The 71,376-nt window shown below is 42.4% G+C and overlaps 3 protein-coding genes and 2 long non-coding RNA genes across 10 annotated transcripts; 1 reads left to right on the top strand and 4 right to left on the bottom strand.

Annotated features, from left to right (window-relative positions):
- Positions 1 to 29,787: 29,787 nt before the first annotated feature.
- LOC147208750 (uncharacterized) lies at positions 29,788 to 31,586 on the bottom strand. The gene is made up of 3 exons (XR_015100306.1): positions 31,293 to 31,586; positions 30,535 to 30,620; positions 29,788 to 30,057 (listed from the first exon to the last, which is right to left on the bottom strand). It is a non-coding gene; the product is annotated as an uncharacterized LOC147208750 (long non-coding RNA).
- Positions 31,587 to 33,048: 1,462 nt separating this feature from the next.
- LOC147208749 (B-cell receptor CD22-like) lies at positions 33,049 to 39,998 on the bottom strand. 4 transcript variants are annotated; one of them, XM_086100357.1, is made up of 10 exons: positions 39,826 to 39,992; positions 39,606 to 39,673; positions 39,344 to 39,559; positions 38,795 to 39,016; positions 37,115 to 37,393; positions 36,202 to 36,456; positions 35,753 to 35,831; positions 35,007 to 35,034; positions 33,400 to 33,695; positions 33,049 to 33,286 (listed from the first exon to the last, which is right to left on the bottom strand). In XM_086100357.1, exons 2-10 carry the CDS (start codon positions 39,631 to 39,633, stop codon positions 33,226 to 33,228), a joined length of 1,464 nt encoding a protein of 487 aa, XP_085956483.1. In that variant the 5' UTR covers positions 39,634 to 39,673; positions 39,826 to 39,992; the 3' UTR covers positions 33,049 to 33,225. The 4 variants fall into 4 exon arrangements, with proteins under 4 accessions (XP_085956483.1, XP_085956491.1, XP_085956466.1 ...); XM_086100365.1 differs by having other exon boundaries at positions 39,344 to 39,544; XM_086100340.1 differs by having other exon boundaries at positions 39,344 to 39,673; positions 39,826 to 39,998.
- Positions 39,999 to 42,448: 2,450 nt separating this feature from the next.
- On the bottom strand, positions 42,449 to 56,181 carry LOC147208748 (cytoplasmic polyadenylation element-binding protein 4-like). 3 transcript variants are annotated; one of them, XM_086100309.1, is made up of 12 exons: positions 56,049 to 56,181; positions 54,053 to 55,170; positions 52,506 to 52,604; positions 50,793 to 50,883; positions 49,901 to 49,951; positions 49,744 to 49,767; positions 49,383 to 49,559; positions 48,506 to 48,595; positions 48,293 to 48,411; positions 46,291 to 46,405; positions 46,027 to 46,208; positions 42,449 to 45,438 (listed from the first exon to the last, which is right to left on the bottom strand). In XM_086100309.1, the coding sequence occupies exons 2-12, from the start codon at positions 55,109 to 55,111 to the stop codon at positions 45,211 to 45,213; spliced, it is 2,235 nt and encodes a 744-aa protein (XP_085956435.1). In that variant the 5' UTR covers positions 55,112 to 55,170; positions 56,049 to 56,181; the 3' UTR covers positions 42,449 to 45,210. The 3 variants fall into 3 exon arrangements, with proteins under 3 accessions (XP_085956435.1, XP_085956426.1, XP_085956444.1); XM_086100300.1 differs by having other exon boundaries at positions 50,793 to 50,886; positions 56,049 to 56,180; XM_086100318.1 differs by lacking the exon at positions 49,744 to 49,767 and having other exon boundaries at positions 50,793 to 50,886; positions 56,049 to 56,180.
- LOC147208747 (uncharacterized) lies at positions 55,499 to 57,304 on the top strand. Its single transcript, XR_015097655.1, has 2 exons — positions 55,499 to 55,582; positions 56,115 to 57,304. It is a non-coding gene; the product is annotated as an uncharacterized LOC147208747 (long non-coding RNA).
- A 1,794-nt stretch (positions 57,305 to 59,098) lies between these two features.
- On the bottom strand, positions 59,099 to 64,407 carry stc2a (stanniocalcin 2a). Its single transcript, XM_086100287.1, has 5 exons — positions 64,089 to 64,407; positions 62,416 to 62,558; positions 61,518 to 61,729; positions 61,028 to 61,378; positions 59,099 to 59,960 (listed from the first exon to the last, which is right to left on the bottom strand). Exons 1-4 carry the CDS (start codon positions 64,225 to 64,227, stop codon positions 61,045 to 61,047), a joined length of 828 nt encoding a protein of 275 aa, XP_085956413.1. The 5' UTR covers positions 64,228 to 64,407; the 3' UTR covers positions 59,099 to 59,960; positions 61,028 to 61,044.
- Positions 64,408 to 71,376: the final 6,969 nt, after the last annotated feature.

The following is a 71,376-nucleotide window of genomic DNA, read 5'->3' as shown; positions in this document are numbered from 1 at the left end:
TCTGTCTTAAAGAAAGTCACTTTTTCTCAGTCCATGTCATTCTAAAAGATACTTTTAAGTTACCGGTACATGAAAAAGAGATAAGAATCGTTAACTTTGTCACGAAGCTACTATTTGAATACAAAGGTGTCAGAGTAGGGTGCACTTAGGGGGAGAAGTGTGGTTTTCCATGGAATAGTGGACCAGCTTTACACTCTCGGCAGGGAGTTTGGCCAACCAGTTTTGTGGAGGAGGCGTTCACCGGTGTCCCTCTGTGAGTTCTGTCAGGGGTGCTTAAAAAAAAAGGTGGGGGGGTGCCTGTATTCAACCCCCAGATGCGGGCTGCTTGGTTCCTGTAGGACCAATGCGAGTTTGGTCACAGATGGCGCTTTGTCAATGATTCTGTTCATAACCTTAGAATTTCAAGGTGCAACTGAAGCATTCAGCCTCAATATTGCAACTGTACTTTTTGCAGAAAATGTTCCAAAAAAAATTTCAGTAGGTCCAAATCTGAGATCATGTCTCACTTGGAAAAGGGTGGGCCAGTGGTGAATGCTCTGAGACTGCAAGGGAAGCTCAGCTTCCCCTAAAAGCCCTGACCCCCCAAATGAAAAAAATGTGGTGAAATATCTACGGTGTAAAAGCACCACATCGCTTTTACACCGTCAAACGCTGGGCATCTACTGCTTCATAGAGTGGATTGTTCCACTGTGCAAAACTGGACAGGCATTGGATGAATACTGGGCTTTATCCAGCCCATTGCCACTCAGCATCTCTGGAGGTTCAATGGGCAGTGGGTGGCCCAAACACTCGGTTTTGGCATCGGCGGAGCTGAACTTCCCCTAGTTTGAATGACCAGCAGCCTGGGGTGGAGTGACCTCTGGGTCAGGGATGAGATCTTGCCGTAAGTAAAGGAGTTCAAGTATGTTGAGGTATTGTTGACGAGTGAGGGGAAGATATGGAACGGGACATTACAGGCGGAACGGTGCAGCATCTACAGTGATATGGGCTCTGTATTGGTTCCTCGTGGTGAAAAAAGCAAAGCTTTAGATTTACCAATCTATGTACATCCTTACTCTCACCTGTGGTCAGCAGATGTGGATTGTGACCGTTGGAACACAACTTCAGATACAATTAGCTGAAATGGGTTTCCTCCGCAGGGTGTGCGGGCTATCCCTTAGAGACAGAATGAGAAGCTCGGTCATCTGAGAGGGGCTCAGAGTAGAGCCACTGCTCCGTAGTGAGAGGTGTCTAGTGAAGTAGTTCAGGCATCTGATTGGGATGCCTCCTTGGTGAGGTGTTTCCAGCACATTCCACCGAGATGAGGCTGAGAGACGACTTAGGACATGCTAGAAAAGTCTTCTGTCTGCCCTGGGAAAACCTTGGCATCCACTGGAAAGAGTTGGGCGAAGTGGCTGGGGAAAGGGAAGTCTGGCCTTCCCTGCTCGAGCTGCCGCCCCTACACGGCAACCTTGGATAAGCGGAATGATTGGATTAATACCGGCCAGCTTTGGCTTGTCTGTGGCGCTTGCATATTTCAGTGCTGGTATGGGTATTTTTCAAGTGGACCAGATTCTTGCCAGATTGCCAAAAAAGGGTTAATTGTCTCAACAGGCTTTGTGATTGTCTGTCAACCAGTCTAGGGTGTACTATGCCTTCATCTTGCCCAAAATCCTCTTTGGCAGTGTCCAGCTCACCTCTGAGGACAAGTGATATTGGTGGTTGTGCCTTCTCAGCAGCACGGGTATACCAGCACTGTTTTTGATTGGGAGGAATGTCGGTACCATTTGACTGTCATTGCTGGACAGCTCTGGGGCGCTTGTGTTTTTTTTGTAATGGGCAGCATTTTACACAGCCCCACTTTGTTCAGCGGCGAGATCGGTGCTGTTGGACGGTCTTCGGCTGGATGGATGCAAGGCTTGAGGAGTGTCAGCAAGTAAGGAGCGTCAGCGCAGAGCGCCGATGCGGATGTGGAACTGGGAGTCGCGGCGTGGAGTTGAATCGGAATACGTGGGACAGGAGATGTGAACCAATCTCTTTTCGTCAATGGACGCTACAGCTTCACGTTTGCTTTCAAAACTTAGCTTGTAGCAGACGTGTGCCCATTTTCAGCATGACGTCCCTGATCCACTGGTGAAAGGACACTTTGATCCTCTCCTCTTTCATCTATAACTGCTTCAAACAACAAAGTGAATGCAGGAAAAGTGATTGACATTCCACGACTGTCTGTGTCTTATGTGTTGTGTTGTGTTATTTTTTTATTTTGACTCCAAGATGGCGCCACGAGACTGGTTGTTTTTCCAGCAGCTCCTATATTTTGTTCTTCTACTTCTTCCTTTCATAACTTTGCTGCTGTGAATTGGGAATTTCTCCATTTCGAGACAAATAAAGGATTTCTTCCCTTATTTTATGTACAATCAGATGCATAACAGAATACTCATAGAAGTAGAAATCTTTTGGCAAACTATAGACATCTTGACTTCAAACTAAAAGTATGTGGTGAGAATGGAAGTTTAACGATACGCTCACTGCAACGTAAGAACTGAAATGAGCCATTTTTAATTGGTAGTTCTATGAAAAGGTCAGCGCCAGAAAAAATAAATGAAAGGGTCAAGCAGTTGAAATTGCGATGCCTGGCAGAGCAATATAGAACACATGTTGAGGTTTTTCATCCATGTGACATCTGCATTATGGAGGTCAGAAAGCTTCATTTACATTCAACCAATTGCTAATAGAACTGCTGAAATTGGTTGTTTCAAGCTTGTGCTAATTCTATTGTCATTTATTTAGGACGGATTGATGGAAAACTGATCAATTGGATCAGTGTTTCACAACGTTTAGCATTTTACATTAGAAAAATCAAGAAAAGTAATTACCGGTATGTCTCAATTTATGCACACATTGACTTTCTCAGAGTGAAATGTGAGGATGTTTAATTGGACCCAAAGCTGATATGCGAGGGATGCCATAATTTAATAGCAACAGGAGGGTACACGGATTGATTGTACTTTCTGCCATCTGATGGAGAAGCACTTCATTATTATGCCTGTCACTACATATAACTAGCACAGATAGATGAAGACATTTAAAGTTCATAAATACATTTTTTTCCAACTATATTTTGACATTGGATAGTTTGCCACAGCACCCCTCATGATCTCCACACAAGAGGGCTGCCATGGTACCCTGGTTGGGAATCACTTGATTTGTTTGTTTAGCCTTTATTTCACCAGGTTTGTCCCATTGAGGTTCAGAACCTCTTTTCCAAGAGAGGAAGAGCCCAGACAGGTAATAGGCAAGCTACACAAAGTTTCAGACATTAAAAAAGAGACAACTTACCATTCACATAGTGCAATATTTACTGTTAAACATTCAGTAACTCAAACAACAGTCTACGAAAGCTATTCCCATCTCTTTCAATTTAGATTCAGAAACATTTAAGGACACCGGTTCCTTGAGTTTCAATTCCAGGTTGCGGGTGCAGAGTTACCAAAAGCCTTTCAACCAATTGCTGTCCGGATGTTTGGGACAGAAAGCAAAAAAAGGTCCTGAGAATTCAATGAATACTGCCATGTACTTAAGTGCCTGACAAAAACACAAAGATAAGTGGGAAGCAGTCACAGAATTGCTTTATTTATAAAGTTGCGCCAGTGAATGATCCTGCGGGCCAAAGGAGGCCATCCAACCCAAGAATACAACTCATCACGGTGAGTCAGAGCTTTGCAATGTGGAATGAGCCTACGCCAGAGAGGTGACATTACATGTCACGAGAGCCAGCTTCTATAGCCGGGGATCTGACTGCCAAGGTTCCGCCATTGCCCGCCGTCCAGCTCACTACACACAACCCACGTTGTCCTTTCAATCTGAGCCCAGCCGGGCCCCACGGGTTCAGGCCCGGCCAACAGATGCTCATGTTTGAGCACCATCTCCAGGCACCATCTCCAGGCGTGGCTCCAAGGGAGCGCCACAATAACCCGCGCCCAGGCTAAGGAAAACTGAATCTTTTTTTTCTTATTGATCATAAGGGGTATCTGAGCCTTCCTTGGTCTGGTTCCTCACCTTGGATCTGTTTGCCATTGGTAACCCTGCCAGAGGCAACAAGCCTCAGACGACTTAGCTCCTCGGATCATTGGAACACTCAAACATCTCCACCACAAAAAGGTGACGGCTCATGGAGGGGATTATTAAGAATGATTTGACCAAATGCATAATTTCAAAACTTTGTCTCCAGCTGGTAAGAGGACTACCACATAAATCGCTTGCCTGCGGGTGCTGAGAGACGAAGAGATCCTTTAAGTGCTCTACATGCTGCGTTCGTGCAGAATAATATGCATCAGTTGTGCATCCACTGCAAATATGAGCCAAAATGGGGGCCCCTGTGGAGGATGAGGCAGTGTGTGTTCTGCATTTCGGGAGGGGTGGCTCTGACAAGTTATATTTAATTTTGAACAACTCAGAGCATAAAGCAAAAAGCAGCATTTAAAACAGAGACTACAGTGAATTGTCATGGGGGGAAAAAACATCATCAATCACACATACAGTTAAAAGGCTCTGTGGTCTTTGTGTTTGGATTCAACATACATTTTACAAATAATTACTTTGAAGCAAAAACACGTGACATATTTGTTTGGTGAAAATAGGAAAAGTCTTTCCTTTGTATACTTGCTATGGCTGCCTGGACTCAGACCAGTAAGAGTAAATTCAGGACAAAAAAATACATATTGTATCCAGGTCCTGATATCCTGGATGACCATTCCACAGTGTCAGTGCTCAGAAGGACAAGGCTTGGAGAATGTTCACAATTGTTATTGGTTAGCAGCAGCAGCTTCAAATCTTGTCTAACATACATAAGCAGCCAATGAGCAGATGCCAATACAACTGTAATACAGAGGTACACCGTTGATTGAAATACAAGGTACCACAGACTTCAAAGGTTTTTAGAGGGCCGAGGAGGGGGGGGCAAACATGATAACATCAAAGAACATAGCAATAACCTAGCTTGATGTGACAAAAGCATGAATCTCAGCATTTGTCACTGAAAATGTTGGTCTGATCATTTTTTCCGAGGTGGAAAAGGCCACGTGTTACTTTGTTTTTTACATACACATCAAATGGAAAGGGCTGATTAAAGAGCACACCAAGGTGCTTTACTATTCCATCTTGAAATTAATAATACAATCATGAAGATACAGGGTGAAATTATAAAACAGGCTGACTTCATTTTGACAGTCCGATAACAATTGTCACAGGTTTAGCAAGGTTCAGAAGCAAAGTGTTTTTGTTCATAGCCAGGACCTAAAGCTGACCACCGATACCAAAATGACACCAACGATAAATCATTCACCACTTTTGTAAAAGCTGTTTCTGTCGAATGATAGTGTTGGGCAAGTAACTGTACTTACTACATTTGAAAGTTATACGTTTCCTTACAATAGCACAAGTATCAAATTCAAGGCCCGGGGGCCAGATCTGGCCCGCCACACTATTTATGTGGCGCGCGAAAGCAAATCAAACATGGCAACTTCCATGATGATTGCTAAAATATGGACCAACATTTCACATTCTCAAATGTAAAAAATAAAAGAGGCATTGTAAGCAGTTTCTTGTTGCCAAACATCTCATTACAGTAACTTAAACAATAGTTGAATAAACTATTAGTCCTGACTTCTTTATATGATTTCAGTCATAATGGCCCTCCAAGGGAAATTATAACTAAAATGTGGCCCGCGGCGAAAATGGGTTTGACACCCCTGGTGTAGAGCAATGAGTTAAAGACTACTTTTTAGTAACTTTTTTAGTTCTCAGTTAATTGTAATTCCTGATATACAGGAGGGGGGCACAAGATTATGGTCTCATGAGGCTCATTTCAGTCCCGCAGCGACTCCTAGAGTGTACCAAAAGCGTACCTTAATGTGTTCTTTAGCTGGCACAAACTCAAAATAGTGACAGGATTCGTTATCAGGTGCCTGCAGAGCTTGCAGATGAACTGATCATTTGAATCAGGTGTGTTATAGCAGTCAGAGATGGTAAATGTCTGGGTCTCGAGCGATCCTGATCAATTCAATCTGGTGTCTTGGAGGAAGGAGAAATCTAAAACATGCAGGAAAACAGGGCTGAAATGCCAGAGGTGCCCAGCCCTGCTCTACTCTATCACCGAAATAAACCACAAAATCCTGCGCAGAAGGGTCAGTGCTGATTATCGACCTTAATTAAGAAACCTTTATTAGTCTCGCAATGGAGAAATTCCCAATTCACAGCAGCAAAGTTATGAAAGGAAGAAGTAGAACAACAAAATATAGGAGCTGCTGGAAAGGCAGCCACTCTCGCGGCGCCATTTTGAAGTCAAAATAACAAAAATAACACAACACAACACATAGGACACAGACAGTCGTGCAATCTTCACCAATTTTCTGAATACACTTTGTTGTCTGAAGCAGTTCTAGATGAAAGAGGAGAGGATCAAAGTGTCCTTTCACCAGTGGATCAGAGACGTCATGCTAAAAATGTGCACACGTCTGCTACAAGCTAAGTTTTGAAAGCAAACACGAAGCTGTAGCGTCCATTGACGAAAAGAGATTAGTTCACTTCTCCTGTCCCACGTAATCCGCTTCAAACTCCAAGCCGCGACTCCCAGATCCAAATCCGCATCGGCGCTCCGCGCTAACGTTCCTTTCTTCTCATCGTCGGCTCCTCAAGACTTACATCCATCCAGCTGCAGACCGTTCAACAGCACCGATCCCTCCGCTGAACAAAGTGGGGCTGTGAAAAATGCTGCCCATTACAGGCGCAAGACACAAGCGCCCCGGACTGTCCAGCGACGACAGTCAAATGGCGCCGACATTCCTCCCAATCAAAATCTGTGATGGTACAGGCGTGCTGCCGAGAAGGCGCAACCACAGAGCACAGAGTCTCCTCCTTGATGAATGTCGTGGCCAAAAAATGCTGAAAAAAGTCCACATCAGGTCCACACGACGTAACAACAAACACAAATTGACAGAACAAACACAAAAACAACAAAAAAAGCAAGGCTCATGAGAGCACTTGCTGACGGCTGCTTACTCGGGCGCCATCTTGACTTCCTTATTGCTATCAGTCAATGGGAAACTTCATTGATGAGCCAGCAAAAGTTAGCATCTTTGTCACTACATCTGCATAGCTATGATATCAAATGCAATCAGTGAAAATGTATCTGGACTGTTTATTTTGATCACACATATGGACCTGTCATTCAAGTTAAGGTCATTTCTACCATCAAAGTAGGCAGTGACAGGAAAGGAAAGTTTCTTTCTTTTTCTTTTTTTTTATCTGTTTCTTATTTCAGTGGACCAGATTATTTTTCAAAAAAATTGTCACACCAGCCTCTAATGAGGATGAGGTGGAAGTGAAATGGAAGTGTAATTGGAAAAAAAATGAGGGACAAAATACATGAAAGTGAGTTCGGGTGGAAAAGAAGAAACTTTGGGGCTGTGTTATCGTCTTTTCCCTGATTAAGTTCAGTCGTGCTCTGAGAATCTAAAATTGAGGAGTGGGGGCAGAAATAAGTCAGGAAGATCAGATGGAAATGATGGCCACCAAAATGTGACGATTTACACTAAAGAAAGAAGGTAGAAGTAACTCACTTGTAATTTCACATTACTATTCCACTCACAATGTGTGAAATGGTAACTAAAGCAATGCCGCTGTCGGTAGACCCATCTGCAAATTGCACTGTGAGATCATTTGAATGTTCCATTTCACTTGTTCGATTGACACAATTAGATACCGTCGATGACTTGAGCGATGTCATTATTTCTCTGTGACCTTCTACTTGCTGTGGCCTTACTTAACGGTGCCACTCTTTGGCACACTTAGTACTGTAGTTGAATCCTGTTAAAATGGTGAAGTCACACATTGTTACATCGGGCTGGGAAAAGTCACTCCAGTTTGCGGCTGCAGCTACGATAGTATAAGAACGAGCAACCGTTTTGGAGAGATGACAACTTCTTGCATCTGGGTGAAAAAGCTCCATGCCTGTGTGTCAATATTTACAGCATCCATTAAATAGTTCAAGGGTGGCCCGGTGGACCAGTGGTTAGCGCGTCGACCTCACAGTGCAGAGGTTCAGTGTTTGGCAGGAGAATTGCATGTAGAAGACAGGGAAATTATCTGACTTGATTTGTTCACCGCAAATATAAGGATTGATGATTTTTATATTTGAATATATTACTTTGAGTTTGAATTCTATCAAAGTGTTTGTGGCCCATCCACAATATGTTATAGTATCTTATCTGCGGGAAACAGCTCCCAACAATCAACAGGACGGCCAGAGTCCAGCTCTGCAGCAACTCTTTTGGCTTCCAGTACACAGTTGGGGCAGATGGTTTGATCACACTTGCTAGCGCAACATATGGCACATTTTTAAGAGGTATTTTACAAGTGCTTCTCCGTCATATACATGCTGACACTTGCCATCTCATGCAGGAGCCCTGTTTCTCTTGCAAGAAATTCCCTTCGCCTGTGTATACATTTTTTTTTTTTTGCTTTCTTGTCTTTTCATGTCCATTCACCTGTCTGCAAAGAGATTTCTACGTTAAACATTTTTATATTTCTATCTCAACTACATTGTCATCCACGATGCCTTTTTAATGGTCAAGCTATATGTTATTTTGAAAGTGATCTTGCTCTGTCATAACTGATTGAATATCAATCTAATTCCTGCACCACATGCTTAACATTGGGCTTCGAGTCTATAAGGAGTAGTCTTCATCCATGACAACATACAGACACCTCTCACACTTTCCAACTTCCCCTGCCTCAAGACAGCATGATGTCTTGAAAAGGGATCAAACAGCCCATGGCTTGGACTGCCCACTGCTGCTGTGAAAACTGCCATTGCACACAGACAGAACAGTGCTTATCACAGGTGCTTTGCAGAAAAAAAGTTCCAGATGGTTGTGAATTTGAATCTTGGTTCTTATCTTTCTGTATCGGGTTTGCATGTTCATCATATGCAAGATTCCAGTTTTCTCCGAGTTTAAAAAGCTGTAGGCTATACAGCTCAGCTTCTTTCACTGAGTGTACGGTATCTTAGCTTGGTTTAGTTTTTAGCGATATGATGTGTAGATCGATGGAAACGTCACGTGATTTGACAGAGATGACGCATCTCTAATTACGCACAGTAGTCAAGATTGTTTTTCCACTATTATGAAAGTAATGACTTGATATTAAAAAAAATAAAAGTTATTAATAGTTTGAAACAATTTCTCCCATTACAGACAAGCTCTGGTCGAACGCCACCACTTTCAAGCGCGTAAATGACGACGTCACTTTGCAACTATGTGCAGACCGGATGCAGCCGTCCAAGCTGCTAGCTAACATAACATAATATGCTGCAGAACCACGTAAGGCTCAGACACGATCCTGATTGGATATGAGGGACACTCAAGGGGACTGCATTACCTCTACCTCTCGAGTCTCACACACTCACACACACACACGAGCGCAGTACAGAGGGAGCGCCGGACAACCCCGCCCCCCCAAAAAATAAAATCAAAAGAGGGGGAGCAGAGCGCTAGCAGCGAGCAGCAGGCAATCAGATGTCTTTTATTATTTAATTTTTTTTATATACCAGTATATAATATTTAGAACAATCTCGGTATGCGAAAGGCAATTCAAGTTACCATTCACTCACTGATTCTGTAACATTTAACAGTTCTGCGTTTTGTCACAAAAGCACATGCCCATTCAGTTTTATGTTTCAATGGCGTGGTTTGTGGGGCAAAATACACGTTTTATGTGGCAAAAAGCAACGATAAACTGCTCATTTTGAGCCTTGCTTGGGCTTTGCAGGTGCCCAAAAAAGGCAGGCCACCAGGCACAGCACTGAGGCAGCAGAAAAGGCCTCAAAGTTACCGTGGCTAAGGAGCACACCATGCCGCAGTGCTACTTAGGCACAAGTCAGGGATTGATCAGCTCCGGTTGGTTTGCCTTGGGGAGGATGCAGTTTGGCTCTCCAAAACATCAAATGATCCTGGGTTACATCACCGATGATGTGTGTGAGTGCATCAGAAGACGTTTCAAAAAACCTTTCCATCACTCCAAGGGGCAGATATAGTCATTTGGAAAAGAAGCTTTTCACAACATTGTACAGTGCGTTGTGCTTTGGTTTTGCCCTTTTCATCATCTGATGCCTTCCATTAAAGCTCGGAACCGTCACTTTTAATCTACTCCACTTTCCCTTGACAGTAGCGCAGCTCTGACATTCACAGGAGATCAGTGGCCTACTCTCGCCATGTCTGCACTTTGATGTTGAGTTACAGCGTCGACCTTCATTACCTCCACATTTGATCATAGTGTCTTTTTACAAAAAAAAAAAAAAGGTACGCTTATATATCTTTCCCAGTGTAACCGTATAAATGTTTGTCTGCGCATGTTATTTGATGACTTAGCTTTTGGAGGTATATATATTTTTTTATTTTTTTTGCTGATGCCAACAATAATAACAACCCATATCCAGTCCTTACTTTTTACATAACGTAATAGCCCACAGTTCATGTTAAATTACATTGCTGATTTTTATACTTTAATTGCAGTTCCCACTCTGACAGTCTTGTCTTGTTGCAGTATATTAACTGTAATATTTTATAGATATTATAATAAATGAAATGTGGAGTTTGTTTCACATTTGTCGAAGCTTAGAAGCATTTACACTGGAACACATATCATAAAATAACATCAATTCATGTGTTCCCTGGTGCCCTACTTGTGACATCAACAAGAACTTTTTAAAGTTTAGCTCCAATTTATCAGAATAGTAAATGGTACCTTTTAAGTGTGGTTTTCTGAGTGTGGAAAAAGATCTTCTTCATACAACACAAACTCCCAACGATAGAAAATGATTTATACATATAGAAGCTACTGATAACAATTCCTTGGTATTTGCTATATCCTGTCATACAGATAACCAGACACATACTTCACTTTGATGAAATATACATATGGGGTCTTGAATACACAAACACGCCAAAGTAATTGCTCATGTCTCCCGAGTGGGTTCACAGAAAGGCTACTAGATGGGGAAGCAATGTATGTAAGCAATGATGTAACATTCGAAACACATCTTTTGCCTTTGGCCTGGGACTACCTCGACTTCCTTCCTCACTTTTTTTTTTTATTGCCCTATTTGTATTTACAAAACATCCCTTTCAACTATTCTCTACCGTTGAAAGTAAGCAAAAGATGTCATCATTCGGTTAGTATTATTAATTTTTTGAAGGTGGCCCTGTGGTTGAGTGGTTCGTACGTCAACCTCACAGTGCAGAGGTCGTGGGTTCGATCCCGGCTCCGGCCTTCCCGTGTGGAGTTTCCATACTCTCCCCGTGCCTGCGTGGGTTTTCTTCGGGTACTCCGGTTTCCTCCCACATTCCAAAAACATGTATAGCAGGCTGATTGAACACTCTAAAATCTAACTTGTCCCTCGGTGTGAGTGTGAGCAATGATGGTTGTTTGTTTCTGTGTGCCCTGCAATTGGCTGGCAACCGGTTCAAGGTGTCGCCCGCCTTCTGCCCGAAGACAGCTGGAATAGGCTCCAGCACCCCCCGCAACCCTTGTGAGGATAAAGCCGTTAGGAAAATGAATGAATGAATGGAACATTAAATTATGAATCCAATCGGAAGTCATTCGCCGACGTTAGCACAATTCGGGATTTTAGTAGTGAGTCCAACTCCAAATATTTAGTAAATCCAAGCAAGCTATATGATATGGTGATTGCATGCAAACTCCACACATGAGGGCTTTTTTAAAAGTGCTTATATATATATACAGTATATATATATATTTTTTAACAATGACTAAGTTTGAAGAGTTAAAAAAAAACGCACTTCAATTAAAATATTCATTAAGACTAGCCCATTTACCCAGTCATCTGTGACAGAAAACTTTATCAGACCTCAATTTGCTGGAGCATTCGATGTATAATGTACTTTGTACCTGTCTCTTTTCTGGGTGACAGCCTGTGTGCTCTTTCTTTCTCTTGCCTGCCTTTCTAAAGTTGGAAACTCTTGGGGATTTACAGGTGGTCAAAGAAAATTTAGCTCAATTGTATTTACTCGTTGAAATACTCCTATTTGGTTCCTTGTTTTCATGTGTGCCCACTTTTAGGACCCAACAGCAAATATCCAAAACATCATGTTCATATTTCTTTTAATTATGCTGCTCTATGTGAAGGAAAATGCACATTCTAGAAAAAAAAATGAAAGGAAGAAAATAACGATACTAAATATATAGTGCCATGCCTGTTTCAAAGGATTGGAAGTCTCACACAGCACGCCTGTGATGTTCCTCTACTTTTCCTTCCTCCCACACTTTTTGCTTTTATCTGTGCACACAGCGTGTTGAACCACCTGCCGCTTTCGCCTCATGTGAGACAACCGCTTCTAATGTTACGTATGAGAAAGAGCAAGTTAGTCAAGTCAAATGAACCCTGTTAATCCATATCCATCACAGGTGGTTTCTTTTTACTCTTTTTTTTCCTTCTTTTTGAGGGGGAGGGTTGCTCTTGATGAGTTATAGAGATGCTGGGGGTAATTTAGCTGGGAAAACAGGTCAAGAATTGTACACAAAATCCAAACCTAATCTGGCTGGCTGTCATCTAAATCTCGATTTGGTTCCTTGTTTGTGTAGATTTATTATATTTTTGCCCTTGCAGGTATTCTTTCCGTTATCCCGGCAAATGAACACAGTCCAAAAGTCGATCCATACTGCCTGAAGGTGCAAATGTGAGTTTAAATGGTCGCATGTCTCCGTGTGAGCCTCTCGATTGACTGGTAATGAGTCGAGGGTGGATGTCGCCTCACCCTAAATTAAATGGGATAAGCTACAGGTCCCTATGTGACTCCGCTTGGTGCTGTCTGATGCCAAAGTTTTGTGCAGTGCCGTTTGTTGTTCCTGCAAGTGTGGACCACTTGGAAGAGGTGTAAAGGTAACATTTGTCTTGAATGACAGGAAAAAAATCCAAAACCCAAATTGTGACATAATGATTGCAAGGTTTTCAGATTTTTTTAGTAATGGATTATGGATGGTTTTGCATCCTCTTGTTTCCTCTTGTACCAAGGTTCATTGAATCACTGAATATTTTTTACTATTGTGAAGCCATCCATTCATCCATCCATCCATCCATCCATCCATCCATTTTCAGATCCGCTGTATCCTCACGAGGGTCGCAGGATGTGCTGCAGCCTATCCCGGCCGTCTTCGGGCAGTAGGCGGGGCACACCCTGAACCGGTTGCCAGCCAATCGCAGGGCACACAGAGACGAACAACCATCCGCGCTAACGTTCACACCTAGGGACAATTTAAAGTGTCCAATCAGCCTGCCATGCATGTTTTTCGAATGTGGGAGGAAACCGGAGTACCAAGAGAAAACCGACGCAGGCACGGGGAGAACATGCAAACACTCACACAGGAAGGTCAGAGCCGGGATCGAACCCACAACCTCTGCACTGTGAGGTCGACATGCTTTGTTAAACCATACAAGTGTAAAAATAAGATAGCTGCAGTACTATGTGATACGATAAAACTACATAATGCTCTAAAACTGTCTAAGCTTCAATAACAAGTGAGGATACCAAAAAGCATCTTGAGTACTGCAGTCCTAATTGTTGTACAAGTGGGAGAAACAATGGACATAATTGCATTCTACAATTTACTTTAGTTGTCAGTCTAAAACAGTCAGAAATTCACTCGTATGCACAAATCTTCAATCATTAAGGTAACAGTATCAGTATCGGTCATCCCTCCTTTCTTCGCAAATGTAGAAAGCACACACAGTAACACACTCTCAGTGGGAGCCACTGCTGTGACACCAGATGCCGCTGCGACGGTTGACAAGCACATTTCAACCCTGGAGACACATTTGGATTCCTGCAATCAAACACGCATAGCTTAACAAAGACAGGTGCTTGGACTGTGAGACGGTGAGAGAAGCGTAGCACAGAGAATAAAGAGAATGAAAGCGAGGGAACTGAAAGTTGACAGCTGTCTCATACACACTCGGATCTTACCCATCCCAAAGGAAAGTGCAATTTATGCACCATTTCCAAAACCCCCCAGAAGGAAAAGTGTAATTTTCCACTACTTAGTAAACTGGAGCCAGGAGGACGAGCAACAGTATCACAAATTGAAAAGAAGTCCAATCACCGCAGAATGGGTTTGGCTCTTTTGATGAATATTTGTTGAGGCCCACTTGACCGCAACAGTGAAAAGGAGTTGCAGGCAAAGAAGTTTTCTCTCAAATGAGTCGAGGATGATCTTATGGCTCCTGATTACAGAACGCTTCCCTCCTGTGATCATTGACATACATCGATGATTACTGGCTGTCAGGAACCAATTCGAGAGCTATGTACTTTGTGCCATGTTGAGTTTGGGTAATTCCCTTGTTCACGCACACAAAAAAAAAAAAACTAGCGTATTTTCCACACTGTAAGGCGCATTGGATTATGAGGCACACCTTCAATGAATGGCCTATTTTGTCATTTTCTTCACATATTGGACGCACCGCCTAATAAGACGCAATCTACAATGCATCCACTAGATGGAGCTACGATCAAGGAAATGCCAACAGAACACTACACTCTGATTTATATAGCGACGATCAGATGTCAGTAAAACTTATTTAATCAAGCAGCGACACAGTTCACTTTACCAACAGCAAGTTACAACATTGACTCGTTAACGTTGAACTCCCTTGTCGCTGCTCTATTTCCGTGTTCAACTGCGAAACCGATCGCCTTAAGTTTGAGCTCTGCGTTGTAGGCATGTCTCTAGCAAGGAGCCATTTTGGGGTTGACATCTTACCGTAATGACCATACACAAGGCACATCGGATGTTAAGGCGCGCTGTAAGCTTTTAAGAAAATGGAAGGCTTTTAGGTGCGCCTTTGAGTGTGGAAAATACGGTACCTAGCCTGAAATTTCCGTGTTCATGTTTTTACATTTACAGTATAAATGTTCGTACTGTATTATACATCGTAGTTGACGGCCATTTCATTGGAAATGGTTACAACAAACTACCGTTATAACGTATAACGATTTGTTCTGTCCCTCGAGGTACATTGTAACGAGGTTCGACCGTAACACATAGACAATCCTCCTCCACTTTTCCCAAGACTGAGTGAGCACCGACTTATATAAAGAACACTCAATGGTTGTTTTGATCCAAAAGTAACTATTAAAATGTTCTCCCCTGATACGCACTCGTACCCTTTGTCGCAGTGTCAAAATAGCTGAGGTCTCTGGAGATAACATCTAATTTAATCTACAGTAAACAGAGGGCTTGCTGTTTGATGATGGCTTTTTTTTTGTTGTTGTCGTTGTTGTCAACACTGACATGAGTCTTTTGGAGTAGGAGAAAGTGAGGCAGATGGAATCAGTTTCTGTAACGGAACAAAGGCTAAGAGGTAAATAGTGTGAAATTACCCTGTCGACTGCACCAAATAGCTGACGTGTGGATATAGACCACAGAATTTGTACTGTTGAACCTGTTCAACAAATGCTAAGACTGTGTATCACATTATTTCACAGACGTTACTGAGGTATCTTGTCTTGGTTAAAATTATGCTTCAGAACCACTGAAGCACACAAAAATGGGGAGAACTAAACAAAGCTAAGGCACTACTTTTGTGGCTTATTTATGGTTCAAATGATTCATATAGTCTACATCAGGGGTGCCCATTAGGTCGATCCTGATCTACCGGTAGATCTAAGACAGGTCCCAAGTAGATCCGAGGAGTGTCGTGGAGAAAAAAAAAAAACAACCATTTGTGTGTCTTTGTACATGTTAGTAATATATTTTTTGTGTTAATATACACTGCACCCTAATCATCTTATCAGTCTCATTTTCACTAAAAAAATATTTAAAAAATAAAATAAAGCAGGTAAATCTTAAATTTACGGTGGCACGTGATGACGTCACCGGAAGTTGTTAGCGCTCAGTAGTTTGCAATTGCAGCTTGTGATCAGAGCTGTTGCGCTCTATCTTTTATCGTCATGATTCTCATTCAGAGTTTGCTTCGTGTACAATTCACCGAGGGCACGAGCAAAGAATAGGAATCTAGGAGGGCCCAGGGAAGCACTTTAAAACGGTACGTGTGAGCTACGATAGTTAACAGGCTGCAAAAGTGCGTCGCATGCCTCCGTTGCAGGCTGTTTCTCATCATGGCGTGCGCGCCTGTGTGTGTGTTTGTGTGTGTGTGTGTGTGTGTGTGTGTGTGTGTGCGCGCGCGTGTGTGTGTGTGCGTGTGCATGCGCATGCGCGCGCCGGTAAGGGTAGATCCCGGGAGGTTAGTTGATCGAAAAGTAGATCTTCAATCCAAAAAGTTTGGGCACCCCTGGTCAGGGGCGGTTCTGGATCAATTTCACTGAGGGGGCCGGGCTGGGGCCAGGGGTTTTGATGGGGGGGCACATTTAACCCAGGGCTAAAAAGACAGATTCAAAATCTTATTTGACTTTTTATTTCTTCAGACTTTGAAATTGTAGTCATAACATTACAGTGATGAGAAAAAAACAGTATTAGGAGGGCTAAAATGTCTGCAAGCGTAACAATACGTCTGTTGAGAATATTCAAGCCAGGGGATGATATGGTACCAGCCTGCCGGGGACAAATGTTGCAAATACACTGAAGCTAGATGTTTTACATGCATATAATTATCCAAATTTTAAAAGGCAATGTCTTATATATTGATCCTGTTAAATAAAAATTAAAATAAAAAGGGAGACTAAAAAAGTTACACACACACACACACATGCACGCGCACACACACACGCACGCACACGCACACACACACTCACACACACACGCGCGCGCACACACGCACACACACGCAAATAGCACTCGTGTCGTGGTAATTTCCTTCTCTACGGACTGCTTCTCATTTTCCCGCTCATTTTTAAATGGCGCAGCGCACTAAAGGGTCCGACTAGAATGTTAAATCACGCACTTTGTTTCCACCTTTCGCGTCGGCGACTCGACACGACTGCGTAATCTGCGCTCGGAGGGGGGGCCAGAATCGGTGCTACAGGGGCACTGGCCCCCGTTGGCCCCCCCCCCAGAACCGCCACTGCCCCTGGTCTACATATTAAAACATGCCTTGTAGGTTAATTGAAGCCTTGAAAAATTGTCCATATGTGTGAACGCAAGTGTGAATGATTGTATCCTGTGACTGACCGGCGGCCAGTACAGGATGTCCCCTATCTCACTCTCCCAAAGTCAGCTGGGATAAGATCCTGCCCCTCCCCCCACCCGCCCCCCTGTAAACCTGAACAGAATAATACATGGCAATTCTGGAGATGACACGCCTGGCTGGATTGACTTGGTATATACTGTAGATGCATTTTCACCTGGCACATTTCCAACGTCTGTGTTTACATCGACTGCACATTGGAAATGACCTGGATGCGCACGTTGCCAAAATGCGGGTAAAATAGTGTCAGCAATATCTTGCAGTACGAAAAAAATGTAAATATGCGGGTCATTCCAGAATCCGAGGACATTTTATGTCCCCCCGCCCCATCAAATTTTCAATAATCCACTTACCAAAAAAAGAATATTTGCCGTTTTTGAGTACATTTAACCCTTTCAGGGACAGCGGTAACTACAGCGGACAGCTTGTCATGTTATCAGGTTACAGGGTGCATGGAAGGGTTAATTTTCCTGGGACCAAAAAAAAAAAAAAAAGAATGCTTGAAAATAATTTTCAAAATATCAAGTCCCAAACAGCCTTTTCTACAAAGGCACCGACTCCCTGCTATTTGGAACTGCTCATTATTCCATCCACCTTGTCTTTGACAAAAATTTCCCAAAAGAATAACAGCATTGAGGCATGATGCTTCATCCATAATGGTGGTTTTTTTGTTTGTTTGTGGGGGGGGTTTTTTTGGTGATGAGTAGTGTCGTGTTTGTGTCCAACATACTTTTTGGCGTATTGTCTACAAAGTTCAAACTCATCGGACCATATCAAATTCTTCCTGCTATCTCTGATTCTTTTCTTACTTCCAGGAGTATCCTAGTTTACCATGTTTAGTTCACAACAATATAGTGGAGTAAAACAAAATATTTATCAAAGTTTTGTAAAGACAATCCTCTCACACTGGAAGCTTTTTTTTTTTTTAAGATGGAGAAGATTCTGTGGTGACAGCAGAAAGCCAAACAACACAAACGGCAAGTAAGGCACTTAGAGGTTGGTCAGAAGTGATTTGAACAGAGATCATCCATCTTACAAGTGACTCCCATAACTCAGTGTATCTGAACTGGCAATAGAAACCAAACTCAGCTCACACAAAAGTGCTGTTTCCAGGCGTGGGGTAAAACATTTCGCATGGTGTTAAGTTCTCTCAGATGACTTTGCTTGAATTAGTATGCTTGTACCTTGCAAAAACACAACAGCTCATTCCACTTCCCTCCCCGGACTGTACTCTCTCGCTTGATGTTCCCCCACCAAGTTTGCAGATGGCATCCCCATCACAAGACAAGACTCCGGCCTGACAAGTAGTGGCATAGCTATCACTTTGCTCCACTTGTAACAGCCTGAAGCCTGACAAGAGTACCCCGCACACTCCCATCCTTTCATCCATCACATCTGGTGGAGTGCAGCAACCACATCGGGCCCCACCTCGGATGCTTTGAACGACTTTCCTCAGGAAAAAGGGAGAGTCAGAGAGCGGGTGTAGAACTTCCAATTTTCACAAATGCTTTGAACTTTTCTGCGGCCACTTTATGATCGATTCTGACCTCTACTATTAAAATTTTCACAATTATGATGTCACTTTTACGATTGACTATGGACATCCCAATTGACAGTTGCACGACCATTAAATTTCAACGTTGCCTTTGCGAGAATAGCTTCACGTGACTAAAGCGGAGTAGAAGCATGTGATGTATCTACTTCAACCTTCGCATTGCTGCTGGAAAACAATGATCGATTTTTGTTGTTGTTGTTGTTGGATTACAGTGGATGTAAGAACTCAAGATATTGACTGTGTAATAAAAACAAACTGTCCATAAATTGTCCCGAGGTGTGATTGTGAATGTTTATTCATCCATGTGTGCCCTGGGATTGGCTGACAATCAGTTAGGCTCCAACTTATTATAAAATGGATGAATGGATGGATGGACAGTATTACCTGAATTAAGTTTACTCCAAGTCATTCTTTCAAAGAACAACCTCCAAAATAACTAACGAGAATTCTTGGGAAAGCAGAAAGAAAAAACAGGATATGCATTGATATTGACTTAGGAACCTGAATTTCTTTGACTGTACAATTTGATCCAACAATGCAACAATTACTTTAATACATGCAAAAATCAAACATGGAATTGCAAATCTATGTTACGCCAAAATCTGCCTCTGCAGACGGCGTTTCAGTGGGTTTGTGGTGTTCCTTTGCCTGTGGCCATTGGTGGGTTCACTGGTTGTCACGGTGACAGGCACAGCTCATATCAAGCAGTCTCGGCAGTAAAAATGAGCAACAGCACATTCAGAATCAATAGCCCCCAAACCTCCTGCAGGGTGTGGTTGATCTCCAGGACTGATAACGTGGGTGTTGAAGTACCCAAACTATATAATACCTTCGAGCAGCCCGACAAGGGTGTCCAAGATAGTCAAAGTCAAGGCTGAGTTGCCGTTGAGCACATTAGCCCAAAGCAGTCCTAAATTTGAAGATAAGAGGGGAAAAAACATTTTTATTCATCGGGTTGACTCTGAAATGTTGGTACTGATGTGAAGAGCTACCCCCTGTTGCCTTAACAGCAACTCCTACAAAGAGCAAAGTCTAGCTTCTCTCAACAAGTTGAGTTCCAATGCTGTGTGCTAACGTAAATTGAACTAAATCGAGTGGGAAGGGTCTTTATCAAAATGTCATGCTCGGAGAACCACAAGTGGGGGACCAACATTGGGGCGCTGAGGCTTTTTACCACTGTCAGGATCACAGGAACCCCAAATTCCCCCATGTTTGTCCAACGAGGGCTTTGCGTCACCCTTTTCTTTGGCATGCTCATAAAATATATGACTGACATTTTATTCATTTTTGAGTCAGTGCTGGAGAATTCTTGTTGATCAATAACAATGAGATTTTTTTTTTTAACACAAGCCTTGAACCTATTTTGACCAACCTCTGAAATGAATGAAAGTGGATGAGGTAACATGATCCCCAAAAGACACATGATTGAGATTGCATCACTTTAACATCAGTACATATAAAAGCAAAATAGGTCACTGTGAAACTAAAGAAGAAAAAAACAGCGGGATCCTATATATTTTATTAGACAAAGCTTTTCCTCTCTTTATAGTCCCAGAAGAGCCCTGAATGAAGCAGGAGTGCCTTCATTTATTCATTTGGTTGCCAGTTGATGAGGCTTTTCAGCAGATGGGATTACACTGTGACAGCAGTTCTTGAAGTGGAAATCCAGCGTAGTCTGTCTGTGTGTGCATGCGCGTGTTTCGGCAAGTGTGGATGCAATTTGTCCAAATATTGTAACAACATAATCTTTAGCATTCCTGCACACCTGTTCGGTACATTTTGTTCCTCTATAATCCTGTCCTGTCCATTGGCCTTCCTTTCCACTGGTGGTCTCACAGTTTTGTCTCTTCTAACTTGTAGGGCAGCGATGCAGCCGACGAATACAACGTGTGACAAAGGCTCTTGTTTTTCTGTTTCATCTGCCTTTGAGCTGTCATCTTTTTTTCCAGTGTCGTTTGCTCTTCACATCCCTCTTTTTTTTTTTTTGTCTTCAGTGATGCAGTGATTTCTTTGCGTTTGCCTTAACCACTCTTTGTTTTGGTTGTTCTCAAAGCACCAGTGCCACCCAGTGGTGTGGGAGGAGAGGCCCCAAACCACAAAAAAAGACTATTTAGTATTTTCAGCGACATCATAGAAGACAATAATATAGGAACATGACAGTATTTGTGTTTTTCTTTTCCTTCCAGCATTAGATTGGCATGTTGTTTTAATCTATGTGACCGTATTCAGCATGTAAACATACATTGGGTCTGTGTTACATGAGATGATGGGGGCATAACTTCATCAATTTGTTCAATGGACATGCGTTCCAATGGGGATTCTGATTCTCTTCCCATTAAGGTAACCAAAGTGTTTTTTTTAAGAATATTTCATTCAGAAATGATTTTTCCATAAACTTTTACTTAATTTCCAAGACCCAAAAATGAACACACTTTCCTAAAATGTGACGCCAAGTTCAGTTCAGGACATAATGCTCCGACTGTGGTTCTAAATGTTGAGATGTGATTCTTCGGCTGCTCAGTGCATTGTGGATCTATTCATGCGGCATACAGGACCACTCGCCACCCCGCGATCCTGAAAAAAATCATTGACTTACTTACCTTTATTTATTATTGTTGTTTTTCAATATACAGGACTGTATATCTAAAAAAATACTGTATATTTACATCATAGCTACACATAGCGGGGCGGCCCGGTAGTCCAGTGGTTAGCACGTCGGCTTCACAGTGCAGAGGTACCGGGTTCGATTCCAGCTCCGGCCTCCCTGTGTGGAGTTTGCATGTTCTCCCCGGGCCTGCGTGGGTTTTCTCCGGGTGCTCCGGTTTCCTCCCACATTCCAAAAACATGCATGGCGGGCTGATTGGTCGCTCTAAATTGTCCCTAGGTGTGAGAGTGGGCGTGGATGGTTGTTCGTCTCTGTGTGCCCTGCGATTGGCTGGCAACTGATTCAGGGTGTCCCCCGCCTACTGCCCGGAGATGGCTGGGATAGGCTCCAGCACCCCCCGCGACCCTAGTGAGGATCAAGCGGTTCGGAAAATGGATGGATGGATAGCTACACATAGCTTTACCTGCCCTAAAACAAAACCCCCCCTCCTCTCATTCAGGAGAACTTTAATATCAGCTGTAATCCAGGGTTTGTTGTTGACAAAACGCTCTTTCTATGCAGCTGATGTAATCGTTCATTGCAGTGGTCAGACAGATTAATTGATTTATGTCCTCTCAACGAGCTTTGCTGAAAACCTTCCATGCAGTGGTATTGAACCTGTGTCCTTTCCAAACCACCTCTGAACAGTGTGGCTCAAAAAACATTTTTTCTTTCTTTCTTTCTGCGGGTTTACAACCAGGAGTTTATAAAGAGTGTTTTAAAAATGCGGTTGTGATCGGCTCTGCCCTGCGGGGTAAGGGGATATGCAGTATATCTATCTTTGGTGTTGGCATAATAAAGGTTGAGTGTTTTATTTTCTCTTGTGGGGTAAGTCACATACTGCACGAATGAGGTCAGAAAGGAAGGAATAGAGACGTGATTAAAATCCCCTGACTTGAAGAACAGAGCATTGGGATGCTGTGTCTGCAGTCTGCTCACAGGACATCGCAGGCTGCATTGCTGTTGGGGAAGGCGGGAAGGGCATTCACGTCACTGCAATTACGTGACTGACCTCCCTTAAGATGTAGAATAAGGTCTCATGCTAGCTGTTAAAAGCTCAATGTACTTCCTGCAATTTGCTCCTTAATGGTGATGTGCCACAGATTACACTTTTTTTTTTTTTTTTTACAAACAGGTCCTTCTCCATTCCTCTTACTGCTCTGCACCATCCTGTTAGCTCATAAGAGTTGGAAACTGTCCAATTCCGCGACCAAGAATCTAACATTCCCCATAGATAAGTGACAGATTGATATAATCTTCTCTTTTCTCAAAGTTTTGCTCCGGGCCGCCATCCCCGTCTTTTCCTCCTCAGCTCCTGAGGGATGTTGGGTTATGCTGTTGTAGCACTAGCCTGTAGTGCTAAAAGCTGATCACGACTGTAAACAAAGGGGACATGGCCCAGTGCCAGTTGAAATTGTGCACCCATGTCTGGAAAGTAAAAGAAATGCATGGGGGTAGAAAAATATAAATATAACAATAATAATAATGCATTTTATTTAAAAGTGCCTTTCATGCCACCCAAGGACACTGTACAGACAATAAGAAAATACAATGTAAAAATTAGTAAACGAGATATTATACAAAAACAGGACATAAAATCATAAAAACATAGGAAATGGAAGAGCTATGTGTTGTAGGCAATCCTGAACAGGTGTGTTTTTAGACGGGACTTGAAAGTGGAAAGAGGTGTGCAGTTTTGGAGGTCCGGAGGTAGGTTGTTCCAAAGCTTTGGAGCAGCGTGACTGAAGGCTCTGGCTCCCATGGTGCTCAGTCGGGCAGGGGGCACTGACAGGCGGAGGGAGGACGAGGATCTGAGGGAGCGAGAGGGGATATGCACCTGGAGAATAGGTAAGGAGGGGCCAGGTTGTGGATGGCCATATATGTATATAGAAGCAGTTTGTAATTGATGCGATGTTGAACAGGGAGCCAGTGGAGCTGTTGGAGAACGGGGGTGATGTGCTGCTGGGAAGATGTTTTTGTGATGATGCGAGCAGAGGCGTTTTGAACCGGCTGGATTTTATGGAGGGACTTTTGAGGTAGGCCGAAGAGGAGAGCGTTGCAGTAATCAAGGCGGGATGTGACAAGACTGTGGACAAGAATAGCAGTGGTGCGGGGGGTGAGGGAAGGGCGAAGTCTGGTAATATTGCGGTGGTGGAAATAAGCAGTGCGGGTGATGGTGTTGATATGTGAGTGGAAGGTGAGCATGCTATCCAGGATGACACCCAGACTCTTAACCTGGGGGGAGGGGGACACTAGGGAGCTGTCAATGTTGAAGGAAAAACTGTTTACTTTGGATAAAGTGGATTTGGTGCTAAGAAGGAGGACTTCAGTTTTATTAGCATTTAATTTAAGAAAGTTTGTTGTGAACCATGTTTTGAGTTCGGAGAGGCAAGAGGTGAGGGAGGGGGGTGGGAGTATGGAGTTTGGCTTGCAGGAGAGGTAGAGCTGGGTGTCATCAGCAAAGCAGTGAAAGTGGATATTAAATTTGCGGAGGATATGGCCAAGAGGCAGGAGGTAGATGATGAAGAGAAGGGGACCTAGGACAGATCCCTGTGGTACACCTGTGGTGACTGGGGAGGGCTTTGAGGTGAAGGATTTGAGCTGGACAAACTGTTCAAACAAGTTCATAAGACGAGAAAAGCTCATGCTGACCAGGGGCTAATCAGACACCTTTCACAGTGCTGTTGGTCAAAGACCTCTGTTCATCATATATGTACCGTATTTTCCGCACCATAAGGTGCATCGGAGTATAAGGTGCACCTTCAATGAATGGCTTATTTTAAAACTGTTTTCATATATTGGACGCGCCGCTTTGTAAGACACAGAGAATAGAAGCATCTAATGCTTTTAGATGCGCGAAAAATACGATGTTATATGTTCATCTGTATATTATGGCTGGGTGCATAGCGTGCAACTCAGCTCGTAGTGTGTCTGTGTGCCCAATTATAAATTCCATAACAAAGTAACACTGACGCACAATCGGTCGGGGTGGCTGTCACACACAGGGACCTGAATCGAGTTGGAAAGCAGTCGCCAAATGCCCACTTCGTTGCACAGTTGTTTTGGATCCGGATATGTGCCGGCCTCGCCCAGGTCAAAAACCATTCCTGGACTGTAGCCACTCCACAATTATTGCAATCACATCTGCATGGCTGCAGTCACAGTACAAACTAACATTTTAGGGTCAAAATAAGACCATTTGTTGGACTTCGTAGACACTTTAAAGCGGTTAAGGACTCCCTGCATAATTGCACATTCAAAGTGGAATTACAATTACTCCTGCTCTCATTAAATGGTGCAATGATTATCTGCGTCATCTGTACAACCGTCATAGTAGTGTAAGTATCCAGCCATCCATTTTCCGAACCGCCTGATCCTCACTAGGGTCGCGGGGGGTGCTGGAGCCTATCCCAGCCGTCTTCGGGCAGTAGGCGGGGACACCCTGAATCAGTTGCCAGCCAATCGCAGGGCACACAGAGACGAACAACCATTCACGCCCACACTCACACCTAGGGACAATTTAGAGAGTCCAATCAGCCTGCCATGCATGTTTTTGGAATGTGGGAGGAAACCGGAGCACCCGGAGAAAACCCACGCAGGCCCGGGGAGAACATGCAAACTCCACACAGGGAGGCCGGAGCTGGAATTGAACCCGGTACCTCTGCACTGTGAAGCCGACGTGCTAACCACTGGACTACCGGGCCGCCCTGTAGTGTAAGTACTGCACTGCTAATCACTTAATCTCTGCTCGATGACTCTCCACATTGTTGCACAGCTGTCAGTTGGTGGTACTACCGCAAAATGGCATCCTTTCTACACTTATAGGTCATGTCTTTGTTTTATGGTAGTTGCTTGTTCCTGCAATACTAGTGCAGCTCATACTACATAGGACTTGTGTGTTTTACATCCTTGCCTAAGAAAGATGATTCTCTTTCTGAAAAGTGTGGTTAATTGTACAAAATGCTATTCTATCTATCTAAGCAAGTTTTCAATAATACGCTGGTGAAAGAAATTTTCAATTGTGTTTGTGGTGTCAAACAAGGGTTAATCTTAATTGTAGTCTTTTCAGTCCAAATGTCATGCTTTGAGGTCAAGTTAAAAAAAAAATGTCTTTCAAAGTTTGAAATCAAAACAATACGCTCATGATGTGGTCTACACTATATTCTCCTATCTGTCCTTTTAGGTCCATGCCCAAGTGCATTCGTGAGGTTGAAAATGGTATCCGACTAGCGTTCCTACACACCTGTGCCGACTTCATTATTAACTCATTCAGTACCAACCAATTCTAGACCAAGTCTGAAAAGACGTTTAAAAACGTCTTTGGGAGTGAATTAGTTAATATGGGCGCAACTCCCTACCCAGCGTTTTCCTTTCTGAATTCTGACTGTAATTTCCCCATTGCGGGACAAATAAAGGGATATCTTATCTTATCTCTTACCTACTGATGGCATCATCAATTGCCCGATTGGTGGTATTGCCACATTACATTACTCGACACACAAAAAAACTGCTCTAACAGTATCTATCTAGCTAGATAGATAGAGAGAGAGAGAGAGAGAGAGAGAGAGAGAGAGAGAGAGAGAGAGAGAGAGAGAGAGAAGATATTAAGCTTTTAACTTTTTTTTCTGCCAACGACAAATCGCTCTAAAACAATAATCACAACTAAATATGAATTTATGTAAGTAAACCAAAAAAATTGGAGGTGGTGGGCAGGGTTCAGCATCCAGAAAACTGTTGTTTAGGCAAGACTGGCACAAAGAAGAACAAAGCTCTTCTGCATTTTGGAATCATGGAAGTTGTCTGAACATAATTGGCACTGCCACACCATCTCCTTTCAGCATTTGCCACGAGTGTACAATCAACACAGCGCACAGGTGCATGATTGTTCTTGCAAGGACAGTTCACTTGGCGTGTTGACCTATTCCCTTCGCCGGGTGTGGGAGCTAGCTGGCAAAGTAGCTTGTCCTGATTTGCCTTCTTGACTCCCACACTGGGCAAGCTTGGGTCCTTAGTTTAGTCATGCCGACACATTCGCCCACAGAAAGAAATATCAAACGCCTCCTTGTGGGTGAAGCCACAGGGCAGCCATCTTACATTGCCTCTACAGTATGACTGACAACTCCTGTTACTTTTTCACAGTGCACTTTACGCTGGGATCATTGTTAGTTTATCAGTTTGAACATGAATGATCTCATCTTTCTGGTGTATTCAATTAAATATAGGTTGAACATGATTTGCAAATCATTGCATTCTGTTCTTATTTTATGTTTAGCGTAATGTCCCAAGTTCACTGGAATTGGGTTTGTTCCATTTTCTGTAATGAATGTCATCATTTAAAGTGAAAAGTATGTGTTGATTCACTAACTGCAGATTTTGTTGTTCTTTTTTCTGTCCTTTAGAATGTTTGTGTTTACTCGAGATTAAGGGTTATTGCTGAGCTCTATCGCTTCATTTATGTCTTGGAGATCTATAATGGATGGATCTATCATATGGTCTTTCTTGAATAAAACATTCCACCAATTACCACCGCACTCAGTGCCACCATTACAGTCAATTTAATTATTAAATAGTGGGCTAGGGTGATCATTTTAAAATTCAGTTTCCCTCACATTCCCATTCGATTGTGAAAACTGGTTCGTGAAGGCTGGTCCGGGGACAGGTTAATGTCCTGAAAGCACAACGAAGAGAACACAATGACATGCATTTTATCACTGGCAATAAAATAGATCATTTTGCAAACTGTTGAATGCAGTAAAGAAGCATACTATTGTGGAAATAGCTGAACTTGTCATGGAACTAATGGGGTTTGTCAACACAAGTGTCGCATTAACACTAAGTTTCTAACCAAAGTCCTAAATTATTCATTGATATTAGTGCTTGGCATTTGGCACCGCGGCTTTCAATGGTGTCTCTTCGCCTCGCATTGCAACCACTATTGTGTCACAATTATGGAAACTATTACTTTTTAATCTTATACAATATAATGGCCCACAGTATGTCACTTACCTCATTTGGAGCTTAATTTTCAAATAACCTGACAAAACATGAATAAAATCGTACTGACAAGGGATGCCGATTATTAAATGCTATCATTTCTGCGGATTGCTATTGTGCTGGGTGTTATTATTATTACTATTATTATTGTCTGTAAGAAGTTTTGTTCTGACCAACCAATCAGAGGACAGAAAAGTTCTGAATTCAGCAAGAGCATAAAGGGGGACTTTAATCTTTTTTAATATATTTATTTTATACTCATTTTAACACTGAAGGTTTACTATAATATTAAATCAAGAGTCGCTGGCTGCACATTGTGCAGAGCGGGCTTTGTGCATGGGAATCACCTGTCGCCGCAAATCCATTTCAAATCTGTCTCCTGTTATTGTCTGTGAAATGCAATTTTCTTTGTCATCTTGGTTGTAGACTCTTGTGTCGTCACATCACTGGGGCTTTTCCAGATATGTCTGCTTTTCATTAATTTTACTAGCTTGTGGGTTTAATGGCATTACGTGACCGAGTCGGTCATAGACGGACGGATGTAAGAGAGAATCCGTTCACTTTTCAAAGTGAAATATTTTTTAGCCTCGATAAAACAATTTTAAAAAATGATAATAATCTGGAGGTCCTGTAAATTTTTTCGTATGCGGCCTGTCCGATGGTTGGGGACCACTGGGCAGGATGACATCACAGCGGGAGGACCTAACATACTTCCCAGCATTGAGACTCCCATGAGAAAACACATTGAAAATGAAAGTCAATTTTCTTTTCATGAGTTACATTCAACACATTAAATGCATGGTGCCATAAATGGAGTCTTGCCATAAACCAGAACATACAAATAATGAATTTCAGGGGGGGAAAATATGTAAACAACCGCTCTTTTAATTTAGATGGTTTAGCTGTGCATTACATTTTATAAAGCCAATAACCAAAATCTTCTGTGGAAAACGTCATAAAGCTCTAGATTTGGTCCCACTCAAAGTTGTACTGCACAATTTCTTGTAATATTTTGACACCAACTGTATGTACTCTTTACAACAGGAGCCTTAAATACACAAAAGCAGCCTTTGCGATTCTGTTTGCTTTTTCTTTCTCACTTGTGATTGCTTTTGTGAAAAGGCCCCACGGTATTAGTCGAGAACAATGACACCACTGTGGCAGCCTTTTGATTAATTAGCTCCGTTTCCATGAGGACATGAGACCCCCGGTCACGCTGGGAAATCATTGACTCGTCAGTTCTGAAGGAGTAAAAGTTGGCGAATTAAACAGGGATTTAACAACAGGCTTAAAGAGCTGTGATCAGAAAAAAAAGTGCTACTCTGAGAACAGCATGTGTACAATGACAGATGATTTGGACTTAGTCGACATCACAGGATGTGACTCCTTTGCTCCCTCTTGTCAGACGTTCCCTCTGACTTCAAATAAACGCCTGCCAACGTTCCGCTTTGCCTTGCCAGAATTTAAAACCGTCTTAACGCAATACTTCCAAAGTACATCAAGTGTCCTCCGGGGATGTATTCCTTTCTTTTGTTCTGCTTGTTATGAAAGATGCTGCATTCTGCTTACCAATAGACCAAAAAACAAAAACAGGTATTCCAATCGAACCTTTGACTCCATGCCAACATGTCATTCAATTCCAATCTAACCTTTGACTCCATGCCAACATGTCATTCGTGACCTCCGGGTGACGCCGGGCATGTATAAGAGCCTTTGACACCTGGAAGAAAGTTTCTCAGAACCGTCTTGCGTGTTTACTCGCATGCCACCCGGTTCCGCTGTTTCTTGCGGATCAAAGCTGTGCTTTCTCTTCGTCAATTTTTCTGGGGTTTTTTTCATCCCGAGGAGCATTGGAACAACCCTTTTCCGCCCTCTTGTGGCTGTAACGGCTTTGTTTGTGATCGCCAGTTGTGTGTTGGCAACCCTGTGTGGTCTCAAAGCATAACGTGTACTAATGCTTCTGCTGTGATTTTATTTTTATTTTTTTTGGTGACTGTGTTTTGAGTTAGATCCTTGAGGTTGTGACATGCTACTGTATAGTCCTTTATGTTGGAATCTTTATTCTGTCGTATAGGGTTCGGCATGGCCTGATGTCTCCCGTTATCTAAATTTGGAGTGTCAGCACGTCAAGCTTTTTTCCATGCCTTCTGCATCCAGCCCTGCTCTCCTTGCATGGTGGCCGAGCCCCTCACAAGCCCAGAGACCCCAGCTGCCACCAGCGAAGAGCCAATGCATCTCAAATGAATCATGAAAAAATTTTACTCACAGATCTTTCCACCATCTTCCTATCCCTATGTTCTATTCTCTGAAACACAAATAAAATTTTCAAAGGTAATTTTATATTAATTTTATTACGTTTTAAAATAGCGACAATTGTAAAATTTTAGAAACAGTTACATCTTCCACTTTTATTTTTAAAAAAAATACATTAAGCAGACTATTTTTACATTGTTTTCCAAAAATACAACCCAAAAGAAACATGGGGAAAAAACCCACTCAACCGTGAACTGTGAAACAACCTGTGCTTCAGAAACTACCGCTAAGTGCACTATTACAGCGATGTCTGACTGTCTAGCATCAAACACTTTGTTTGAGGTAGGCCAGACGCTTCCTGATGAGCTGGTTCTCCTCCACCATCCTAGAAATGGTCTTGAGAACAGATAGCCTTGCCTGTCCAAAGAGCAAAAATAGTCAGAAGTTCTTTATTATTCTGTTCGTGGAGATATCTGCTTCAACAAACAAAAAACAAATATATATATATATATATATATATATATATATATATACTGTTCACACAAATAAAATATGAAATGAACCATTCTTGTACCACATGATAGCATTACTATAATTTAAATAATACAGCATGTTCTTAATTGTCGAGCAAGACAGAGCTTTACATGACTGATTTAATGTTACCAAATGCTAATGCTGGTGAGCACACCCATTCCAACCCACTAACTTTAAAACCTTTAAAACTTAAAAGATTCACCTTTGATCATTATTCTCAAAAACTCAATCAGATTCACGGCCGCGGCGCACCACCTGCCGAGTTGGCACAACTCAACATTTTTTTTTTCTTACTGCGGGATTGCTCATCATAAAACATTCTGTCGTTAACAACACACATCTTATGTTTCAAAAAAGAACCTTTTCTTTGTCACTGGATGCTTTGCTTTGGGATCCCTGGGAGAAGAAGAAAGGATCTTCAACATGTTTGCAATCCATTTCAGCAACTAACAAAACAAAAGATAAATGTCATTGTGGTGCATGCTTACTTTTCTCACTGTAACACTGTAAAGAAGACATTGGACAGGCTTTTAATGTACTGTTGACTCAGTGAACAACAAGCACCCAACACTTGGCATTTTTCCCTTGTGGAAGAGCAGTGTATCTAGTAATTTTGGTTTATAATTTTTAAGACACAAAAAAGCACACCGCTAATGACCTGAACCGGTGAATTGCATTTTTAGACAAACTTTATTTAATAGAGTACAGGGATCAGAGAGAAAGGGAGTGAAGGTTATTTTTTTCTTAATATAAAAGACAGTCTCATATGCTTTGCCGAATGTGCGAGTCAAATGTATCATGACTTAACGTGATAAGTTTCTTTTGTTTATGTGAAACCTATCACATTAAAACGCGATATTAATCACTTCCACGACATTCTTGGGTGTGTGTGTGGCAGCAATCATTTTTCGAAATTGCCCGGAAACCAGATACAAACATTACATTTTGGTAAAGAAAAAAATATGTTTTCTTCTTTATGACTTCATTGACCACCTTTGCTCAAAAGCAGGGAAATCATTCTGGGGCTTGTTAAATGACTGCTAGCAAACCTGAAACTGGGTACACAGGATATGTAGTCAGATGGCTACGTATGATTTTTTTGTTTTGTTTTGTTTTACCTTTGGGTTGCGTGAACACGTTTCCATTGGGTGCCTCCTGTCTCTTCACATCATTGGACAACGATCGTTTGGCTAGCTTCGGTAATTTTACTTTGAGAAGGCCCGGGGTTTTGTCGTCTCTCGTTGTCGGTTTCCTTCGCATGCTCCTGGGAATTCCGTTACAACCCTGCCTCTCTTTCTGTTGCGCTTCCCGTCTTTGACTTGAGTGACAACGTGATGCGAACGTCGTTTTTTTATTCGACATCATGAAGTCTTCACAGTAAGGTTGCAAAAGCATAAACATAAACCAGTCCTGTTTTGTATAACTACAGCCACCAGGTGGCGACCATACTCAATAAAGACGACGTGAAACAAACTCGGAGATGACGTCACTGGAGCGGCAAACGCACAGCTCATTTCATTCTATAAATCCAATTTCCACAAACAAATACTTTTGGCCTGGTCCTTGATATATGAACATAATTTTTCCCCTCATAAATGCTTCATCTGGAATAATCGTTACATATTATACAAGAATAGATCATTATTTCTCCATAATTGGTTCAACAATAAAATAGTCCTGGTCAGTCAACTAATCAATAATCAAGGTTACCTTTTAAATTACTCTGAATTTTTAAAGAAATTTAATCTACCGGTCACCCCAAAAGAATTTGCTACAGTCATGGATGCTATTCCTTCTGGAATCTTGACCCTCTTGAAAGGGGTGGACAGAACAACCTCCACACCAACCCTGGACCCCAAAATGACTGCTATCGCCAAATCCTGTTTTACGTCAACATCAATCAGAAATAACAACCGTAATATACGATCCCTGTTCCAAAAAGATATTTCAACAATCCCACACATTATTACCTACTGGTCTGGCTTTGTTGATAATCTAGACTGGGGAAAAATCTGGTCTCTCCCATACAAATACCTCCTGACTAATAAAGTAAGGGAAATCTCTTTTAAAATGATACACAAATACTATCCCACCAAGCATTATCTTCTTAGGTTCAAGAAATCTTTTGATTGTTCATTTTGTGGAATGTACCCTGAAACAATGGTTCACTTGTTCTGGCAATGCCAGTATACCAACACATTTTGGAAAGTTGCATCCAGATTTATCATTGAACATATTGACTCTGACTTTATGCTATACTGGAAAAATGTACTATTTGGGTTCTACAAAAATACGGAAAAAAACACTAAACAACCCTTCATTATAAATTTAATACTCATTCTCGCTAAGTTCCATATCCACAAATCCAGATGGAATTATTCAAAACCTCTTTTCTTAATTTTCGAAGCAGAAACAAAGCAGTACCTGAGCTCTATTATGGATTCCAAAAACAAAAAAGCTGTTAAGACTCTGGCTATATGCTCCTTATTTGAAATTTTTGTCTAAAAATCCCCTGGCTTCTTTTTTTTTTTTTTTTTTGTTTAAACGTTGTAATGTGTATGTATTGGTAGCACGTTCGTTTTGCTCTGTTTGCTGAGAATTGTATTCTGACTTGTTCAATAAAGATTTAAATCTCAAAAAAAAAATCATTCTATAAATATAATCCGGCTATTTCATTGAAACGTCTCTCTGTTCTGAAGTTTTTCCTTACATGTATATTCGGTAGTTCTATTTTTTCCACAGTCGTTTTACACACATATCTGTGTTTTATACTTAAATTGAAGTACAGAGTGTAGTAATGTGACCTCCTTGTTCTTTTTCTAACTAATGGAACAAAAATAACAAGATCCTTGATTAAAGTTACAGGACACAGCATCAGTATAAAATTCTCTTTAATGAGTAATAACGTGAGATTTAAAAAAAAAAACCTGAATTACATGAATATTTTTTTATTTATTTGTTTTGCTGTAGAATTGCAGCAAATGCATATGAGGTGAATGCACGGACATACCACTTGAACCTCACAAAGACAGAAAGTGCCACCAAGTATACTCAGTTAGAATTAGCCACGGTGCTATAGATTACTGAGTCGGCAGTCTGTCCCATTTTGAGCCTACGGATGAAAAACAAAAGCATGAATGAGTACAGTACTGATCGAACAGCTCCCCCATCTATGTTCACTACATGTAACTCTGCATCAATATTGTGTTTGGGCAATAAACCTACCTGGATTCTTGTGATCTGTTTTCATTAAAATGAGATTTTTTATCTTGAATGGTGACCGTTGAGTAGGTAACCTCATCATAATTGGAAATGGATGAGCTGTTATCTGACTGAGGGTGGGAGCGTTGCCGTCGGGTATTCACATGTCCATACAGGTGCATCACATTGGCGTGTTGTTTTTTTGAGTAATGTCGTGGCGGAACTTGAGGAGATGGCATATATTTGTCAACGTTGGCATAAACAGTGTTGGACCGATCTTCAGTGGAGGCAGAGCTGACTTGTTCGGAAGGAACCCGCACCTGAATGGTCAATAATTATTAATGAGTGGTTAGTTGTTGTGCAGGACATGAAAACAAAACTACTGTATATCGTATTTATGTCCTTGGAATATTTCAAAGAACCACCTGGGATGGCACCACACCGGGCGAGGTTCTGCATGACCATAGCATCATCAGAAATGTGTATAGGCCCAGTTAAGTCCCTCAAGCATTTTATTTGATATTCTAAAATATATTTATCATTATTTTTCAGAGAATCCTAGAGCCATCCCTCACAACCACAGTGAAAAAAAAAAATCCTGTGTGCAATTTTCAGAGAGCCCCCAAAAAAAGCAAACTTTTTAAAACTCTCAATTTATTCATTCATTCATTCATTCTTCTTCGCTTATCCGAAGTCGAGTCATGGGACCAGCAACCTAAGCAGGGAACCCCAGACACCTATTTTCCTAATCACTTCATCTAGCTCTTTTGGGACATCCCGAGGTGTTTCCAAGCCAACAGGGATACATAGTTTCCCCTGCGTAACCTGAGTGCCCTTGTGGCCTCCTCCCAGTGGAATATGCCCGGAACACTTCATCAAGGAAGCGTCCAGGTGGGATCCTGGAAAGATGCCCAAGCCACTTCATCTGGCATCTCTCAATGTAGAGGCGCAGTGGCCGGATTTTGAACCCCTCCTGGATGATAGAGCTTCTCATTTTATGTCTAAGGGAGAGCCCGTACACCCTGCAGAGGAAACAAGAAAGCTTTGCCTGGAAAGTCTGTCTATAAATGATGAACAGAGTCAGGGACGGTTAGTCACAGGTGTGACATTTCACAACCAACCAGGGATGTGCTGGGAGCAAAATTGCAGCCATCATGCGCCACAAAGTTGTCGTCGATGGGTCGTCACACTCCAAAAATAACAAAGTCGGTGATGGGGTCCCGCCGTCACACACTGAAACATATTCGTTGATGAGGGGTGGGGCGAATGGCTACTCGTTGCTGTGAGGGCCCACACAAGCCCAGACATACACCAACCCCCTGCATCCAACATTCAACATCACCAGGACCAGCCCTTGGTGCCGATGTCACGCATCAGCATCAGAATAATGCGGATCCAGGATGCCGGATCCTTATGTAAAACCGCACAGTTGCAGCAATATGCCATATAGACAAGCTTTTGTGTAAACAATCGGGCTTATCTGCTATGGGGGTTGTCACATAAAAAAGGCTTCTATCTCACAGCTGGCCAGGAAATGCATGTGCAATAGAACTAGGAGAGATGGCCAAGGCCAGAAAAGTCTGATCAGATGCACATAAGTGAAATGAAACAGATGGATGGAAGATACAAACCTTTTTCTCTGTCTTCCTCTGTTTCTTCCTAACACAGGGGAAGGAGGGGGTGAAAACAATTAAATTAAATATTGTGAAAAGCAGCATTTTGGACAACATTGAGTTTGGAAAAAAAAAATCTTTCTTTGACAAATGTGTGTCTCTTCGCCAGGTGAACATTTTTTTTTTTTACATTTACACAATGCAGCAAGGGTGCTTAAGTCCGGTACTCGAGAGTCTCTCCCTAGCTAGCCTGTTTTCAATGTCTTCCTCCTCCAACGCACCTGATTCAAATGAACATTTCATGGGCAAGCTTTGCAGAAGACCGATAACGAAAATGATCATCTGAATGTGGTGTGTTGGAAGAGGGAGACATCTAAAATTGGCTGCATTGAGGCTCTCAAGGACCGGAGTGGGGCATTCATGCAAAACAATATTGCAATATCTAGGTCATGTTGTCGATATTTCATGTCAGCCTCTGTTTTAAATCTCTTCAAGCACAAACCCATGTTGGGCAAAGATGCGCTGTCAGAGATTTGGAGTGCCTGAAGTTTTTCACTTTGGGACCTACCGCTTCAATATGGAAAATTGAAGAAAAAAAAACCCTGGTTAGGCAATAGTGGTCCATGAAGTTGCGCAACACTTGAATTACATCAACTTCCAACCATTTAGAGGAAGCGCAAAAATCCCCACATTTGCTAAGAGATGTCAAATATCCTCATGTAACTGTTGAGTCCCACTATACATCTATGAAATCAGTAACCTACCAGAGGAAAAGAAGAGCTACAACAAGTATAGCAAAAATACAGGCTCCAAGTCCACCAAGTATTGGGACAGACAGGTGACCTGTAGACAGAATATAAATAAATAAATGGTAGGTGGATGGACTACTGAGCATTGAAAATGATTTTTCAGCATCATGTCATGATCATCAAAATGGCTTGAATGAGGCTTGAAGTGTTTTTCTCTGCCACTGTAGTTTGAATGTGTGAATTATCACACCTAGGGACAATTTGGAGTGTTCAATCAGCCTGCCATGCATGTTTTTTGGAGTGTGGGTGGAAACCGGAGTACCCGGAGAAAACCCACCCAGGCCCGGGGAGAACGTGACAACTCCACACAGGGAGGCCGGAGCTGGAATTGAACCCAGAACCTCTGCACTGTGACGTCCCTTTTTTTTTCTTTAAATAAATGTGACAGGGAAAGTAACACAAACCATAAGAAGGCTGTTCCTCCATTGCAAGAAGGATTTTTGTCGAGTTGATGACTTCAAGTTGGCTCGAGGCCTGGCAGAGGTAGATTCCAGTGTGGGGCGTTTCCATGGAGGAAAGGAACAGAAGTTGTCCCGAGCCCACTTGGAGCAGGGAGCTGGAGCTGGTCCACTTGTACCACACATAGCTGTGGTTGGCAGGGTTGGCTCTGCCGCTGCACATCACATTGACACTATTGCCATCAGCAACACTTGGCAGATCTGTGAAAACCAAGACGATGGACGATATGAAAAAGTTAAGTCTGGTGTTCGACGAAAAATGTGACAGGCTCCTGTGAAACAACTAATTTGTATACAAAAATGTCAACAACAACAACAAAAATGTCATCGATAATCCGCTGTCATGAAAAGTAATTCACAACCTTTGACTATCTCTCTAAATATGAGGAATATGTGTTTATGGATGTGAAAAAAATGTGTGAAAGTCTAACATAACACTTCTTGAAAAATATTTTTATGTGGACAAAAGTATTTGGACACCTGGCCCACAGGAAAGTATTTTATTTATTTTTCTTCCACATGATATTTCACAGTGCTCTCACCACGCAATAAACATTGGCCGCTGTTTGGCACATTTGCTGTTCTTCCGTTTTGTGAGCTGACGTATGTGATCCAGCGAGAGGACAACGAGACTGTTAGCAAGGGAACTTCGCTGTACATCACAAAATATGTGTCCAAATGCATGAAATCACAATCTATCAAATTACTTTGTGTGTAATTCTTGGATTTTTGCGCAGGGATGCCCGCAAGTTGGGGAGCATATGATTCACCAGTATGAAGAAAAAGCAGAATACATGAGTATAAGGTACCGGAAGTCTCAAAATTACGGTACATGACATGAACGGCTGGGGATACATACGCTGCACATCCAGATTGAGCTCAGTCGATTTCACAAATGTGATGCCCCTCACGCTGATATTGTTTGAGGCCTGACAGTGATACAGTCCACTGTGGCTGGGCTGAAGAAGAGAGATGGTGTGACTTGGTCCGGAACTTATCAATTGCTTGCCCTTATACAGGCTGTAGCCACTTGGTGGAACGGGTGGGTTGGCATCACCTCTGCAGCTGAGAGTCACAGAGCTTCCATTTATGATGTCTGCCGGTGGTGTCATTGACAACACAACGTTGCTTGGAGCATCTGATTTAAACAAAAAAAAGTCAATGACAACAGAGTTTCAAAAATAGGATGAAGACCTCCAAAGGCTTGCTTTTTATACCAGCGGGACCCTCTTTCTAGCAGAAAATGTCTTAGAGGGTTAAAAAAAAAGTCTGGTGGCACCAGTTATCTTTGCCAGTAAATATGACAACTAAAAGGATTTATTCAATAGTCGACTCACAACAAGTCATTGATCAGCTGAGAAACAAATCTTTTGTTTTCTTGACACGTTTGATAGTTTCCTGCAAGTCGGTTTTAACATGTGGGCACTTGGGATATCCGGTATTCTGTAATTGAATCCAAACTTAAAGTGCGATATTATGTTTCGCCTTCAGAGAGCGCTGGACTTAGAACAGTCTGTGGAGGAGGAAAATTGCTAAAATCAGCGGGAAAATGCGTGTAGGGCCCTATTTGCATTTTTGAGTTGAGCCATTCACAGTGTGTATCTGGCTTGCGGGTGCGTAAATGACAGATTTTAGTGGACGGGAAAATGCGCACAGCCGAGAAAAGCATGCAACGTTGTGCCTATTCTGATTGACGCCTAGCTGCATGAGAATATGATATGCCCTTATTGAAAAGTATGAAATTTTCATGTCAATAAAAAATGTCACTCTATGACTAAATAACGAATGAAAGCATGATTTATGGCGTTTTTGTCTTGATTCCCGCTCCTGAAGAGCGGGAAAAAAAAAACAACAACAATAATTGCTATCATTGTCTCGCTTTAGCATTTCCATCAATTTTCTATACTGCTTGCCTTCACCAGGGTGGAGTGGAGCCTACCCTATCCCAGCTGAATTTGGGCAAGAGGTGGGGTACACCCTGGACTGGTTGCCAGTCATTCGCCGGGCACATATCTTTGATTTAACAGCATAATTGACAAACTCATTACATCCATGCATTCATTTTCTGAACTGCCTTATCCTCACAAGGGTCGTGGGAGGTGGTTGGTGGTGCCGGAGCCTATCCCAGCTGTCTTCGGGCAGTGGGCGGGGGACACCCTGAACCGGTTGCACACAGAGACGAACAAATCCGCGCGCACACTCACATGCACATTTTTGGAATGTGGGAGGAAACCGGAGTACCCGGAGAAACCCCACGCAGGCCCCGGGAGATCATGCAAACTCCACACGGGAAAGCCGGAGCCGGGATCGAACCCACAACCTTCGCATTGTGAGGTTGACACACTAACCACTGGACCACCTGGCCGCTCATTATCATTACAAAATCAATAAAATACTTGCTGTTTCATTGTTTTATGAAAATATTCAAGCAATACTTAGTCAGTAATTATATGAGGTTAACAATTTCGACAAATGAGCAATACTATGCCTATAATGTTGCTATTGACGTCTGCTTTGATAAGAGTCAATAAATACTCACATTGAACATTTAAAGCCACAGAGGCCGATTTGATCTTCTCTTGCCCGGCGACAGCACAGTAGTACTTCCCAGAATCTTTTCTGCTGGCCTGGAAGACAGGCTGTGGTACCACTTTCCCATCTCGGTACCAAACATGCCTCGGTGTGCCACACTCGCTCCTGCACGTCAGGCTGACAGATTGGCCTTCTGTCACTGTGTTAGGCTCCACAACAGCACTCAGGTCTGCTCAAGAAATTTATAATTATATGGAATGTCTGCGTGGCATCCAAAATTAGGGTAGGGTGATATGGCCTTAAAATAAAATCTGTCATTGTTTCACCCCACCATGTTAAACAATTTAACACGATAAAATAAACTTCAAAATACATGGCTCAACTTTTCCATATGTAATTCTCAGCTCTTCTCTGTTTGCAGCTATATTATTAGTGCAAGCATTGCACATAAGCAAGGATGCGCTTTGAATTACGGAAGGTGTTCAAAAAAAAGTCCAATCAGCAATAAACTCAAATAAATAAAATTCATCAATAAAAAAATGTGAAGCGTCCTTACCTTTTACTGACAAATGAAGTGCATTTTTGCTCATCCAACTGCTCAGCGACGTCTCAAAACGAAAGAGGTAGTATCCTTCATCGGTATGTTTTATGTTATTGATCTTCAGACTGCAGTCTCCCCGGTAGGTGCCCACGTATTCAAAGTGGGGTGGGATGGACGTGGATATGACCCAGACCCACCTGCCAAACTGCCATCGACCTGGAACCCAGCGAACTGATGTGACAAAGTGAGGAAAAGGGTAGTCATACTGGCAACTCACAACTACCGTCGTCCCTTCCAAAGCACATTGATCCTTGAATGTCACTCCCCAATCTCCACCCAATACACCTTAGAGCAAAAGAAGTCAGTATGAATAAACATTAATCTCACATCAAATTCCAGACATGGATATGGTTGTAACAGGAGGATTAAACATTATACAGCCAAAATCCATGCAGCTTTTTGATCATGTGTGATGACACAGGTCAAATGAAACTCACCTGAAATGACCACCAGAATAACCCAGATTTCCTTCATTGTTTAATCAACCCGAAACAAATTCCATTTGTTTAAAAAAAAGGATGAAAATTTATGTTCAGAAAAAAAACAATAAAACATTCTGACTATACGCACTCACTAACACGCTTTGTGCACTGTACATGCTCAAGAAACCGTTTCGGAGATGAAAAAGCAGAAGTGGGGATCGAAGAAATATCCTGCTTCCGCTCTCATCTTTGTGCATAATCAACAAGATGTAAATCCCCCCCCCCCCCCCCGCCCAAAAAAAAAATCAACCTAATGTTTAGCTAAATACTAGCCTCAGATTGATTCATCTTTTTAGACTCTGTTAGGTTGCGTGAGCTTCTGTGAGACTCTTTTGAGTCTTTACTTGTGTTGACTAATGTGCTAAGATACGATGACGCAATCCATAAAACTGGGAAGTTGGACATTTTTAACAGTCGGCTATAGTAAACGTGCACTTTTATTGTTCTTGTTCCTGATCTTAAAGTGTCCTTGAGTGTTTTGAAAGGCGCTTATAAATATAATGTATTATTATTATTATTACTCATACCATTTTGACCTGTATTTATTGGTCAGTTCAGGGGGTTGTCCTTTGACCTAACCTTTTATGAATGCAAAATGTTGAGCAGTGAAGCATCTTTACATTACATTTTCGGATGCATTTAAGGGTTTCGGACTCTGTCGAGCCCGAGAGAGGGAAAGATTTTTCGGACAGAAAAAGATTTTTCGGACTCTTTCGAGTCCGAGAGAGGGATTGAAGTTATCACTTTTATGTGTTACATGTTTAGCTTAAAACTATGTATCGCAGACAGACAGACTTTGACTATAAACCCCACTCTGAGCCTTGCAATATGACCGCCAGTTGAAGTGACCTTGATTTGAATTGCCTTGGCAACAGAAAATGCTGTTAACACCTTTCGTGAACATAGACCACACAAGTACGTAAGCGTCACCTACAACTGTGTTCCATCCAGAACATTAGGATAACTTCTGAGAAATGTCAGAGCATCTATCATCATGTTTTATAAGAACATCGGAGCATAAAAATGATTAAAAGAAATAAAAAGAAACCAAGGACATTCAAACCGTCATCCCGAAACAGAAAAGGTGATGCCCATAACAGGAAAAGATGATACCCATAAGGAGATACACCCCGCTTAGAATATATTAGACTCGTATAGGGACTTTGTTTTTTAGCGCATTTGTGTCTTGACAACACTTGTTTGTATCACACTTGTGCCCTGCACATTCAGTAAAGCCTCTTGCAAGAACTTCTCCATTTCCAGCCTCTGATTTTCGATCCTCAACTCAGCCCGAATCAAATGAACACGCGGAGGACCTGGGGGAAGGTGGAGGACGGTGAAGGGATCCCGCCGTGTCCACAGCAACACGCTCCCCCCTGCGTTATCGCCTCCAAAAGCTACTATATCACACTATCCTCTAAGTGATTTGATAGTACAGTATGTGGTTTTGTTTTGTTTTAATGATCATGCCTGCCCAAAAAGTTTTGCTTGATTGTCAGGACTGTTGACAGGCAAATTCAATAATGTGTAAAAGTCTTCGGGTCATTGCTAGCTTTTATTTTAGAATGACCCTTTTTTTCATAGCACTCAGTATGACTTTTACAACGTTAACTAAAGGGACGCAGCAAAAATGGTCCATGACTGCGCTGCACATTCGATCACATTCCAACAACCATTTGCATTGCAATCCATTTAGTGATTATATCTAGATAAGTGGGCATTAATACTATTATTTTCTTACAATTATTATTGTTGTTATTATTGCCATTTGAATCAATACACTATCATGGAAACCCTCCACCCCCAGAATTACGGTACCTCATACCCGGACCAGAATTATGGTACCTCTCATCTATTCTCAAGGAACCAGTAAGTAGCCTGGTAATAAAAAAAAGAGATATTTATATCTATTTGGTAAGGGTTTAGCTTGTCTCTCTCATCATTCCCTTTGTAATCCAGAATATTGTCAGATATTTATTTTTCTCCAATTGATCCCCTTGGTTCAGTTCCACAGTCCACCCAATGATACATTGTTCCAGGATGAGAAAAATAAAGAATGAGTAAAAAAAAAAAAAAAGAGGTGGAAAAAAACTATGTCTACCTGACCAAATTACTCATCAGTTTACCACACCCAGATTAAAAGCAATTAAATGTGCTCATACTGTATAGCAAAAAGCCACAGAATTTCAAATGTAGCGAAAGCAGCAGCATGAGAGGTATTAACCTTCGAGATGATCTACACAGGGCAACATTGGTTTTGCATGTCCGCTTCAGAGTGCATCGATCCGGGATTCGATTCTGGCCCCCTGCAATGGGCTGGCAACCAGTTCATGGTGTACCTCGCCTACTGCCCGAAGACAGCTGGGATAGGCTCTAGCACACCCACGACCCTCATGAGAAAAAAGCCGTTTCAGATTATGGATGGGTGGATGATCTACCGGTACACACATTTTAAATGTGATGAAACTATTCATTTCATGCTTCCCCTAATACGAGGCATTTCGGTTTGATTTTTTTTTTCCTCAAGAGACATTTTCTCACGCCATCGATCATTTAAAAAATAAAAAGGGGGAAGCAATTGATTCTTCCTCACAGCTGTTTTATTCGTTCAACATCTCACATTACAAATACTTCAAATGTATGCAGACGGTTACAAACAAGGTTGGCAGCAAATGAATGACATTAGGTCTTTGTTTTGACTTCACTTCTACAAACCAGCTATCAAAACTGACGTCTGTATTGTAGTGTAAAATAATCAGGAAGAAAATATAAAACTTAGATCTTAAGTATAAAGGTGAAATTACTTAATAAAAATCCAAATTATAAATGTGAAAATACTAAATAAAAATCCAAATTATATAAGGTTAAAAAAAAAGTTAATAAATAGAACCTTCCCAGCATACAATTAAAAACTATTGGACATTTGCAATCAAGTAATACTAAGACATATTCAATATTCTTTTTCATCTGAAAATGCGGAGCACAAAACAACATTTAGAAAAACTAGACACGTCAACAAGTTAAACACTTCACCCCAAAAATATAACAAAAATCTGATCCAAATCATAGTCATACATTTCAATTGAAAATATAGCAAATGTAATACATTATCAACCTTGTTTATACAATGTTTTCAATCACAGTTGCATGGTAGTAGCAAAATAAGTACGTAAGCACAAAACTAAACGTTTAAAAATAAATTCATGTATAAATTAGCTTTTTTTTTTTTATATATCTATATATATACTGTATATATATATATATATATTTATATACTTATGCCTTGTAGACATCTGTATGAGGGAACAAAAAGAAGGGAACAATAATGTGACTGCATGATTTATGGATTCAATGACTGACTCTGAAGACTTGTTTCTGGAAAGAAAAGTATTGCACATAATGGCTCACAGTTAAACTTGCAACATTACATCACATTCAGGTTATGTCCCAAAGCATGCCACATCACAAAAGGGGTCAAGTGATCAAGTCTTCTCACCTATGTCTTACCGAGTGTCCTCTACATTACAAAAGTTTTGTCATCGTGTCGATTGCATAAACATGTCTGTGTGAGGAAGGCAGACTCCGTCATGTAAAGAGAGAGGTGATCTCCAAAGAGACAATGAAAAGAAAGAAGGAGCACTAGTGCGTTACATCATTAGGTCCTGCATTAACGCTAGCCGTGTAGTTGCTGTGGTACATAATTATGCATGCCGAGAAGAAGTAGAACTTACAGGCAGTCCCAGAAAGAGGATCTAAATAGTCAAACCCACTCAAGGTGACAGAAGGATGTTTACGTGTCGACCAAAGCCAAACATTTATTTTACTCATAATCATACCAACTACACCTAAGAGTGAAATACCAGAATATATATGGATATATGTATTTTCAAGACTATCAAAATCTTTTAGAAAGGTCTTGCCATGCCTTAGGATCCCGTAATAATGTTCATCGGGGCAGAGGAGAATCTACGTACGATTGGCTATTTTGAAGCTGCAGAATCACACCGATACGCGAGACAATGTTCAGATTTACCAGCACTTAAATATATAAAAGCGAATTGAAAATTATATTAATATCATTCTTTTTTTTTCTTCTTAAATTAAGTTTACCATAATTGCAGATCTCTTAGTAACAAAGGTACAAAATTATTTTTCACCAAGTGAAAAAAATGAGGTATTGCAAAAGGAGTTCTCCCATCTGTGAAAAATGTGCCTAAAATGACTATTGAAAAAAATATTTAGAAAAGTAGTGCATAATAAATGTATATATGTCCATGACAAAATAATCAGCTATAAAACACTGTACAAAAATCAGCAGGCCATGTATAAAATAATATCTTTTTCTCTGTGACAGCAAATTCTAGCTACAACCATATCCGACCACAATACCAGTGAGAGAAGTTCCAATTCAGGTAGAGCGTGCAGTGGTACACCATGAAGACAGCCCAGGGACAAGGAACTGTGCATTCCCGTAGTTTGTACTACATTAGCATGTTAGCTTCCAGTGCTAATATCCCTGACAATATAATGCAAGCAAATACTACTGCCAATACCTGAGCCACGAGGGCTGGGCCTTAATGAGCTGAAAGTCCAGAAGACTACCGGTTACTTGCCTCCCCCGCGTGACGAGAGGAGGCGACTACCCCGCGTCGACGTCTGTTCTCAACGATGCGTTTTGAGGCCAATCTTTGGTTTGCCCTTTCCGGTGACAGTGTCAACTTCTAAACAGAGACTTCAAACAATTGCAAGCAGTTCAAACGCAGCTTTTGCCACAGGCAGGGAGACTGATGTGTGATGGTGGCCAGCTTTCAAACAGATCAACTCGCCATCTAAAACAACATTCTTCCTCATATTTCAAACCCAACTCAAACTTTGGTAAATGGTACTTGTTTTCAAATTCTGCACGCAAAAAAGAAAAAAGAAAAGAAAACGTACTCTCTCCAATGCAGCTTCCATCGTCAGTATACTGATTTAGGTATTATGATGAACCCCAATTAAATTTAGTTACTCTTGACAACAAATGTAAGCAGCTTTGCCAGCTAACACCAACAAAATTACAGTCAAGTAAGAAAACATCGAAATCCAAATAGAATGCATTCATATGTTCATGCACACTTTAAGTCAAAACATAAATGGGATTTTACGCTCTTCTGAGCAGTTACTATGTTTAGCGGGCCCAATTTGTAAAAAATAATATAAATTAAATCTTTTTTTTAACTTAAAAGAAAAGTGCATTTATATTTTTCATATCATAGGTCACCCCAATACACCCTTCCCGAGCGACCCTTTTCTCTCAGAGAGCCCGCCCCCCCCAACCCATCCTGGGTTCTCTCCCTTGCCTTAGTTCCAGCGGAAGGAGATGTGTCGGGGTCGGTCGCCACCTTCCTTCACCAGGGGCTTGTGGAACTCACGGCCGGCCCGGGAGTGGATGGCCGCCCAGCAGTATTCACAGTAGTACTGCAGACAGGTCACGTTGGCGCAGAAGAACGGCGCAAACTTCCCCCCGCAGCGCGTTCCCTGGCACTCGTCACACAGCTGGTCATCCAGCACGTATGGCTTCACTTCCACCTGGCGACACAAATTAATTAATATCGAGCCTCGAAATGAAGGACCATGCTTACTGTAGCTAAAATGATTCACATCGCCACAGAATGTCACCCAACTGAACTCAAGACACTCATTTTGGACGGCACAGTGAACTGATTCACAAATTTTCCGGAAGAACATGCTATTCACTGAACAATGCGCCTATGCAACATTTTCTAAGTTACGAACGGCACATTGTGGAAGAAAAATTCTCAATAATGTTTCTAAAGCGTAAAATAGAGTACTGCTATGCACAGTTTAAATTCATTATAATGTTGATCGTTAGTCAACCATTTTTTGGGGGTCTTCTAACCAAGCAAAATATATACTGTATATATTTTTTTACTTTTATCCGAGTACCCGATGATTGGATTTTGAATTTCAGTAGGCTATCCGAATACTAGAATATTCAATAGCTGCAGCCCCGTGTTTTTCATTTGATTCTTTTACACCCCTCGCGATCAATTTGGGACCATTCCGCGAGCTTCCGGTCGATCGCGATCAACTGGTTGGGCACCCCTGGTGTAAAGTCTAAAATAAATCCCAGATTCCAACATCCGACTCACTCACCCTTTTGTCAATCTCCCCGTGCTGCAGTTGAACAAATCTAGCACTGATGGCTGCAATGTAGCTTTGCTGATTTGATAAAGCCACTCGCCCCGCCCCCTTGGGGTATTTCAGTTCAGGGTCTGTGTCAATCCCAGCATAGCACACTCCGCCATAGAGACGGTCCATGATCATGGCCAGCTCCACTGGAAGGACAACAAAACAAATTCAGTTGGTGTGATGAGGGCAGTGTCCCGGCCGCATTCAGAGGCCGTAACCAAAACGTACCTGCGCGTAGAGGGCGAGGTACACCGCCGACAAAGATGGTCTTCCTTGGGTCCAACGGCTGAGAGCCATCCATCACAAAGTCACTGTCATTTAGGTTCCAGGGTCTAATTTGCACCTGGTATATGAAAGATAAACACATGACAGAAACACCGCAGGTTTAGACGGCATATACGAGAGCTGCTGCCTACTTTTGCAACCTTTTTTTTTTGTCACACTGCGGTCATTACACAACACGGATGGAACCACAGAACAAAGAAGTACGCAAGCCACTTTTTTTTTTTTTAAGTAAGACATTTCTCCCCACAATTTATGTGTTTTGACAAAAGACACCTGGCATTCGGTCTGATTACTGACGACTGGCTCAGCATGCAACAATAGAAAAATAAAAGTTTGTTAGACCTGTATAGTTTTTTATTACAGAAGCATACTCTCATGCTTTAAATCAGAAGCAGAATTAAGCTCCTCCCATGGCCAGCTCAGACCAAACACCAGTAAAAACCCTGTGGAGGGGGCTAAAGAGAAGAGTGCAGAGGAGAAGATGCAGGTCTCTCGATGATTTGGAGATTTGGATGATTTGTATTCTCCCATTTTGTGAAAAATATAGACGAGGTGCCGTTCTATTGTAAAAAGGGGGTCATAGAAGGTATTAACGTTTTAATATGGAATTTTTGTCCCCTCCTGAATAAATGTACGGTACATGAAATAAAAGCTTTATTTTTCCCTTATTAATTCTCATCCTTTATCGTTTTGAAAACAAAAAAATCATGTGAATTGAAAAATCTGTCCTCTCTCCTTTTTTTTAACAGAATATATAATAAAAATACATACTGCAGATCTAAATTAAAAAACAGAAAATATAGAAGAAAAATAAATACTAATTCATATTTCAAACAAGTATATCCGTGTTGTCAAAATAATCTAAATAACAGGGTTGAATTTAAAAATGTACATTTATAAATGTGGTATTTCCTGGCAAAACATACAAATGAACGGTGTATAATTTTGTATTTTATCTCTCGTCCAATGACATCCTATATTTTGTTTTGCACAGGATACAGTTTTCAAAATCATTCCAAAATGCAGCACTGATGGGCCAATCAAAAAAATAATGTATCACACTTTTTAAGATCAGCTTTTCAAAAAGAATACATCAATACAAGGCAAATTTGCTAACGAGTTTCATCACAAAGCAGTGTAGCTTTTGGAAAAAAGTTTATGTGGTGGGGAGATGCAAGGGCTGCACAGACTTAAGTCCATGAGGGAATGTCGCTCCATGGCCGGACTTGCTACCCCCTTTGCCAGTGATGGTGGGAGTCGGTCGCCAAACACGCAACAAAGAGACCAGGGTTCGACTGCAGAGATGGATGTATTTATGGCGCTCGTTCCCTAAGCCCATTGGATTCAACTCAAGATGCTTATTTTAAAACTACTTTATACGCTCTATATTCGCTCCTAAACAGCTCTTTCCCTCTCCCTTTTCTTTAGTTCTTCACTTGCCCTGCTGGAGTGTTAAGATCAGGGGATGTTAATATTTGTCAACTGCGGGCTTTTGAAGCGCTTTGAGTCTCTTTTTTTGAATAAGGGCTATATAAATAAATTTGATATTGCATTGCAACATAATTCACCTGCGATTCAAATGTTGAATCTCCCCGAAAACTAGTGTCAAATGCAGCACAGTGCATGATAGTTCACTCGAGTCTGGCCATGTCGCTCGGGTGTCGTGGAGCGCAAGCTACACAAGAAATACCCGCTTTAAATATTTTAGGCCAATGGTGTCCTTGAACAAGACACAGATACCCCAAACTGCTCCTCGGGTGCTCCAGTGTGTGCCGGTGACAATGTGCGTTTGCTGTATCCACAACTGTGATGGGTCACATTTCATGTACCGGTACATGTACTGTATGTGTACATGACAAATGAAGCTGATTCTTTGCCATTTTTCTTTCTCAATTGTTTTTTTTTTTTTACACTCCAGTCTAACAAAGAGCATGTAAACACTCACAGGCTTGTCTTTGATGGTGGGGCTGGAGACACACAGGTAGAGTTTGCCATCCTCTTGAATACAGGCATCGATCAGAGCCTGAACAGAGCTCTCATCTTGAAAGAGCAGGAAGGCATATCCTGGAAAGGTGTAATGAGAGGAGCAATGCCCATCACAACGCTGCTGCATCCAAAGTAGAACTCCAAAGTAGAACCAACATGTAGCAGGACTCACCTTTTGGGGGGAAATATGATTTGCTCTCTGCCTTGTGAGGCCAGTCAACAAACAAGTGACCAAAACGACGAAAGCTGGCAGTGATTTCATCTGAACACACATGTACAAACACAATATTTAGTTTGTGTCTATTAACGGCGATGGGCAAATCCATGCAATTGTTCCGAATTCGGTATGTGTATGGATATCTATTTCTTTCTTTATTATCCATGCAGTGTTTGTATTAACAAAGCAGGCAATGTTTGCTGGCAATATTTGGCTACAATGGGCAGGGTGCACTGATAGTTCAGCATCACCAAGTTTACTAGCTAGAGAAGCCTATTACAACCAGTGAGGCATTCCTGGAATGGCATCATTCCAAAAGGAGCGTTACACCATTTGCTCAATTAAGGCTCATGCTAATTCCCTGCAGTATGGTCTGTCGCTCCCATATTTTGCTTTCTTCAAAAAAAAAACAAGATCACTTTTTTTTTGTTGCTCCATCTGCTCATGCAACATTTCCAATCCACTGACTTAAAAATGCTAAATCTAAAATATGTTTCCATAATTGGTTTGTGTTCGAGGGTCATAGCATATGCTTTAATGAATTATCACCTAATCATTGTATTCTCATTGGAAATCCCACTAAATTGTTGAGGAAACTGGCCCATGGATTAGAATCAAGCGAACTGAAAATGTTCACTCTTATCTTTTATATTTAATAAACAAAACAGGTCATTGAAAAATGAGCAGTGTTGGTAATATGGATTTTTTTTTCGCTTTTCCACACCTGGAAATTGATTTAATCAATTTCCAGGTGTGGAAAAGCGATTTCCACTTTCCTTACGTGGGTAGCAACCCTGACACTAACATCATGTCTTTTGGACTTTGGCTGTACCTTCGTCGATGTCTGGGGGCAGCCCTCCGACAAACACTTTTCGAGAGTAGCGCTCTATGCGTTCCCCGTTCAGGTGAGGGAAACAGTGCGCTGAGCCAAGTCCACCAAGACCTTGGTCCGTGGTCTCATCCTCCCCGAAAGAGCACTCATCCTCCATTGGGAACAGAGAGGAATGACCTAAGCAAGAGGATTAAAAAATATATTTTAAATGGTAAAGAAAGCTGCTCTATGTTCTCTTGAAGGCAGATTTAAAAGCAAAATCGGGTTGCAATGCAAAACATGCAAGGGAGAACATTAATTTGGTAAATAATTTCAAATGCTGAACTTTTTTTTTTTTAAACGAGTAGATGACAAGATTTACCTCGTCTTCTGCCATAGGTTCTCGCTGCATGTAAAACAACACAACAGTTTTCAACATCATGTTTCTAATTTAATTGTAAGGAACCTATTCTGTTATACTGCGTCCGGGATGGATTTCAATTATGCCACAGGGCTTTTTACACGTGCAATTTACATACCATTCATAGGCAGAGGCCCGTCTCCACCCTGGTGAGAGAAGCTGAAGCGTCCTACAGTGAATGACAAAACAGGAAAGGCTTCAAAACGTATTACAAACTGGAATTAACTAATTTCCGTCAAGGATTATTTGCAGCTCAACAGTTTGTGTGCGATTTGTGCTTCAAGGGATTCAGTGGGGTGGCATGGTGGGTTAGCCCCAAGAAACTGATGTCGTTTTCAGTAACAGCAAGTGGCAAAATGGCCGCCTGCTGAGGTGGAAAAAAATGGGTGGATTTTGCTGCTTAATCTGAATTCCACAAATGAAATATGAATCAGAATACCATGTTTAGAAAAGTGGTGTTGCATAGAACTTAATATTTTTAGGATTTTTTTTTTTACTTCCCTTTTAAGAAGGAGATACAGTGAGGTGAAGTCGCAGGTTAAGTCCCCAATGAGAATTGAAAATTTATGCAATTAAATCACATCGGATTAAGTCAAGTGTGTCGTTTTGCCTGCTGCCTTACGGATTCACTGCGCAGCTTTAAAGATGATTTTTTTTTTATGCTGCAAACCTTATGGAGGACCTTCTGCAAACGGTGCTGCACTTGCCTCCATGGTCTTTCTGCCGCGTTACGCGTCACCATTTTTATGTTGCGGAATTATTCAGGCCATCACATTTTTTCTTTAGCCCAGTCCGACGAGCCACCCTGCCTAGGTTTTTACTGTTCATCTGTAAGAGTCCTAATTTATTTATGCATCTTATATACTGTAACATTTCTCTGTTGGATTTACACTGTAAACTGCATGCTATGCGAAGACACCCAATAATGTCTGACTGTCATATAAGGCTCCATTTATTTATAGCCAATGGCAACAGAGCTGATCCTCGCGACTGTTGCTGTGGGAACTAACCTTTCAAGGAATCCTGTTCAGCCCTCATAATGTCGATCAGGGAGTTCTCCAGAGAGTGCATGTTGAAACCATCAAAGGAGCGGGTTCTCTCCTGCTAAAAGAGGGGACAAATACAATTACCTTCCTCACAGCTCTGCCATCACCATGTGAGGCACCGGCAGCCCTGACACAGTTAGCCATGATGCTAGTGGCTAGAGATGATCCCCAGCACACACAGCACTGACGGCACACTAAGTCATTGCAACAAGAAAGATGCAAGGCTAGCCAATGCACCAGCATCATTGGCTATGGACGGGAAAAAAAGGATCACACAAAACAAAATGTTGGCATTTGGAACAAAACTACTGAAAGGCATGATGGGCTTGTTGCAGACTCAACATCTACGAGGCTTTAAAGCAGACAAAGCTACATGTTGTACTTATAATGACCGTCACATATCCTGTTTTGCTCAATGGCTCATTTGTTGCATATTAGCGCAGTCAAAAGCATACGCATTATGGACAAAACAGATTGGAAATACTGTATTTTCTGCACAATAGGGCGCACCAAAACGTCTTCCATTTTCTTAAAAGCTCACCGAGTGCCTTAAAATCCGGTGCGTCTTGTGTATTGGGCATTACGGTAATACGTCGACTCCAAGATGGCTCCTTCCTGGAGACATGCTTCCAATGTTAACTTGCTGTTGATTCAGTGAACTGTGTCGCTGCCTTATTAAATAAGTTTGTGTTGCAGCTCCGAAATAAGGAGAGCTGTGGTGTTAATTTTTAAAACAGTCTCAACAAATACAGGTAGATCTTTGTCCGTCTCCGTGCCTTCTTCCGTTCGACTTGAGAGGCGTTTAAGACTGCCTCCGAAAAATGTAAACTAACGATTACTTCAATGAAACTACAAAAATTGAAAATAATACATCAAAACTGTAAATCAAGTGAAGATATCACAAAATAAATTCTATAGCGCCCCCTACAGAATTTATATTGTGATTTCATCATTTGTGAATACACAACAAAGGAATAAATAACTACGACTGACATCTGATCGTACTGTTGGCGCTACGATCAAGGAAATGCCAATGCGTTTTTCGGAGGCGGTCTTGAACGCCTCTCGAGTTGACCGGAAGAAGGCACGGAGATGGACAAAGATGCACCTGTATTTGTTGAAAAAAGGAGAGCTGGGGTTGTGGTTTTATTATTATTTTTTAAACGCAGACTTTATTAATGGTTTTCACAGTCTCAACAAATACAGGTACTGTACGTCTTTGTCCGTCTCCGTTCCACTCGAGAGGCGTTCAAGGCTGCCTCCGAAAAACGTAAATTATTAATTACTTCAATGAAACCACGAAGAAAATCAAGCAAGGGAATCACAAAATAAATTCTGTGGGGGGGGGGGGGGGTTATAGAATTTATTTTGTGATTTCCTCGCTTGATTTTCTGTTTTGATGCATTATTTTCCATTTTCGTAGTATACTTTAAGTACAGTAATAGTTAATTTACGTTTTTCAGAGGCGGTCATGAACACCTCTCAAGTTGAACGGACGCCTCTTGAGTTGAATGGAAGGAGTGTAGCACCATCTAGTGGAGGCGTTGTAGATTGCGCCTTATAATGCGAAGCGTCCAATGTATGAAAACAACTTACAAAATAGCCATTCATTGAAGGTACGCCTCATAATCCAGTGCGTCTTTTAGTGCGGAAAATACGGTATTTTAAAAGCCTCACCTGGAAAGGGTAGACACTATCACTGCGGCTCACAGCATCCTCCACCCAGCCCTTGTGATTAAAGCCAGAGCTATTACGGGGAAACTTCTGGAGAGGAACCTGGTGAACAGTAAGAGTTTCATCTAAATGTCAACATTATTTTGTATTAATAGGAATAACTCATATGAAAATACAGCAGAACCTTTTTTTAAAAATCAGGCACATGCTTCCATAAAGATTATTCAGCCGAGAGGGTAGTAACTAATGACTCACAATAAAACCACCACAGTACCTACTCCAAAAAAGATTTGCCTATTTTTACTCAATGGAAAACACGCTGGCGGCACATTAGTTGATTTGTGAGCACACCCGCCTCACATTGCAGAGGTCTCCGGTTCAATTCCCTACTCTGGCCTTCCCGTGTGGAGTTTGCATGTTCTCCCAGTGTCTGCTGCATTTAAATTGGTGTATTCCCAATCTTGTGGCACTGGAGAAGTCGGAAGGCAGCCATTGCTCTCAGAAGCACGAAATATGATATTGACGATGATTATCATTTCAAATGTAATGTTAGCTTTCTGGAAGGTTGTCATTAGTTTTTATTAAAACATTTGATTATGATTGATGCGGACGTTGTATCGGTCTGTCGTGGTGAAGAAGGAGTTGAGCCAAAGGGCGAAGCTCTCAATTTACCGGTCGATCTACGTTCCAACCTTCATCTATGGTCACGAGCTATGGGTCGTGACCGAAAGAACGAGATCCCGGATACAAGCGGCCGAAATGAGTTTTCTCCACAGGGTGTCCGGGCTCTCCCTTAGAGATAAGGTGAGAAGCTCGGTCATCCGGGAGGGGCTCAGAGTCGAGCCGCTTCTCCTCCACATCGAGAGGAGTCAGATGAGGTGGCTTGGGCATCTGATTCGGATGCCTCCTGAACGCCTCCCTGGTGAGGTGTTCCGGGCATGTCCCACCGGGAGGAGACCCCGAGGAAGACCCAGGACACGCTGGAGTGACTATGTCACCCAGCTGGCCTGGGAACGCCTCGGGATCCCCCGGGGAGAGCTGGAAGGAGTAGCTAGGGAGAGGAAAGTCTGGGCTTCCCTGCTAAAGCTGTTGCCCCCGCGACCCGGCCCCGGATAAGCGGTAGAAGATGGATGGATGGATTATGATTGAATATTAGTAGAAAACCATACATTGTTTACAGAGGGAGCAACCACAAATCGAGAGCTTTTATAGCGCCTGATGCACAGCGTATTAATTCTAGCAACACCTATAAAATGCCACTAGGTGACAGTAGCCGACTGCTCTGCCACCTTTGTTCCCTCTCCATGAGACTTGACAGGTGTCTACATGGGTGATCAGAGCCGTATTATTGTGTTTGTGCTTCTCTTCATCCTTAAATGACAGTTGAGGATGTTGATGTGCTATTTATAAATAATAAATAGCCTGAACAGTGAATAAAGGCTTCAATGTTTGATGGCAACAGTTTGAGTGAAATAAATTCAACATCAATTTTGCAGTTGCCACTACACACAGAAAAGAGTGTTTGGATGATTATTGACAACTGCATCTACCTGACTGTTGGGGAAGGACTTCTTCAGCGGAGAGATGGAGTTAAGGCCAGTCATTGCTCCACCGACACCACGTCTGTATTCTCGAACCCCATGTGAGCCCCCCCAGCCTCCATAGCCGCCGGGGCTCCAGGTGGTTGATGTGGGAGTGGAGGGGCTCTGGTAGTTTCCCCAAGGTGAAGGGTGTTTGCTCTGGGCAGGAGTGAGGTGGGGCAGCTGTGGGAAGCCTCCGGTCCGATGGGCATGCGGAGGGAAGGAGGGCTGAGGAGGGTGAGGGCTTGCCGGGGAGCGCCGGTGCTGCGGTGGAACACCCTGCCCATGAGGGTGATAGGGCTGGGGGTGAGGTGTGGAAGGATGGTGCTGGGAGACTGGTCCAATCTGCGGAGAGAAATTGCCACCTGCACCAAAGCTAGGCCCGGCGTGGTGGGAGAAGCTCTGGAACAGCAGAGGAGGTGCATTGCCATTGGATACAGCAGGACCGAAGAAGCCTCCAACGTCATCACCTACCGCTGGAGACTGGGTAGAAGGAATAGCAGGGGACCAGTTGTTGAAGCTCGTCAGTGAGGAGGTGGGGGACTGTGTGCACCCTGAACCCATTCCCAGGGTGTCCTGGTAGTCAAACCCACTCAGCACTGGTGACTCCATCCTGAGCTTCTCCTTCCCACCACTGCTCTCCAGAGAACCTTTCTCCATCAAGTTGTCTTCAGGAAGAGCTCCCTCCAGCTCGCCTAAGGAAGCGTCGGCTTCCTGTGGGCCTGGAGAGATGGCCTGAGGCTGGGCCTGAACCTGAGACTTTTCCTGCATTTCCTGGAGGTCTAAAGCCTTGAACTTGTCCGATTCCAGAATCTCATCTTGCATGTTACTGTGTTGGGCTACTGCGGGGAACAGCCAAGCACTGCCCCCATTGGTGGAGCAGGTGTTATTTACCAAGGGGTGGGGGCTCGGCGGGTTGGAAGGGTGGTGAGGGTGTTGGGGTTGAAGGTGAGGAGGGATCCTTACAGGGAAAGGAGATTTGTTACCACTGCTGTTCTTCACCACAACACCGAACCCGTAGTCCCCCATTTAGGACACCCAGTAAAATATTCAATAGGTTTTGGCTTTCACCGGCTTTTTTTTTTATCCTGAAAATGAGAGGAACAAATAGATTAAAAGGAAGGAAAATTTCACTTCAAGGTACATCTTGAATGAAACACACACATATTTTATATATATACAAAAATATGTATATAAATGCGCGCAGTGGATTAGTTGGACAGCGTTGTGTCTGTTTTATACAGCAACCACAGAAATGAAATTAGTGTCTCGGCAAGACAATAATGGAGGCAAGGAAACAGGGAAAACACCCGAAGAGAATCAGCGTAGGCAACAGCGAAAGGGCCGGTTTGACGCCTACAAAGGTCGTTGCGCAGCTAGCAGCAAAGCTAACATCGACTCCGCCACCTTGCATGTGCCCTTTTCATCATGCACACGCACCAGGCTATTTTAAAGCACCCCTGAGCATTACTATTTGTGACGGATCCGGCCAGCGCCGAGGTGAGCAACAGCACCGACACCTACCGAGAAATCTTCCTTCCTCAGCAATGACCTCCTCACACGTAGCTATTTAAATACAGGAAAATGCTGATGACGTCTATCGTCGATTCTCAATGTAGGGTAGTTCCCTTCCCGGAGCCGCTATGCTAGCATAGCGACGTTGGAAGGCTAGCATATTTACAGAGCAGCTGGCGAGCACTAAAGCGCATTCTGCGGATCACAACGTCAAACCAAACGAACGAACGGACGAGGCACCATAATGGACGAGGGCTCGGTGGAAATTTCCAGGGGATGACACGGTGGAAATTGAGCTTGGCTCTTTAAACAACCTCGTCTATTTCGTGCCCTGTATGTTCAATGTCACAGAGCAAAGCCATCGCCATCAAAATTTCTCCTCGAAACAACGCATCGCTGCACCGAGACAAAGCGAACGAGACTCAATCGGTAGCAACTCGGTCATAACTACCTTCAATTCGGCGTCATGACCTTAATGTTTTGAGGTTGCCATATTTCAGCGTTTTTCCTTTTTCAGCATTTCCCAGACGGCCGGTGTAAATGGTTTCTCCTTTCATCGAGATGACAGCTGAGCCAGTCGGCGGACACTTCCGACTACAAGCCCCGCCTTGAATAGTACCAGGGAGCCAATGAGCGTTAGGATCACCATGGTCCCGTCCAGTCATTCCTCTCTCTTCGATCCGATTGGATAATTCTTTTGTAGCCGCGCCTCCAGCACGCCTATAATCAATGAATGGCACGTGTTCTCCTCCCAAATAAGGACGCATTGAAATCAATGGGAGGAGTTGTTGAGACCACCAATAATCATCAAAATGTAGATATACCCTGCAGCAGCAACAGCCCAACTCGGGAACGACCTCCAAGCGGTGCTGGGCGTGCCGTCGGGCTACGAACAGTTCCCAGTCAACAGCCGACAACAACAGGTACCCGGGTTGCTGCGGCTTTAGGAGCTGCTTTGGGACCCAGTTGGAGGTTACTCAACAGCAGCAGCAGTTTGCTGAATCACGTCAGACCAGCAAATTCACCACCTCATGACACCAGAACTCTTTCACTGTTCTTCTTATTTTTTGATCTTTTTTTTTTTATAAGTCGAAAACTCTACGTGTGTACATGTTGCTGGTCTTGATTTTCATGTTCTCTCTCACTCCAACAGAGAAGGCCTTAAAATGGGAGCCCTGTGTTATATTATTCCAGTGGGAGTAAGATGATTTGTGTTAAACCTGTTCAACCAAAACAAGCTCCTGTCACCAGTTCGAGTAGGAGTTATTGGTGATGGCTAGTCTCACCTAATTTGAATGCCTTTGCAATTCTGTAACAATGCTTTGAACACTGATCTGATTGAAGACACAAGTAGAATGTCTATTTGAGTACACAAAACTTCCATATGACAGGATTATTTCATAGAGGAGGATTTTTTTCAGCTACATTGTCTCCTCAGTATGTTTACCATTTGCAATACCAGACCCACCCCTCATTTGTGTCCTCTCTAAGCTGCACTCGCCACCCAACCCACTCTCCTGTGCTGCAAGGCCTGTTGGGGTGGTTTAACAACCCCTTGAGCTTGAGTTTATGGTTTCTTTTAAGAACTAACAAGGTGGAGGTCCAGGTGCTTCCTGGTTGCACATTCACAAGTACCTACAAAAAGTTGTTATTTGTATCTGAATCTTCATCTGAATAAAATGGTAATGTGTGGCAAATCTAAGTATACTCCTGTCTCATGGCTCTTTATTTTCTGTCCCTGTTGCCTTTGCAGTTGGCCTATTAATTACACATTTTGACACCATCTGAGATATTATTTCCGGGCTCAACATGAGACAGTTTGCATCCAATCAGTACTGATTTATTTGAAATGATTAATTCATCTGTGCACCAAGTCATTCATCTTTTATTAGTTCCCACAAAGATGGTGCCATGTAGCCGAAGCTGGTTAGCTCAGGTCTCTCAGTTCAGAGGAAACTTTCTGTGGTCTCTGCATATCTCAATATTGATAGAGCTCAGTTGCCATATAAACCAAGAGAGTGTAGCGGAGTGGAGTCCAGCCAGCAGCTTGCTGTTTGGCTAAGGGAGTCATCCTTCACACAGTCAAGTGTTGTTGAAAAAAGCTACACGTGTAACTGTACGTGGATATTCCAAATACTTCACATATTCAGTTCTATAATGACTTATTTATTGCATGCCACTAATTAAAGATGTAACCAAAATTCACCAAATTCCGCTAACTTCCCTGGAGATGGTTTGTTAGGCCTGGAGATCCAATTGCTACTTTTTATGGGTCAGTCAGGGAAAAGCATGCTCTGTTGGTTTAAGATTGGGCCACAGACTTGGATTTTACACAATTTTCAGCCTTCTAAAGTCTTGGGTTGGTTTTCACAAGTACACTATTGTTTACTGATGACCTGACTGCTGCTACCTGTCTGTTCATAGGATACTGCAAAGTGCAAATGGATAATAACGGGGAATCAAATCAAGAAATTTTGAAGGCAAATTCACAAAATATTCATCAACGGCCAAGTCAGCACTCTAATCTCATGCATTTCCCATACTGCTGATAACCTTGAAGGCAGCAAGACCCACAACCAGACAGACAGAAACTAACTGCAGTGAAGATGGTGTCTGCATTTGGTGACTGACACTCCAAACATCAGGCACCTTTTGACTAGAAAGCATATAGAGTATAAATACTCGGTATTTAAAATATGTGACAATGATGTCAATTGTGCCAATAATATGACCAAACTCCTAAAATACTACTACTACTACTAATAATAATAATAATACAATGTTTTTTCAAGCCATCTTCAATTACATGTTGATTTTTTTCTTTTAAATAAATCGTGGTGATGTATACAGGCAAAAACGTATAACCTCTGCCTTCGTCCAAATAATTTTGGACTTAATTTCGAGCTCGAGCTTTTACTTCCCACGGAGAACATCTGAGAAATGTCTCTACCCAGTGGTCATTTTGTATCACCACACCCTTTGTCATGACGCTTTGACTCACCAAATCGCTGTAATCGCAAAGACAATGAATTGCTGGTGCTAAACTAAAGGCCTGGGGGCCAGATCCGGCCCACGGCATATTTAAATGGCTCACAAGGCGAAATCATGGGTATCGACCACATGTGTCATGTCTTGACAAGTGTTTTGATCCTGACAATTAAAGTTAAAATGCCTGTTTAATGGGAACTTATTCAAATGAGCTTTTTTTTGTTGTGGTAAATATTATAACAAAGTCATGTTTATTATTTAGAGTTCATGTTTTTAAATTTATACTACACATTTATTTTTAATATGACATTTTTTATTGGAGTTAACAAGAAGATGAGACTTGAGAATTAAATATTTAAAATTAAGTTGACAAAATAAAATCATTCACATACAATAATCAACAGTGGTACATTTTACTTTTGGAGAATCATCCACTTGTACGAGTGAGGGGGTACACAAGACAAAAAAAAGGTGGGAACTCCCGATGCAAAGAACATAAAGTCAATCATGGGCTGATGAGAAAAGGAACAGGTTAGTTTATTGTTCTCCATACATACACACACACATACGTATATAAAGAAAAGCCACTACATTAAACAGAATGTCACATTACAAATATACAGTACATATTCAAGAAAAATAGCTTATGTCTCCTTAGGCCTCCAACATCTGGAAAAGAATTGGGGGGGAGGGGGGGGGGCGAAGTAAGGTCCAAGAATGGAGATTGTAAAGATTTCTAAATTAGAGGGGTTATACATTATATCAAATAAAATTAAACTGAAATGTGTTGATTGTACATTGTCGCCGTGATTTGAAGGCATGTGTGTCATGCTTTTAAACTTCATTTCTCGACTGCAAAAGCATGGCTGGCCTTAAAAGGTCAAAAGCTTGTGACGGTGACCTGAGAAGTATCTTTAGAAAAAAAAAAAAAAAGGGGCCTTTCTCTCTGCTTCTTCCTACACAGGCCTTGGAGTTGCAGGCTCTTGGCTGAGGCCCAGAGGAAAGCTCTCGTTGCCTCTGTAAATATAACATTGATTATAACATACCCCATGAGTGGAGATAACCCACTTCCTGGGTGCTCGATGTATTGCCGTGCGGCTTAAACAGATGAGATAACAGCCCCGCCCCCCCACATCGCTGCTGACCTTGGTGAGGGACTTGAGAGGAAAAAAGGACTAATTTCCAAGGGTACGCGCAAGGCGGGGGACACAGCAACGGCCGACATGTCTCCATCCAGTCCGGATCAATCAGCACATATACAGGACTTGGTGATATGGATGATACTTGGTCAAATTCAGCATCCCGTAAAAGCGGCGTGTTGGGGACCCCGCGTCACATGACTTGTTCTCTTCAACTTCCAGCAGTCCAGCAAAAGCTGACAAAAGTGCAACAGCAAAGACATTTGTGGCTCAACATCGTCAAAACAAAACATTCAATCGCCTCACTTGTTGGTATCCAATACGCTGAGGCCATTCATTGTGTGATAGTTCACCTGTACCAGGTGCTGATGACGACATGGGAAACAAGCATGGAGAGAATGTTGAAACATTTGCCAGTGCACGCGAAGAGCTTTAAATGTGACATTGGTGTGCTCTGCTCAATGAATGATGTGAATCTGTCGACATTTAAATGAAACATCTTATCTTATTCCTCATGTCTGCACTGTTAACCGGCCAACAATTTGCAGTTTTGGGTAACTTGAAATCAATTCATCGAATGTATTACTTGTGTGTTTATTTGAAAACCTTTTCTGCTGGCGTCATGGCTGTAATAATGCGCTACAATTAATATGTGCCAGAACTGGACTTCAAACCTGTACAATTGGTATTCCACTGTCAAGTATCTATATCCTGTAATTACAACACACGTTTCCACTTACAAACAAGACTGTGTATGTTACATATCTACATCATGTGAAACAGGTGCAATATGGTGAGGAAAACACTGTATATTACCTCAAACGCATTGTAACGACTCTAGATTTGACTATATTCATACATGTTTATATAAATATAGATCACTTTTTTCCTATTTACATTTGAATATTTCAACATTGCTTAAAGAAGAAAATAAATAATACCAATGGAGTCAAATCTTACAGTAAGTATGATTAGAGAAATGCTAGATTAGAGCAAAAACCGTCCTAAAAATAGAAATAATTACGATAATAACAATCCTTATTCATTAAAAAAAAATATTTTTTTTTAAAAACAGACAAAAAAGTAGCCTATCGGCAGGCGTCACAATACATGCTATGCCACAATTACCCTGCAATTTTACCTTGTGGGACTTTTGGAATGACTGGAGAAGGTGAAAAAGAGTACACAGAAAAGGGTTTTGTTGCCCTCTGCTCAGTGTGTGTGTGTGTTCATGTGACAATGTCCAATTGTGCTAGTAAATGGTGTTAAGGGTTATCAGTGTTGTAATCTCCTGCATTTTCACCTCCTAATGTCAGTGGCCTAGGGCTCTTCCTGCTCCGTGGCCACACTGGCATCTGGACTCTGGCGGCGCAGTCCCTGATTGCGACCGCGAGAAGGAGCGTGGAGCCCAACCTTGTCAGCTTTGTCCCCGTCCCCGTGGCGCGTGTGCCGAGGGTGCTCGGGCTGGGGGTGAGACGGCGAGGGGCGGCGTTGTTCGGCAGCCGAGGGCGAGGGCGTCAGGGAGGAGCATAGACTGAGGCTGTCGCACAAAGCTCCCCAGTTCTGCTCGCACTGAAGCCGGACACTACGAGTTAATGCCTCCTTCACTTCCTCGCCGCAACCCAGCAGAATGTTCACCAGCTCCACATAAGGACTAGGCAGACACACGCCGATAAATTACATGACGCTTGGACAAATAAAGGTCAAATACTTTGGCTAAACAAGGAAGAATGTCAAAATGATAACCTAGTAAGGCCAGGCTTGATTTAAATCCACACTGTCCATTATCTTACCCTTTAGGGAAGAGATCTTGAAAATGGATCATCTCGACCATGACGGCCACATTCTCCTTAGCAGCCGAGCACAGATTGTGTTTGACATAACACTCTCTCTGGAGCTGGAACACCATCTCCTTAATGGAAACACACTTCCTACTGATGCAGCTGAACTTGTGTCGAAGCCCGTGGGCCATACATTTCAGAGCATCCTTGATGAAGGATTTACCCTGCAAAAAAACAAAACACAAAAAAAAGAACGCACAGGCATGTAAATTAATGGTGAGACAAAGCCTTTTGCATTTCAAATACAAGGGACGCTAAACAAAGCATGTTAGCTCCAACATGGCACTGACACGACAATTCTCTGTCCACACAAACATTCAATCACAGGTTGGTAATCAAATGCCAGCTTAATAGGTGGCGCTTATAATAGTGAAGAAAGCCATTTGGAGAACAATTACAATGACAACAAGGATGACGCGGGGGAAACACCATCAAATGAACTAACGGTAAATTGTAATAAATGTCACACTAGAATATAAAGTTAACTAAAATACAAAATCATGTCACATAAAGAGATAACGGGTCACACTTTGTCAAGGCAAAAATATTTTTAAAATGGCCAAGAGCATGAGATCCAGTCAACCATGCACGCATGAAACTATGACAGAACGCTCAAAAGCCCCGCATAAACTGGCTTAATTGAGTTTTGGCCAGCCAGCTTGAGACTCTTGGGGCCGAACTATGTGCATCAACCTAAACAGTTTGTGCATATTTACAAAAGCAATCCCCTAGTGAGGCATACACAAACAGAAATAAACAAATCTATTTGCAGATGAGTCTGGAGCAGCGAGTCAGTGTTAAGGAATGTTGCCCTCTGGTTATACAATTCTTGCAAACGGCCCAGTCATACCTGAGAGTCAAATTTGCCGGCATTATGCAGGAACGTCATGCAGATCTCCTGTAGCCCTCGAATCTCGCAGGAGTTATTCTCAAAGCACTCAAACACGCCACAGCCGACGTCGCCTGCGCTCACCAAGCAGTGCTGGATCTCAGCTGGAATAAAAAGAACAGGTTGCAGGCGGTAGCAGCTGCGGTGAGTTGAAGGTGAAGCTGCTGGACACATCACATCCAAATATTTGATTTCAAATGTAAGTGACTGGTTTACCTGACAGACAAAAATGCAAGCAAGACACAAGTGGGAGTGAGGTATAATTTCCTTCGGTAGTTGAAACTATCGCACCCTGTTCCATCTGCAATGGATTGAACTGAGCATTTTATGGTGCATTGCAGATGCAGACTTCATTTCTTCTGGTGGAGCCCACTGTGCAGTCATGTGTATTGTGTGAGTAGCAACACACGTGCAACAAACCGAGACGATGTACAAATGTAAACAGGAGCAAACTTGATGAAAATTGGCTACTGGTCATCCCTTTTCTGTTTCATTCCAGTCACAAATGGCAGGGACAAACCACGAGAATACTGTTGAATGTGAAACTGCTGAAAGTCTTTCACTTAAGGTTTTGGGTTCTGCATCACACCTGTTGGACCAGAGTCAAGCCTCATTCAGGGCAAGTTAGCTTGAAGCTTTGCTTTGTGTGCAAAACAGCCATGCAGATTCCAGGTTTGTAGGCCTTAGATGAACCTAAGCGCGCAGGAAAAGTGAGCCATTGACGGCGGTGCTTGTTTTGGCAATCTGGGAATGTGCTTGGATCGTACGAGCTTGGCTGCAGTGTGCATTGAGTTACACGCTGCTGTTGCAAGAGTGGGGGGTGGGCTTCCACTCTCAGACCTGCTGTGGAGTTTGTTGTTCTTAATCAAGGAAATTAGCCTCTAATAATAACAGTAAGCTAATAAACCAGGCCTAATAAAATAACTGCCAGTGAGATTGAATGACTGGGGCCACAGTCACTAGTCATAAAATGTACAGTTGCAAGATCATAAGGAAAGCAAAGAGTTTTGAGGAAGTCGTACCATCTTTGAATCACAAAAAGTATCATCATGCATGATCAATTACCTCAGGTTAGTGATTTCTAACCAATATGCCATGAGAAATCATCAGGTGTGCCACGGTAAACAGGCAAATTATTGCACAGCAAATTACTGACCACAAATAAAAGCACAAATAATGCTTCATTTACCCATCTTTGCCAGCAACAGGCAGAAAAATGAAATTATTTTCTACTAGATGGTAAAAGGTACATAATTAGCCTGTGTATCCGCGGCTGGTAACCTTTTTATGTATTGGTGTGCACTATGGATGCTTTTTTTAAATGTATCATACGTGATTTGACTCAATAAAGGCTGGGAAACATTTGCCTTAGACCAAGCCATTAATAGTTTACCAACATATTAAAGTCCCGTTCACAATTATTTAGACATCACGATATTGTATGTCGTGTGCCTAGACTACCGATTCCAGTTTAAAGCAGTCCACAAATGTTCAAACGGCTGGACTCGACACCGACACTCCGCCTTCGACTCTCGGAAGCACGCGCAAGAGGACACACGAACACGTACGTACGCAAACGTACGCACGTGTCGAACTGAGACCACGTAGAGAGCCACTTATACGGCATTGCTAACCTGTATTTTGCAGGGAGAGGCGTCCTTTGTAGATGGCGGGCTTCTCCGGCGGGGTGTCGTAAATGTCGATATTATCCGAGCCCACCACTTGCTCCAGTACCGAGAGAACCAGCAGCGCTGCGGCCACTTTAAGGAACATCGCGTCTCTGCCCCTTTCTGCCGCCAAGATCCGCCAGTTATACGTGGAAAGCGTGCGGGGATGGCGCGTGGGGGTTCACCTCAGATCTGGGAACCGCGCGGCTGCGGCTCGGTGTCGAAGTGTATGCATGCGCCGCCGTGGATGCTGCCTATATCTCCTAGAGTCGCGGGTGTCAATTTGGATGAAAGAGTTAAGCAGGTGTTGTCGCTCGGTGCCTCTCAGCCAATCAGAGACGCCAACATCCTCGTCCGCGGTTTGGAGGGGCGTGACCACAGAAAGTTCCCCCATTTTAACGCAAAACTGTGGAGCTATTAAAAAAATGCCCGAGACGGAACTCCTGAACCGACATCGGTGGATCCTGGAGGATGAAGTCACGTTTGGTACACCGGTGCGCCCACAACATTTACAACTTGCATTCAATTGCTAGAAAAGCAATGCAGTTGACGCTCCTTTCTTGAATGCAGCAAGCTGGACAAACAATAAAATAGAAGAATAAATTATTAAAACAGAGCACAAACGACTTTATAGTGATTAAGACATGTTACAATGGAATTTTGGGACATCCAATATAAACAGAATATATTGAAGTTTGTGGTAAGGGGAGGTTTTCTTTTTTGAGGACGTCATGGGGTAACTGTTCATGCACCGACTGCAAAAGGAGTCCTGAGAATGTTTCCAGTGACCTTGGAAACGATCTTTCTACTTATAGGTGTTGCATGGAGTAAGCCTGCATGTCCCTGTCTCGCCCAAGTGCGAACGGGGGCTGCCTGAGTGCTAACAAATGGAAAAGAATGACCAACAAAAGTGAATGGTCGGCAAAGTGCACTTGGATTACAATCCTCCAGGGGGCCCCACAGATATAAATTGATGGTCAATTATCCATACCTGTCAACTCATACGGTTTAGCCATAGTTCATACGGATTTTGTGGTGAATCTTACGTATATGGCCGTATCGCACAAATCATACGGATTCTGAAAATTTCCGCCCCCCCCCTAACGGGTAGTTCCGTTTGCTTTTGCCCAGAATGGTGCTAGTCTACTCGAATGCTTTCATTTCCGGTAACTTTCCTGTGTTTTCAATATTTGGAGTCGGTGAAAAAAGTAACGCAGGAATACAACTCTGAACACAGTAATGCCACTAAGTAGAATGATGATTAGACATTAACCAGACATTGTATTATGGAGATCTACAATAAATATCATTGAAAATGTTGTGGGGGGTTTTCCGCCGTTATTTTGACATATAAAATGCTTTGGTATGTTATAAGGATTTTTTGCTCTTTATAAGGATTTTTTTGGTAGTTTGTACAGGTTGGCGCTCCGAAAAGTTGACAGGTATGCATTAACCAGACATTGTATTATGGAGATCTACAATAAATATAATTGAAAATGTTGTGGGGGGTTTTCTGCCGTTATTTTGACATAAAATGCTTTGGTATGTTATAAGGATTTTTTGCTCTTTATAAGGATTTTTTTGGTAGTTTATACAGGTTGGCGCTCCGAAAAGTTGACAGGTACGATTATCCATCACCGGGTTTGAGATATTTGGCCCAACGGTGGATGGACACTTTGGAATACAGTTTCCCTAGCTGCTCAGTTTATTTGCACCCCCCCCCCCCCAAAAAAATAGGAAGAAAAAAAGCTGATTTAAAATACACGCTCACCCCCCAAAAATGGCAAAATGAAATCTCTGCAGAAACTAATACTACAGTACTTCCAAACAAACATGAAATGGAAAGGCAACAGTACTTGCACTTGCATGGGCCAACGCCACCTGCTTGAAAAAGAAGAGGGCCATCACACAAGCCAAATACCAGTCAGTCAAAAATCATCCAAACCAGTGATAATAAATTATGTTTAATTATTATGATGTCACAAAAGTAAGTATAGATTATGGTCATATCTATCATTGTAATGGAGGTCAGGTTGTCGAAGGAGTTCTCGAAGATTTTAGCCAGTTCTTTTATTCAGTACTTCAGTATTTAAAATTTCTTATCATTCTAATATTTGGGGTGGCACGGTGAGCGAGTTGTTAGCACATCCACCTCACAGTCCAAAGTTTTGTCCCACCGCTCTGATTAGGCTCCATATCATTGATCCGATTGAGGTTAAACGGATCAAAAATGGATGGATTTTTTAGAGGAATGCGGAAAAAGGAATTCTGGTATTCATTCACCCACACATTTGTTCTTATTCAATGCATTTTTAAATGTTTCAATATGATAATCACATGGTGGAGTTTCTAAATAGATAGACATCACATAATTCTCTTGAGCAAAAAGAAAAATAAGTTCCAGTCTACGCACCGCAAAATGCTTAAGGTTGATGGGAACGGAGTGGAAATTGCAATGCAGCAATATTTCAAGTCTGCTGCATTTGGGTAACTCACATCGGAGGGTGTAACGCACCATGGCACACGTCTCGGGAGGGTTTACATGTTTCCACGAGACCTTCAACCACAAACTGGAATCTCCTGCTCAACTGAAGTCAGTTGAAACCCACCCTCGCCGTAAACACACCCTCAATTCGATCCAATCAGTGAGTTGCATTTGACCACAGGCCACTAATGTGAGTCACCTCTGTTTGATGCTACATTCACAATCCATGGGAGGAAAAATAGTCAAACCCAAACTAATGTGATGGATATAGCCATTTAAAGAGATGCTTCTTTAGATGCCAGGGGAACTAACATTTTCACACTCTCTGAACAAGCTACACAAACCAGTGTCTTGCACAAGGTTGCCTTGGAAACACTTCAGCAAAGAGTCCATTTTTTTAACACAGGACAGCCTTAAAGTTAGTTCAAAGAATATCCTCAAAGTGGTAAAAGTGGCATTTCAATCACATTATTCCGGTTAAAATTAATACGTCCATTTAAAAATGAGAAGTTGATCAGTAATTGTTCATGACACCGCAGCAAATCTTGAAAGACTTCTGCTTTTCAAGCGTTTAAATGATTAACTTCACAAGTGTTTTCGCTTTTTCTTTTGTGTGTGTGTGTGTGTGTGTGTGGTTTTTGTGATGCCACTACAGAAGAGTACCTTGTAATGAAGAAAAATGTGGAAAGAATTTAACTTACTACAGTATGAGCAATACAATTACATATCCTTTATCACTGACCAATGACAATACGCAAATTATTCAAGTCAAGTCAAAAATTTACAATAATATGTTTGATGTGACCCCTACAGTCTAAGCATGGTATTGTGAATACTATTGTGTTAACGGAATTTGACTTAAGCAGCAAAATCTACCTGTTTTTAATCATCTCAGGGGCGGCCATTTTGAAATTGACATGATCAAACACAGAAAACAGGCGAGATTTGGTTGAGGAGGTGCACACCTCCTTGTATCGTTTTTAAATTGTGCTAAATAAATGAGCAAACCATTCACTTGTATTGAGTTGAGCTCCAATAAATTCATCAGATCTTGTCAAATTCTTGACCGATTTTGACACAGATTGTTTTTTTAAGAAATGTCAGCCAAGCACTTCTGATGCCTGTCAGTTGGGTAATTTTAAAATGGTGACTTTAACAACATATTAAACATAAAAAGTAAGACCAAATAATTTTAAATTTAAAAAAGGATATTAAAAAAAATGCAGCAACAACAAACTTAACCTTAAATTAAATTTTCTTTTGCCTTTCGCACTATCTCATTGTTGAACAGTTTGGAACAGACTGAAATGCAATTAAAAGCTTTGAAAACAAATCTTTTCATCGAGATCAAAAATGATATCCAGCATCGCTTAATCTTTCATTTTGCGTGAATATTTTTATATCCAACAGGAGAGGAATCAGTGCCTCATCAGTCATAGGCCTCACTGCATTTCGCTGTGCTGGAACCATGTCTATCTACCGGGACAGGTACTGGTTTTTCTGCCGATTTGAAAAGGACACCCCCATTTCCCACACACACCCACCTCTACCAGAAACTACTCTATCTACCCCTCCACCCTCTTTTTCTCCACTACAGATCCACGAACAGGACGTGAGACGGCTCTTCAAGCAGCAGAAGATCAAGAAAGCTGCGGGGCCCGACAAAGTGTCCCCCTCCTGCCTGAAAGTCTGCGCTGACCAGCTGGCTCCGGTCTTCACACAAATCTTCAACAGATCTCTGGAGCTGTGTGAGGTCCCATCCTGCTTCAAACAGTCTACCATCATCCCAGTTCCCAAGAAATCGGCAACATCGGAACTGAACGACTATAGGCCTGTCGCCCTGACGTCTGTGGTCATGAAGTCCTTTGAACGCCTTGTGCTGAACCACCTAAAGAACGTCACCGGACCCCTGCTGGACCCTCTCCAGTTTGCCTACCGGGCAAACAGGTCTGTGGAAGACGCAGTCAACATAGGTCTGCACTACATCCTCGAGCACCTCGACAGCACAGGGACCTACGCAAGGATTCTGTTTGTGGATTTCAGCTCTGCGTTCAACACCATCATCCCGGAACTCCTCACCCCCAAACTTCTCCACCTCGGTGTGTCCCCTACGATCTGCCAGTGGATCCTCAGCTTCCTGATGGGACGGACACAACAGGTGAGACTGGGAGCAACAACATCATCAATACGCACCACCAGCACTGGAGCCCCACAGGGATGTGTCCTCTCTCCACTGCTCTTCTCTCTTTACACAAACGATTGCACCTCAACAGATCCAGCTGTCAAACTCATAAAGTTCGCAGACGACACCACGGTCATCGGTCTCATCAAAGACGGCGACGAGTCTGCGTACCGCCAACAAGTGGAGCAGCTGGAGCTCTGGTGCAGCCGACACAACCTCGGGCTGAACACGCTCAAGACTGTAGAGATGATCGTGGACTTCAGGAAACATTCTTCTCCACAGTTGCCCCTCACACTATCCAACTGCCCTGTGTCAACCGTCGAGACCTTCAAGTTCCTGGGAATCACAGTCTCCCAGGACATGAAGTGGGAAGTCAACACCATCTCCATCCTGAAAAGGGCCCGGCAGAGGATGTACTTCCTGAGGCTGCTGAGGAAGCATGGCCTGCCACAGGAGGTGCTACGACAGTTCTACACGGCAGTCATCGAATCAATCCTGTGTTCTTCCATCACGGTTTGGTTTGGGGCCGCCACAAAAAAGGACAAAATCCGACTTCAACGGACAGTTAGGACGGCGGAAAAAAATCATTGGCACCGCCCTCCCCACTCTTGAGGACTTGCACACTGCAAGAATCAAGACAAGGGCACGGAAAATCCTCCTGGATCCCCCGCACCCTGCCCACCACCTTTTCCAGCTACTCCCCTCAGGCAGACGCTACAGATCCATGCGCACCAAATCCAGTAGACACTTAAACAGCTTCTTCCCTCTAGCCATTAACTCCTTAAACAGCCACTGACGTAGTCACTCTTCTTGTACTACAAATACTGCTACTGGTTACTCTAAAATGGTTCAATGATTTGTTGTTTACGATGATACTAATGCAGCGTGTTATACCGGAGACAAATTCCTTGTGTGTTCTACATACTTGGCCAATAAAGATGATTCTGATTCTGATTCTGATCAGATTTTGGTGAATCTGATCAACGTGCCAGAAGAAAGATTCTGAGCTCATTGGACATGTGGTGGATGTCATCGTATTTCATTCATTAATATGACAACAGCGTGCAGTGAGCCCTCTGAAACATTGCAGAAATAAATTCACTTATTGCATTATGACTATTATTATTATTAGCATTTTAATTATTATTATAACCCCATTTCTAATTTTGGACGTGAGGTGAAAAGGTTTGGGAAAGGCAAGGGCATGGCATCAGATCAAAAACTGTCAAAATTGTGTTTCCTACTAAGGGTAGCGGGTTTCCTGAAAACGATAAAAGCAAATTAGTCTCCAGTTTGCTAAAGGTTTTAACCACTATTGAGTAACCATTTGGCCTACTCACTCACCTGACTACTGAACAGAGAGGTTTTTATTGTCCCCGCTCTGCAAAGCAGTTTTGTGAAGAGGGAGTGCACCTAATCCCATGAAGCTCATTTAACTTGCTTAAAACAATGTTCTATTATGGCCGTTGCTTTGTGCGGTTTATATTGCGCTTGGCAAATTGCAAAGTCTCATTACTGTCCATATAAGTCCGCAGGCCTGGCTAGCACAAAGGAGTGATTGAGTGATAAGGGGAACGAGATGGCCCACTGAGAGACATCACCTTCGCCTCGATGAGGAGGTGATGTCATCGTGACTAGAGACACAGGGGTCGACCTCTCTGATAGGTGGGCGCGCTGGGACAAAAGAGACCAGCTTGTAGACAAAGGCCCCGTTTAATGAGCCTGAGACAGGAGGCCAAAACTTACTCGGTGGGTGGCACATGGTGTCAAAGCTGCTGAAAGACCGGTGAGCAATTCATCATCTGATTCAAGAACTGGGCTTATTATGTCAGGTCATTTCAGACCACACTATTGAGACGAAGGGGCCAGGGTTACACTCCGATCACACATGAGCCCTCAGATTTTCCCTGATCCCATAACATTGCAGCCAGAGATACTATTTATCACGGTGGTCAGGTCCAATAGTTGTGTAATATAATATGACACACTTACTCCTCATTAGAGCTGAAGGGCCCTTTGTGGCAGCCTGACAATCATTACAAGCTCTCCATTGGCTTGGCTTGTTTACTCTTTGGTAATTACCAGGTGATTGTGCGGCCTGTGACCCACATTGAGAGTCAAGTCAGCCAAGCCATGGGGGATAATTGACAAGATTCAGGGAAGTGCACGTAGAAAAAGAGTGCTAGTGGAGAGACATTTGTTGCTGCATCATTAGACTGTGTAGGAAGACAAGTCCGCTCAAAAGTGGGTGGGTGGTGGTGGTAGTGAAGGCTTGATGGGGATATGTGACAACGCTAGCTATCTATTTGTTTGCACTGGTTCATAATACAAAGTCAGTTCATGATTACATGCTAAGCTAAACAGGCAGGCAGTAGCGAGGATAAGCGGTTCAGGAGATGGATGGATGGAATTTTTATTTTATTTTATCACAGTAGCTATTTATGTGTTGTGAAATATTAGTGTTAACGTAAGTTGTTTTTCACCAAGACATTCAAAATATACACCCTATGACAGCCTGACTGAAAATAATGTTAGGTGCACAGGCCCATACATCAAGAATGCGTCAATGTTGCCTTGGTAGAGTCCTG

The sequence above is a fragment of the Hippocampus guttulatus genome, chromosome 2 (assembly GCF_054856545.1).
Source record: "Hippocampus guttulatus isolate MCC_2025c chromosome 2, RoL_Hgut_1.0, whole genome shotgun sequence".
Classification (NCBI taxonomy): Eukaryota; Metazoa; Chordata; class Actinopteri; order Syngnathiformes; family Syngnathidae; genus Hippocampus; species Hippocampus guttulatus.
Note: the sequence above shows the minus strand (reverse complement) of the source record. Positions and strands in the feature narration are given on the sequence as shown.

Bases quoted from the DNA above. Each gene is read 5' to 3' on its own strand.
- LOC147208749 (XM_086100340.1), bottom strand. From the start codon at position 39,862: ATGAAGGAAATCTGGGTTATTCTGGTGGTCATTTCAG. The intron at 35,832-36,201 runs GTTTGTGTTACT...TTCTGTCTACAG, and splicing joins GGAGGAACAGCCTTCTTATG to GTCACCTGTCTGTCCCAATA. The intron at 33,696-35,006 runs GTTTGTATCTTC...TTGACCATTCAG, and splicing joins AGAGGAAGACAGAGAAAAAG to GTGCGGGTTCCTTCCGAACA.
- LOC147208748 (XM_086100300.1), bottom strand. From the start codon at position 55,111: ATGGGGGACTACGGGTTCGGTGTTGTGGTGAAGAACAGCAGTGGTAAC. The intron at 46,406-48,292 runs GTGAGTGTTTAC...TTCATATACCAG, and splicing joins CCACCATCAAAGACAAGCCT to GTGCAAATTAGACCCTGGAA. The intron at 45,439-46,026 runs GTGAGTGAGTCG...TTGTGTCGCCAG, and splicing joins ACGGGGAGATTGACAAAAGG to GTGGAAGTGAAGCCATACGT.
- stc2a (XM_086100287.1), bottom strand. From the start codon at position 64,227: ATGTTCCTTAAAGTGGCCGCAGCGCTGCTGGTTCTCTCGGTACTGGAG. The intron at 61,730-62,415 runs GTATGACTGGGC...GTTTTTTTGCAG, and splicing joins CCGGCAAATTTGACTCTCAG to GGTAAATCCTTCATCAAGGA. The intron at 61,379-61,517 runs GTAAGATAATGG...GTGTCTGCCTAG, and splicing joins CAAGATCTCTTCCCTAAAGG to TCCTTATGTGGAGCTGGTGA.